Below are 71,408 nucleotides of genomic sequence, written 5' to 3'. Positions count from 1 at the left end.
CACCAGAGAGAGAGCTGGCTTTAGATCTAGGAACATCTGAGTTCAGATCCTGAATCTGCCCCATACTGGCTGTATGACCTTAGACAAGGTGGTTAACTTCTCCATACTCAATATATCTCTCTAAGTCACGCGTTGTAGAGAAGGTCCAGACTTGCAATGGTAGAGTCCCTACCCAACATAATTCCAAGGACTTGGTTCAGTGTCTGGTGCATGGTAAGTATTTAATAAACACTCATTGATTTAATCATTATCCCACTCCCTATTCCTGGGCTTGCTGTGAACTCTTTGTCCTTCCCAATCTCTCTCCAGGTTCTTTTCCATTTTCATGGCTCCGTTTCACAGAGTTTACCAATTCTCAAATGAAAATCTCTATAGAATCTTCCAATCTTTTCATTCCATCTTCATGGAGTAAGATGAAGGCCATGTTGTTAATTCATAGAATAAGATGAGTTCTTCTGACTGACGCTCTCACTGCACATCTTGGCTCTCTTACTCCTTGTTCTGTCTGTCCTTTGATTCCCATCTGATTGATATTCATATCTCTTGTGGTGGACATTATTTTCCCCAGTTACTTTGATAGGATCAGGAAAAATAGCCCAGCACCCTATTTATATACAATAATATAGATATTTAACATACTGTTATGTTTTATATACAATGATGTGTGTTAAATATATATACACACATGTATATATATAAAAAACATATCTTGTTGCTGTTTTCAGTAATTATTCAGTCATGTCTGACTCTTCGTGACCCCATTTAAGGTTTTCTTGGCAAAGATACTAGAGTGGTTGCCATTTCCTTCTCCAACTCATTTTATAGATGGGGAAAGTGAGCCAAACAGGTTACCCAGAAGAGCTAGTAAATGTCTGAGATCAGATTTGAACTCGGAAGATCAGTCTTTCTAGGTCTGGCACTCTATCCACTGTGCCATTTAGCTAATACACACACACACACACACACACACAAATATATATATATATATATATTTGTGTGTGTGTGTGTGTTTATATACATATATATGTATTATATATATAACATACATACCCATATACATATAACATATATACCAATATGGATTTTTAAATTTTTCAATAGTATTTTATTTTTCTAAATAAATGTAAAAATAGTTTTCAACATTCATTTTTGTAAGATTGTGTTACAAATTTGACAAAATTTTCTCCCTCCCCAAGACAGCAAGTAATCTAGCACAAGTTAAACATGTGCTATTCTTTCAATCATATTCCTATATTTGTCATATATACATGTTTTAAATAGATGAATAACAAAACAATGTGTTTTAGAGATATTTCTACATATACAAAATGGGGTTCTAAATGTTGGCCTTTAGAATGGGGGCTTCTGCAGGGCAGAAACCATGTTTGGCTTTCTTCAAATCCTCAGAGATTAGCCAAGGACCTCGCACATGTTAAGTATTTGGTAAATATGTTGTGACTTGAATATTGATCTAGTCTCCTACTGTTTCTCCCACCTTCAGTCCGTTAGAAAAATTCAGGGGTCTAAATTCAGGGGACATTGGAATTCCAGGGAGGGGTTTCTTTTGAGTGAAGGAAGAAAAATCTGTGGGGGCCTCTAAGCAAAGAGCACTAAGGGGGAGAGGTTTTATTTGTTTTTCCTGCTTCAGATCGCTCTAATGTCTAACTTTGTGACCCAAACTTGTGTCTCCTCAGGTTTCAAACCACCTGTAAAATGTGGATAGTATAGCATTCACTTTACAAGGTTCTTATAAGGATAAAATGAGATGACATGCAAAGTACTCTGCAAACCTTTAAGAGTTATATAAATGCTAGCTATTAGCATTATTACTGCATGATATTAAGGAGAGGTAAAATACAGTGGTGAAAGCCAGTAAAGGGTAAATTTCAGGGTTGGTGAATAGAGCCATGGAATAAATGAATGGTTTTCCCTTTCCCAAAACAAGTTTTTTTACTATTCTCAGAGCAAAAGGTGAAAAATGGGGAGAAGGGATGATCATTGAATATCATTTGTACTTGTAGCAGGATAATGGAAAACAATACTGAATGACAATTAGGGAATTCTGCAGTATTTTAATCCTGATTAATTGGAGAACCCCTGGGACCTAGACATTGATAGTCTAGCCCCTCTCATTCCTAAGAGAAGGAGCCTTCAAGAGAAATCAAGTCAGAGGAGAGCATGGCGTGAGAAGAGACTTGAGAATGTTCCGCTCTGTGCTTAGCATTCTTCGTCTCCTTCTAGACTCAGCTCAGAGATCACCTTACAAAATTAGGTGATACATTGGAAAGAGGGCTGGATCTGAAATCAGGAAGACCCAAGTTCAAATTCAGACACTCCTCAGTTATGTATCTCTGAGCAAATCATTTAACTGCTGTCTAACTCAGGTTTTTTTACTTTAAAATGGAGATAAGAAAGTTGTTGTGAAGATCAAATGAGATAGTAATTTTAAAATTCTTAACCCAGTGCCTAGCACACAGTAGGCACCCTATAATGATGATTTTTTCCCCTTTCCTCTATTTCCTATGGCCATGAGTATCTTTTCTCCCCATAATTACTTTGTGGTAATTTATAGTAATTTGATATAAATAATAGTAAATATAAATAAGCTTAATATAAATAAATAATTTATAATATAAATATGTGTAAATTATATATAATATTATACATTATATTATTATTTATTTTATTAAATTATAAATTATTACCTTGTGATTAAATTATAAAAATTTATTTAAAAATATATATAGTATAAATTAAATATAAATAAGTAATTTAATATAAATATAAATGAATTTTAATACAAATTCTATATATACCTATCTATATACATTGTCTCCCATAATAGAATGGAAAATCCTTGAAGAAAGGGATTATTTCATTTTTATTTTTATATCCCTAGTGTCTAATATGGTATCTGACACATAGTAGATATTTACTAAATGTTTGTTGATTAACTGATTCATGACAAGAGAGGCTCACTAGATGATGTCGGGTATATCTAGTACTGATTGTGATGCAAAAATCACAATAATAGGCATTAGTAACAGATTAAAATAATAATTTTTTTTAAATCCCACCAAATCTCAGCTTGGCCACTTGTTAGTTATATAAAGTGATGACCACGTATTTTCAAATCAGCCAGAGTCAGGAATCTTAAGGGAAAATCTTCAATCTTTATTCTTTTAGAGGTGAAGGGGAATTGTGATAGCAATATGGGCAGCTGCGACAGGATCCAGCCAGCAGAGATGAAGGGGGATGGCAATAGCAATGTGAGCAGCTGGGACAAGAAGCCAGCCAGCTGTCTCTTTCTGTTCCTCTCTCTGCCTTTCTGCTCCATCCACCAAAATCGTCATTTCCTATACAACACATCAGGACTTGCACAAAGAGTGGGCGGGGGCCATTCTTTCTCCAAGCATATATATTAATAGAATATGGTCCAATTACTATTTAGCCTCACGTGCTTGGCACTCAGTGCATCAACTCGAGCTTCAACCCATTACATAAAGTTACTTGCTTTAGCCCAGATTCCTCAGCAAAATGAGGACATTGGGTTAAATTAATTGTTCTCAAAGTGTGGTCTGCAGGTGAGTCCCCAGCACTTTTAAGCAAGTCCTCAAGATTGAAACCATTTCCATAATACTAGGAAGTTTATTTTCTCATGTGGTAAATCTTAGATTGGACTCACTTAAATAAACGTTCTTAGAGGGAAGGAATCTCAGGAAGTTTTAAGAGTGAAAAGGAGTCTTGAGACCAAAAAGTTTGAGAATTCCTGGACTAAATTACCTCAGAAGTCCCCAACTCTACATCCCATGATATGTTCTACAATCACAATGAGATTACTTTGGAGTTTTGACACCCAGTGTTCCCAACCATTAAATAGATTTGGGTGGCTGTCAGGTTCTCCTATCTAGAAGAAGGGATGTGACATGGAAGGAACAGCAAGAAAACCAATGTCACAGGATTGTTGGTCTGTAGAGAAGGGAAGCAGAAGACTCAAAATGAGAAAGGTTGTGGAGGTCTTTAAATGCTAAACAAAGCATTTTATATATGTTTCTGGAGGTAAGGGGGAGCCATAGTGGTTGATGCATGAAATGCCTTTATTCCTGGAGGTCTGGGTATCCAGGTCTTAGTAGCATAGATAGGAACAAACCCTGGGCTCCCAGCTTCCCTCCACCCTTTTCCCACTAGGCTTCTCTCCCAGGGTAATCCAGGTCTCTCTCCCTAGCAGAAGTCTGGATGGCTTTTCTCCCCTCCTTGCCTCTACTTAGAGCCCTGGTCCTCGAGAAGATGAGGGGATCTCTCCTGGCAGAATGAGATTGGCTTTGGAACCAAAAGTCCTGAGTTTGGTTCCCAGCTAAACTACCACATTCCTGTGTAATTTTGAGCAAGGTACATTCATTTTCTATGGCTGTTTTCTCATCTGAAAAATGGGAGAATTGGACAAGATGCTCTCAAGAGCCTCTTCTTAAAATTTAAATCATTGACCTTCCAGGAAGCTAGGGATTGGACTAAAAGTGCATTCAGCCCAGGACTGGGGTTAGAACAGGGATTAGGATGACTCCTTCCCCAGCCCCCAAACTTCAAATTTCCATAAAGGTCAATCTGAAGCATTCAGAATAGTGCCCTTGGCAGGACAACCAGTGTCTGAATGCTAAGCCATGAAGAACTGGCTCTTTATTATTGACCCATGTGTCACATCCCCTGGAGATTCTAGAGAGTTTTTTTAATGGCTCTAGATTAATATCAGCTGAGCTTTTGGGAACCCCAGCCTAGGGAATGAACCTCTAAATGTCTCCTGCCCTGCCCCCACTCAAAGGGAAAAACAAACCCTTCAAGAGGAGAACTAAAGGGAAGAGCATGGAATGGAAATGGGACGGGAGCATTGGACAGTCAGATGTCGGTTGTTAGAATGCCCCTTAGACAATCAAGGACATTACAACTGAGAAAAAAGGGACCCAAAGACAGCATGCATTTTGTCCCAAGTCACACAGCTACACAAATAACTGAGTCAAGATTTCATTCCAGGTCTTCTAATTCTAAATCCAGTGTTCCCCTTTCTCCAGAGGCTCCTAACCATTTTTGTGTTCTAAACACTTTTGGTGACCACTGTAGCCCTTATATCTTAAACAAGGTTTAGCCTCCATCACATCTCAAGATTAGCTCTTTAGTCATCCAAGATTATCCTAAAGTTCCTTACCTTTCTCCTGTTCCACTTTCTTCTTCTTCTGCTCTTGCTCCTATTCTTTTCTCTTCTTCCTTTTGCTTCTTTCCTTTCTTTCTCCTAACTTGTTTTCCCACCTTCCTATTTCCCGCCACCTGTTCTTTGCAGAATGTCCAAAGCAAGACTATGCCTTGTCCCTTGATATAGGTGCTTATCAGGACCGTGCTTTCTGAGAAGGCTTTCTCTTCTCAGTGTCAGCTTCCATTTCCTTAATAGGACTTTGCCACTAAAGAAGTCAGTCTCTTAGCAAAGCTGGCTTCCTACCTAACAATAAACTTCCATTTTGCCCCCCTAAAACTCTTGGGGTTAGTGATTCTTTCACAAAGAACCTGTGCCTCCAATCAAAAGGGGATTTCCACAACTCTCTGACTGCCACTAGAATCCCATCAATTAGAGAAGAGTAAAACAAGTATGAATACAAAATCATGTGAAATCCAAAGTATGACAAGTCGCTACTGACTGATAGGTTCCAAAGGGAGGAGTCATTGGAGCTGGACTTTGAAAACAGGCAAAAATTAGAAGGCACAAGAGAAGAAAACTAAAAGTTATAGAGGACTGGAACTCTGGAGAAGTATACTTGAAGCAAGGATACTTACAACAAGGTGCTAACTCAGTAGAATTGATGAGATGGTGGTTCTCTAGTTCACATATATACTTAGTACTTAGCATGATGATGTAATGGTTCTCTAGTTCACACATATTCAGTATGCTATAATGATGTAATTGCAAGAGGGCATTTAAGGGTTGAGAGGACTGAAAATGAGACATTCTATTTTTGACCATTTTCCTCCTGCACTAAGATCAAGGCTGGTGCTGAGGTCCTCGAGAAAGCTAGCCCGAACATTACAAAAAGTTATGGATGGAAATTTCAGAGAGGTAGGTTTCTGTTTTATGTGAGGGAAAGATTTCTAATAATTCCAACTAACTAAAAGTAGGATGGACTGCCCCTGGAAAAAACAAATTCCCCCACACTGGAAGTATTCCAGCAAACTCCAAATGACCATCTTTTCATTCAAGTTCTTATGATGAAAATGCCCATTCAAATCATTCCTCTGCTTCCCACTTGCCCTTATTATTACTATCAACTGATAGTAGCAGAAAGGTTCCAAGGTCACTGAGCCTTGTGATGCTACCCAGGGGCAAGTATTTACTATTCTCAAAATGTCTGGAGTTTTTCCTCCTAATGCTTCTATTGCCCATTTCCCCAGAAGTCAGAACCCTGTAGCTTGGTGTGCTTTGCCTTGGGCAAGGTTGGCTCCAAGTTATGCCTTCTACCAGGCCAGAAACCCCTGCAGGGACAATTGTCCCTCTGAAGTAGTTAATCTTCTAAGGTCTTTTTATCTAATTTTCTAATCTTTTAATTCTTCAAAGTTCCTCTCTGATCCCAGTCTATAACCTCAGAATTTCAGAAAAGTCATTCAAGTACGGACTTAAGGGTCATCCACTTCATCTTTTCTCCCAGACACATCTCTTGGACATAGTATGATAACAAGAGAACTAGATTGGGAAGGAGAAGCTACCTTTAGTCCTTGCTCTGCCCCTGAATAATTTTAAATAAATGACATAAGAAATGTGGGGTGCTGAGGCCATGGCTTTAGTGAAAGGACATAAAAGTGGTAGATTTAGGAGAGGAGGAATTTGAGAGAGTTAGACTAGATGGCTTTTAATATTCCTAACAGCTCTAAATTAATGATCCTATAAAACTGAATGAGCTTTAAGCCTCAGTTTCCCCACCTGCAATGAATAAGTGGAAAAGCACTAATTAAGTATATTATGTGCAAATAGCACTATGCTAAATACTTAGAAAAGTGAGATGAGAACACACAGAGGACTTCAGTTCCAAGTCAGATGGAAAATCCCATGGTCCTTAAGATACAGCAGCAAAGATGATAGTTTTTTTAAATAACATTTCCACTGGTAAAATGAGTTCAGTTTCTGATTCTGAACCACTCTTTAGTGCCCCACCACAAGAATTTTATTTTCTCATTTTCAGTGATTGTTACAGAAAGAGTTGCCAGACCCTATCTCCATGGGGTTTGCTGCCTAGAATGAAGGTGAAGATGAAAGCGGCATGTGTGGCTGGTGGGATGCTACCATTCCCCTGTTCCTGTGCTTTTCTGCTTTTTCATGGCAGCTGGTCAGCAGTTGGTATTGGTGGTGGCAAGAAGGCGAGCCCTTTCTCTTTAGCAATTGATCCTCTCACTGATGAATGTGGCGATTAAGGCAATAGTAATTTGACTAACCTGGCAATGCTATTTCCTGTTTCTCTTCCATGTAATATCTTTTTTTCATTGTCTTTTTCTAGTTCTATAATCCATGATCCTTTTTTTTTAAATCACTGCATTTATAGGGACTCTATCTATAAGGTGAGGTAATTAGGTGACCACTAAGGTTCTTTCTGACTTTCAATCCTGTGAGCTTGGAGATGGGGAAGGAGGAGAAGATTGGGAGAATAAGATGGGACCTCGGAGGTAGAGATGTGATCTGGGGACCCTACTTTTTCCCTACTGACTAGGGAGTTACGCCAATGGTGATTTCCTATAACTTTATTTGGGTACGGGAATGAAATTCGGGTCCAGAGAAGGGGACAATGTTTGTGACTTGAAGGACTGAGGAAATGGGAATGGAGATGGTAGACAGTCAAGCTGGTGAGAGCAACCGATGGCACATGCAACACCCAAGTCACAGAATCATAGAATTTGAGCACTGGAAAAGGCCATCTAGTCCAACCCATACAGGAAAGAAGTTAAAATATAGGTTTCAGACTGCTGTGGTAGTATATTTGGAGCCAGACTATGAACTTTTTAATCTTGTTTTCACACTATCCAGATCCCCCCAATCAGAAGAAAATAAAAACTCGAGTAGTCATCAGTCAGTCAATAAGCATTTATTAAGTGCCTAGATTACAAAGCTAAAGACCAGTAACTATTCTGGGCTAACAGTAGTCTCGGGGTCTGGAGACAAGAAGCAGATGTCTCCACAGTAAGAATTACAACAGTTTTTCTGATTATGGCAATCTTTGTCTTCATAACAACCCAGTTTGCAGTATGGTAGTGGGGGCATTTCGTCACAGAGTCTGAGTCTTGACACTTGAGCTAAATAAAATAAGAGCAAAAGGGATTCTAGCTCCCTAGATGTACTCCTAAAAACTACCCATGTTCCATTCCATGGTTTCCAGTCTAGGTACTGCCTCTAAGGACCCCAATCCAGCCCTCTCAAATCTATCATTCTCTCACCCTTCTTGAAACCTGAGTGCTCATCCTTTCTCCAATTTCTCTGATCAGACCTCCCATTCATGTTTTTACTTTCTTGCTCACACTCCCCAAATCTGACCTTTACCCCTTCTCTGATCCCCTAAATCAAGTTTCACTGCCCTCCCACAGAATTACATCTCCTAAATTTTTAAATCCCAAGGCATCTCTCAGTCACCTCCTCCCCTTACCCTTCAGATACAAAGTCCCCCTTTCATCTTCTCAATGTCCCAATTTTACTTACAATCTGTTCTATCATCTTCTCCTGATCTCCCAATTTTACCCAGAGCCCTCAGTCCTCAGCATCATTAGATTAAGTAAATTAAAGTAGGATGCACTCCCTTATCTCCACCAGCTGGATTTCATTTCTTCCCAGACCTTGGGCTGTTAGTCATTTTTGTACCTCAGGACTCCATATAAAAGGGCCCTCAGGGCTGTATTTGATACTGTCCATAATTTGGAATGGGGCTGAGCTTCTCCCCCCTCCCCCCCCAATCTCTGCCAATGGATTGTCTTAAGATTCCTGACATTCTCATCCAACCTCAGGGAAGAAGGAAGAAGAGGAGTCCAAGATTTGGGCCAGAAAGAGGAAAATTTAAGGGTGAGAAGAGAAAAAAGTCTGAGGACGCTGGGATTCTAAAATTATAATAATAATCAATAGCTAGCACTGCAAAGCTCTTTCCCGATGTTGTCTCAGGCTAAGCATTGTACAAGGAGGAACATCCTACCTTCTCCAGGATTCAAGCATCTGAATTGGCAACTAAGAAAACAGCATTTCATCATCCCGAAGCACTGATAATCCGTAGCACATTCTCCAGGCAGCTTCTGCCGACATTTAAAATGGTCCACAGGGCACATCCCTGGCTTCCCATCACCTGAAGGTTGTTAGAGGAAAAAAAAGAGAAAGGGAGAGGAGAATTAGAATAGAAAGAGACAACAGAGAGGAAAAAGAAAAGAAAGACATGAGGTAGTGAGAAGAAAAATAAAGAAAAGAGCCAAACAGAGAAACAGAGACAGAGACAAAGAGCAGACAAGAAAGGGAAAGCAAAGAGAAAAGAGGGTGAATAAAAAGAGAGAAGAGAAATAAAATATGGATAATGAAAGAAGAGAAAGAGAGGGAGACAGACAGACAGAGAAACAGAGACAGAGACAAAAAAAGAGACAAGAAAGGGAGAGGAAAGAGAAAAGAGGGTGAATAGAAAGAGAAGAGAAATGGAAGATGGAGAGTGAGAAGAGAAAGAGAGGAAGACAGACAGACAGACAGGCAGATCGACAGACAGAGAGAGAAATAAGAGACAGAGATAGAAAGAGAAATAGAGAGAAAGAAAGATACAGAGAGACAGAACTTTCAGCCCAGGGGTCAGAACTAGAAATTTTGGAATATATAAGGTATAAGGTATGAGGAAAAAATCATTCCCAAACTGGAATCACCCTGCTTTGGAAGAATGCTTATTCCAGATTACTAAAGTTCTTTCATTAGAGGCTGGGAGACCACAGAGAGATCTTCCAAGGGCTCATCCAACTCTGGGATTTGGTGATACTATAACATGGCCAAGAAGGGACAGTCCTGGACCTCCTCTGGGAAAACTCACCTCTGTGATGTCTTTGTCCATCCAAAGCTCTCCCCTCCTTACTCCCGCCACCCACTCCAGTCCTAGGGTTGCTAAGTACCTTGCTTTTGGCCACATGAAGATTTAGACCAGGCAAAGTAGAAGTTTTAAGGGGATCCCAGGAGAGTAGAAAGAGGAACAGGAAGCTGAAGGAATATGGTCCCTGTGTATCTGAATGCTCCTACCTTTCGGTTCATTAAATAGTTCAGAGGTTCCTTTCAGGGTGAAGTTAAGGATTAGGAGGCCAGAAAAGAGACTGCTGAGCCACATGCTGAGGCTGGAAGGCCAGAGTTGGGAGGCTGGGAGGGGCTAGCAGTTGTCACTTATTCTGTGGGCGTGGGAGTAGAGGCTGGATGTCCCCTGGTGTGCCAGCTTCCCCACCTCTGCCATATTCTCCAAAGAACCTGTCTCCAATAAATGCTGACCGTCAGGGTCATCTGAGCTTACCTGGATTGGAGGCATAATTGTCCCCTGGGGGAACGTCTTCCCTTCATTGAAGATCCTTCTACAGATTCAGATCTAGGTAGTTCAATCATTTCTACGGCATCATCATCAATTAGCAGCAGCCCTTCCCATCTACCATCTTCTCCTCTGTTTTTTCTTCCCCTTCCCTCTTGTTTCTTTTCCTTCTCATTTTTCTTCTCCTCTTTCTATGGAGACTATGCCTATTAGAGAGACTTTCTCTTTCCCTTCTTTCTCCTTTTCCTTTTGTTGCTTATTCTTTCTTCTCTTCACCAAACTTCTTATTCTCTTTCCTCTTATTCCTGTTTCCTCTATTTCTCCACTCTTCTTGTCCTTTCTCCTTTCTTCTCTTCTTTCTTTTTCCTTCCTCTCCTCTTCCCCTATCTTCTCTTTCTTTTTTCTCCTTTTTCTCATAATTCTCCTTTTCCTTCGAATCTTTTTCCTCTTTCTTTTTTCTTTTTTCTCCTCTTCCTTTCTTTTTTCTTCCTTTCTTTTCCTCTTCCTCTTCCTCCTCCCTTTTTCCTCTTTCTTTCCTCTTCTTTTTTCTTTTCCTCCTTAATCTTCCCTTTTCTTTCTCCTCTTAATGATTCTCCTCCTTTTTCTCCTTTTTCTTCCTTTCTTCTCTTCTTTTCTCTTTCTTCTCTTCTTTCTTCTTTTCATCTTCTCTAATCTCTCATTTTCCTCCCTCTTTTTCCTCTTCCCTCTCTTTCTTCTCTTTTCTCTCTTTCTCCTCCTTCTCTTTCCTTTCTTTTCCTCCTCCTTAAAGTATTCTTCCTCTTCCTCCTCTTCTCTTTCTCCTCCTCTGTCTCCTCCTCTTCCTTTATCTCCTCTTCTGCTTTACTTTTTCTTCTCCTCTTCTTTAATCTTCCTTTCTATTCCTTCTCTTACTCATTTTCCTCCTTTTCATCCTTCTCCTTAATCTCATATATTCAGTATCTGTCTGTAGAGGTTTGGGGCAGAGGCCATGGGAAAAGGAGGTCTGAATGTCAAGGGTAAGGAATCTGAGTAGACAGTGACATCTATTCCCAAGCAAACTGTCCTTTTGAATGTTCTTCACACACAATCATCTATTACCTTTGCCCTGATTAAATCTCATTTTCACATTGCTGTCCCTTCTTTCCTCATTCTTTTGATATCCATGGCTTTACTAAGAATCAGATCAAGTGCCACCCTCAGCAAAAGGCCTCTTGGAACTATTATTGCTTTCCCATTACTTTGTCTCTCTTTTGTCTAAGTTTTATGTGTAATTATAAGCGAAGATATCCTCCAAATATGGCATGGGGTATCATTATGTGGCTTAAAGCAAGGCAGAATAGTCTCTTTTTCTCCCACCCTTCTCTGGAGATTTTATGACCTGCCAAGAGGGGAAGCAGGAGAGGATTACTTTGTTTTCCTCAGAGAGAGGGATTACTAGGCTAGAATTATATCTATCTGCTCCCTTAAATGTTATTTGTCTAAGCGATATAATTGGGTACAATCTGACTTCTGATCAATGTTCATTATTGGGGAAAACAGGACCCCAAACTTTATATCTAAGACTTCCCAGCAAATACTAGTTCTACAATGAACACACATAGCACTTAGCCAAGAAAATTTATTTATCCAAATTGGTAGCAAAACAGAAATCAGAGAGGTCTATAGAAGTATACATACCACACAAAACAGAGTAAAGGAGCTCTCCCATTAGGAACAAGATAACTTAGTTCAATCAGGAGAGTACTAGATCTCATCCAAAGTAAATTCCTTGAAATCTCTTGTGTAACAAGTTAAGGATGGGGCATAATGAAGGCTTCTGGGTCCTTTTGGTTTTTTCCCAGAGTTTTTTCCTTAAATAACCTGAAGTGGAACTGACTTCTTACATCTTTTTTTTTTTTTTTGGCAACTAGAAAGACTCAACAACTCAAAGACAACTAAAAAATGACTAGAGACCTCTCCTTTCTCTGTCTCTCTGCCTTTGTCTCTGTCTATACCTCCCTTCCTATAGGTACAAGGCATTGTGATCCACCAACAAGGAGAGAATTTCATACCAATGGCTTTTGGGATTTTAGTCACATTAAGACACACACATACATAAATATATATTATAATTATATGCAATCTTTTATTTATTTAATTTTTATATATTATCTAATTTTAACATTATTAATATTAATATTATTAACAAACATATTTGTTTTATATATTTATTTTATGTATGTATGTATGTATGCATTGTCTCCCTCTTTAGAATGTAAACCTCTTAAGGACACTGTTTTGCTTTTTGGGTTGAGGTGAGGATTTGTATCTCCAGGGCTTAGCACAGTTCCTAACACATAATAAAGCTTTAATAAATGAATGTTAATTGGTCGATTGATTTCAGCCCCCAGTCAAGAGGGAGAAACTGGGTACTCTTCTCTGTCTTCTGGAGCTGTGGAAATAGCTTGTTCTTCCCTGGCCTCTTATTTCTGGTTCTAGACTGCTAGCCTCAGTATAGAACCCATCAATCTCTTCTCTGAGCTCTTCTCAACTTTCATTCCCTTCCCCAGTGTGTCTTCTCCAACAGACTGGCATTTGGAAGTAGTTGACATAAATCTGAGCAAAGCATGGACCTTAGACAACAAGAACCAGGAAGCATAGAAAACATAGATGTAAAAATACTTTTGGTCATCAAGATGGTGTAATGACCTGGAAGCAGGAAAGCTTGAGTTTAAATCTGGTCTCAGACACTAACTAGTTGTGTGATGCTGGACAAGTCACTTCATGTTGTTTGCCTCAGTTTCCCCATCTGTAAAAGGATCTGGAGAAGGAAAGGGCAAATTATTCCAATATGCTTGCCAAAAAAACCCAGATGGTGTCACAAAGAATTGGATATGACTAATATATCCCCCCCAAAAAGAATATCATAAACTACATGAAAGGAGTTGGAGAAGATGCATTTAGCTCAATATCTAGCATATATAAATATGTTTTATATAAAAGGCTTTATATAAATGCCTATTTCATCCCATTTACTTCCATGTTTACAATCTCAGTGTCATCAGCTATGTTACTTTCCCCTAGTCTCTGTAATCAATCAGTTGTCAAGTCTTATCATTTTTATCCTTATAATATCTTTTACTTTTGTTTTGCACAAACAAAACTAATACAATCTAGATTAGAAGGAAAACAGGAAACTGGGAAAAAATTAGGATCTCTGATAAAGGATACATTTTTCAAATATAGAGAGAACTGAGTCAAATATATAAAGAACTGTGCGCCTTTCCTCAACTGATAAATTATTGAAAGATATGGCTAGGCAGTTTTCTGAAGAAATCAAACCTATCTATAGTCATGTGAAAAAATGATCATTATCATTATTGATATTGATCAACATCATTATTGATTGTTGTTTAGTCATTTTTCAGTTATGTATGACTCTTCATAGCCAGTTTTCTTGACAAAGATCCTGAAGTGGTTTGCCATTTCCTTCTCTAGCTCATGTTACAGATGAGGAAACCAATTTAAACAGGGTTGAATGACACATAGGTGGTAAGTATCTGAGGTCAGATTTGAATTTATGACTTCCTGCCTCCAGGTTTGACATTATAGTCACTGTGCCACCTAGCTGCACTATAGATTAGAGAAAAACTAAATTAAAACATCTTAGGTACCTCCTCACACCTATTAGATTGGCTAATGTGACAGAAAAAGAAAATGACAAATATTGGAGGGAATGTAGAAGAACAGGAACACTTTATTGGTGCATTATTGATGGAGTAGTAAACTGATCCAACTATTCTGGAGAGCATTTTGGAACCATGAACAAAGGATAATGAAAACTGTGCATACCCTTTGACACAGCAATACCACTACTAAGGTGTGTATCCCAAAGAGATCAAAGAAAAGGGAAAATGATCTATGGTTATAAAAATATTTATAGTAGCTCTTTTTGTTGTGGAAAGAATTGGAAACTGAAGGGAAGCCCATCAGTTATGAAATGATTAGCAAATTGTGGTATATGATTGAGATGGAATATTATTATTCTATAATAAATGATGAACAGGATCTTTTCAGAAAAACCTGAAAAGATTTACTGATGCAAAGTAAAATGAGTGAAACCAGGAGAATAAAATACTCATCAACAGCAATAATCAACTATGAATCATTTAGTTATTCTCAGCAATATGATTATCCAAGACAATTCCAAGAGGACCTGTTGAAAAATGCTATTCTCTGACAGAAAAAGAATAGACTATGAATATACTGATGAATAATCTATGTGAAATTGCTTGTTTGCTCAAGAAGGGGGAAAAGAGGGAGAAAGAGAACTTGGAATCCAATTTTTTAAAAAACATAAATGTAAAAATAAATTTTGTTTACATGTGATTGAAAAAAAATTTTTAAATAGCTCCAAAAAAAAAAAAAAAGACAACCCCACAAAGAAGAAAGGTTATACACCATTAAAAAAAAAAAAAAAAAAAAACTTTTACCTTTGTCCCTTTCTATTTACATATTCACAACTTTAGAGTTCAAGCCCTCATCACTTCCTAATGGACTTCCCTGCCTCCACCCACTCCCCTTACTAAACCATCCTCCACACAGCTGCCAAATTGACATTTATTAAACACTGACCCAAGCACTTCCCTGATCAAGAAGGTCTCCATTGTCTCTGGAACAAAATACATTTTCTGGCATTTAAAACCCTTCACAGTCTGGATCCAACCCAACTTTCCATTCTAACACAGAAATTAATTGAAATAAATTGAAAATTAAATCATAGATGCTCTGCAACTTTGCTCTTAATTTCCCTTTTATTTCAGATAATTAATTTTAATAAAATATTAGAAGGTCTTAGTTCTTTTAAAAAATGATTTTCTTTAAGCATAATCTGACTACATCACTTCCCTACTCAGAAAACTTAATTGATGCCTATTACTTACAATATCAAGTATTATCTCTTGCTTGACATTAAAAGTTTCTCACACCTGGCCCCTAACTACCTTTTCAGTCTTAGTGCCAATTCCCCAGGTTCACAACCTACATGTCATCGTCAAGTCTTCACTATCTCTCATCTCTCAAATCCATGCCAATTGATTTTACTTCTGTAGCATCTCTCACATAAATCTCCTCTTCTAACATTTTCCCTACCCAGCCCTTCACCACTTCACACCTGGACTATTGCAACAGCTCTTGGGGAGTCTGGCTGCCCCTAGCCTTTCTTCCCTGTAATCCATCTTCTATTAAGCTTTCAAAGTGATCTTCTTTAATTAAACACAGATTTGACTGTCATTCCCTGCCCCCAACCACCAGGGAATAAAACCCAGTGGCTCCACATCTCCTCTAGGATCAAACATAAAATTTGTTATTTGGCATTCAAAGCCCTTCATTACCTGATAACTTCCCCCTTACCTTTCTAATCTTCTTACAGTTAATATCCACATATTTACTCTTTGATCCAATGACATTGGCCTCTTGGATATTGCAAAATAAGACTCTCCATCCATTTTCCCTGACTGCCTCTGTTCCTGGAATACTCTCCCTCCTCATCTCTGCCCACCTTCCCTGGCTTCCTTCAAGTGCCTGTTCAAATGCTAGCTTCTACAGGAAGCCTTTCCCAGTTCCCATTTATTCTAGAGCTTCCTATTGTTGACTATCTCCAGTTTATCCTGTCTATAGCTTGTTTGAACATAATTATTTGCATTTCATTACCCCATTAGATTGTAAACTCCTCAAGGACAGGGAATATCTTTTGTCTTTTTTTTTTTATGTCCAGTGTTTAGTACAGTTCCTGGTACATAGTAGGTGCCTAATAAATGTTTATTGGCTGACTCCCCTCCCTGTGCATTCTCTGATCCAGGGATGCTAGCTGTTCCTTACATATGACATCTCATCTCCAATTTCTGTGTTTTTGTACTGGTTGTCCTTTATCCCTAGATACCCTTCCATGCTTTAGTTTCCTTTTCTTCTTTTAAGATATAACTCAAATCCTATCTTCTGCAGAAGTTTTTTTCCCAGTCCTTCACCCTACCTTGCACTACTAATGCCTTCCCTATGATATCATCTTCCATCTACTCTGTATCTATCATATATATATATATATGATTATCTTCATGTTTGTCTCTCCCACTAGAATGTAAACTACCTGAGGGCAAATGAATTCTTAGACTTGCCATCCCCTTGCTAATAGTTGTATATTCATGTATAAGATTAAATCCTTGAAGTACCTCATTTATTCAAGTTGATTCAAGGAATACACACACACACACACACACACACACACACACACACGCAAGCACGCACGCACACATTTACACATACACATGAACATTCACATCCTCAAATGGTGGAGAAGATAAAGATGTAAGATTTTTTTTACTGTTGTTTATAAAAACAGGTCACTTCTCCAGCATTTTTGTGTCTTGATTTTTTTTTTGATAAATGTCTTTTTATCTTTTAAAAAAGTTCAGTGATATCAATGAGTGCCAGAAGATGAAAGGAATGAGAGCAAAGATGTGTAAAAAGAAAGGAAAATTGTTCATTATGGAGCGGGTATTTTAGAGGACACAATGGAAGGTGTAGGTAGATCTGGAACAAGAAACTAGGGAGAGTAGAGGTAAGGAGAATGAAAGTAAAGGAATAGGTATTTGATGATAGGGGAGGACTGGCGAATGTATGTTGGTAAATGGAGTTCAGAATCACTGAGACAGAATATAAAAGGCTAAGAGTGTGCTAATCAGAAACAGTATTAGTGATAACAGATCTATTAAGGGAAAGTTTTTGATTAGACTGTCCAAGGTCTTCCCTCTGAATTCAAGGCTGCTTAACTTCCTAGGGGATAGAATGAAAGCTAGGATCTGGGTGACAGGGTCTTGTCCTAAGGCAGCTGGAAAATTGTACCTGGTACCAAAACAGAAGTCAGGAGATTGGTAGTCATTTCTGACCACCAAGCGGCCACCTGGACTTGTGAGGGCCAAATCAGAAGTCAAGTGGCAAGTTCTGAGGTCTTAAAAATGAGAGCTGGAGAAAAAAAAAAAAAGAGAGCTGAAAGAGTACTTGGAGTCTTGGTCCAATTCCTTTATTTTGTAGGTAAGAAAATAGGCCCAAAATAGGAAAGGTTCTTTTTAAGAGTTTTAAGAGAAGGTATAGTCTCTCTGATGAGAGGGGGAAGAGATGCTTCATGATCTATATTCAGGAATCAAAACGTTTCATTGCTTTGATCTAAATTTCAATGTCTTCCAGTGTTGTTTTCCTTTTACAGTGTTGTGCCAGTTGTAAATTTTCTTTTATTTCTCATTTTTTTTTCATTTTCTTTGATTCAAATCAACCTTCCCAAGTTTTTTTTGATTTCCTCATATTCCTCACTTCTTATGAAACAAAAGCATCCTATTACAATCATATGCCACAGGGAGTTTAATACCTGTTTAAGACATAGATAAATGTAAAAAAAAAAAAAAAAAAAGATAAAGTAAATGTAAAAAAAAAAAGATAAACAAAAAATTTGAGGACCTAAATAAAACTTTTTGAAAATTATATATGATAGATCTTTGGAGATTACTAAATGGAAACAGAATGAAGTTTAAATATCTTTCAGTCGTGCATAGCACTTTTACAAAAATTGGCCATTTGTAGGACATTGATATATCCCAATTTGTTGAGTCATTCCTCCAGCAAACATACACTCTATTTTCAATTTTTGGCTAGCACAAAAAGTGTTACTGTGAATATTTTCGTGCATAATCCTTTGTCCTTAATCTCCTTGGTACATATAATCAGTAGTGGTATCATTTGAAAAGGAAATGAAGATGCTCAGTTATAATAGAGGAAGCTAGATTATGAAGTGGATAGAGCACTGGGTGTGGAATTAAGAAGACCTGAGTTCAAATTCAGCCTGAGACACTTAGCTGTCTGCATGAACAAGTCATTTAACTTCTGTCTCAGTTTTTTCAACTAAGTTGATTATAAATGAGGTAAAATGACGTCATGAGACATGACATCTGAGGCTTTTTCTAGTTCTGATAAACAATTTATTACTCCAATTATTATTTACCCAATTATTATGTCATCTCACTAACATAAAGGAGAATATTAAAAGTGAAAAAAGTTTTAAAGTATATTGGGATTGTAAAGGACCTTAGAACAAGAGCTGATAATATTTCATAGAGCACTTTAAGGTTTATAAAATGCTTTATAAATATTATATCATAACAAGGAAATATGTTTTACAGAATTGCACATATATAGCCTATATCAGATTATTTACAATCTTAGGGAGAGAGGAAGGAAGGAATGAAGGAAGAAATTTTGGAATTTAAATTTAAAAAAAAAATCAATGTTAGGGGCAACTAGGTGGTGCAGTGGATAGAGCACTAACCCTGAAGTCAGGAAGATGTGAGTTCAAATCTGGCCTGGACACCTAACACTTCTAGCTAAGTGACCCTGACCAAGTCACTTAAACCCAATTGCCTCAGGGGGAAAAATATTTAAAATTGTCTTACATGTAAATAGAAGAAATAAAATATTGCATTGAAATTATTTCATTTGATGCTCACAGCAACCCTTCTATTATTATCCATACTTTACCGATAAGGAAATTGAGGCAAATGAAGATTTTTGACTTGCTAGGATCAATCAGGGAAGGGAAAAAGCTAACACCTTTCCCTTCTTGCCTCCAAACAGCTCCCTAATCATCAAAGGGGAGGAGGTTGTATAAGCTTAAAGAGAACTCTAATATTATTTCAGAAATTTCTTTTCTGTTCTAAGGACCTTCCCAATTTTAATAGTCACCAGACACACTGGACTATTTCTTGACTCATTTTTAAGCCACTTTAAAAGATCTTGGTTATTGGCAAGAGAGGAAACAAGTTTCTCCACTCTCTGTAGCCCAGGTTATCTGATCTGTGCACCCACTTAGGAAATTCAGCAAATGGAGAATCAAGTGATTTATCTTCTCACCCTCACCTCAGGAGTCATGCAAAATGAGGGAATAAGGGGAGGAAATTAAATGCTGCTTTATAGATCCTATCTTCTTTCCCTTTTTTCCTGAGGTCTCATTCTCCTCTCTCCCCACCCTCACCCTCTTTCTTCCTTTGAACATTTCTCCACTCCTTTTTCTTGCTATCCTTAGGATCACTCCCTCCCTAATTCCTTGGCTTTCTTTTTCAGATCCCATCCTCAGGATATCCCATCCCTCTCCCATTCAAAATGTCTTTCCCCTCTCCTGTCCTTCCTTAACCCCAAGGTTTCCTTTCACAGTCACCAGGATAGCCCTAACCCTTTCTAATCCTGGTTCATCTCTCCTTGGTTACTTCTGAGGTCCACTCTCTCTTCAGATCCATATATTGCTACCTTTGGACCAGGAGTCCTGAATGGCCTTTACCTCTCAATAATACTTGGCAATCAGCCACACTTGCCATCACTTTTTCTAGAATGGCTGCAAAGACAACACTAATAACATTACCTCGAAGGAGGATTACAAAGAAAGTCTGTGGAAGTACAACCCTAGAGGACCCTGCTTATAAAAGTAAATGTTGAAAACTAATCAATAAAAACAAAATAAAATTAAAAAAAAACAAATAAACGAAAACCAAAAAAATTTCCCAAATGTGTGGAAAATGCCATGAACTTTTGTTATTAAAGGCAGGGCTGAATCAATGGCCCTTTCTCTACTTATTTGCTATCTTGAGGAGAGGAGAAGTAAGAGAGGGAGGGAAAAAATTGGAACCCAAAACATCACTAAATGAATGTTGAAAACTATCTTTTCACGTATTTTGAAAAATAAATTATTGAAGCTTTATAAGCTCAAAGAAGGACTTTTGCCTCATTCTCTGAATGGCCTTTACTATTGCCCTGTCCAGTGCGCAGATAGAAGGGTTGGCACAGGCTGATCAAATAGATCAGATTGAGACGTGCTTCTGGCACAGACAGTGAGTTCACTGCCATAGAAGCAAAATGTTCAGCTAGGGACATGGGGAGCTGATGAAGTCACGTGTAAGCCAGTCCCTTTTTTCTGCAGAGTCCGAGATTGATCTCTCAGAGATTAACTTGTACCTCAGTTCTCCTGATCACCTGGAGGCAGGCTGGATCCTGCTCTCTGATGTTCTTCTGGATACTTCAGACAATGACTGCTGGCACCCAGGGAAACCAAGCAAAGAGGTAGGGAATAGAACCAAGTAACCAAGCAAGAGAACCTGGGGTTTCAAATCCAACGCTGCCACTTACTAACTTTATAACTTTGAGCAAATCCCTGCTGGAGCAGAGTTGTGGTGAGACTCCAGCCAGAAATATACCTAGAGAAGAACGGTGAAAGTCCAGTCTAGCTCCATCCCCAAAATAGAAGGCTTTGCAGAAACTCCTCAATTGGGGAAGGGAGATAGTAAGTCAAGGGGATGCTTCAGAATGGCCATGATGGCGAAGACTAAAGAATTAGAAGCATAGCCAGGGGACAAATCTAAGCTTCTACTAAGGGACAGACTCTGAAGTTACTTTTCAGCTCTAATTGTCTGATTTTTTGTGATTCAGTTCTGGTTCCTCTTCTATTTAGTGTGCTCAACATAGAGGTTTGGTTGGACAAAAGGATTTTTACTAATACTTAAAGGAAAATAAGGTAAATAGAGTGCAATTTCTAGGACAAAATTTTGAGTTGTAAAATTCAGAGATTTAATATTTTACTTTTTAAATTATTTGATATTTTATTTTCCCTCAATTACATTTAATAAACAATTTTTAATCATTTTTAAAAGTTTGATTTCCAGATTCTTTGCTTTCCTCCCTTCACACTAGGAGAGTAAGATACACACTATGTTCATCCCCCTTAGTTCCTTTAATGTGGACACTGGATCGAAGGGCCTGGAATCTGATATCCCAAAAGGCTAAGGAACTTGGTATGCAGCCAAGAATAACTTAGCCAGCCAAAATGAGCATTTTTTCCAGGGAAGAAGATGGACATTCAACGAAATAAGTGAATTTCATCTATTTCTGATGAAAAAACCGGAACTAAAAAAAAAGTTTGATCTCCAAATATAGGACTCAAGAGAAACCTAACAAAATAAAGAGAACTCTTGGGAACTATACTTCTGTTATAAATATACATAAAGAACACATGTATAATTTGTTCTAGAAACTAGAGATGAAAAGGAAATTGTACCAGAAAAAGGGTAAAGTGTCAGTACTACATCTTAGAAGAGGCAAAGAAAACCTATTATATCTGAGAGAAAGAAGGGAAATGAACATAGTGTGTATCTTACGCTCATCAGAATTGGCTTAAAGAGAAAAATTTTAGACATATTCCATATACAGTGAAACTTCTCCCACCTCACTGAAAAGTGGGAAGGGAAAAGTGAAAGGGGAAGGAGTAAGCTAAGGAGTAAGGGAATACAGAAATTGTGAGGAAAAGGGGTAAGAAAGGGAGATGAATTTTAAGATGGGATTCTAAAAAGGGAGGGCTGTGAGAAGCAAGTGGTGCTCACAAGTTTAATACTGGGGAGAGAGGGAAAGGGGAAGGAAAGGAGAAAAGCATAAGAGAGGTTAACAAAATGGCAAGTAATACAGAATTAGTAATTTTAACCATAAATGTGAATGGGGTAAACTCCCCCACAAAGAGGAAGCAGTTAGCAGAATGAATTAAAAGCCAGAATCTTACAATATGTTGTTTACAGAAAACACACTTGAAGCAGGGTGATACATAGAGAATAAAGGTAAAAGTTTGGAGCAGAATCTACTATGCTTCAGGTGAAGTAAAAAAAGCAGGGGTAGCCATCCTGATCTCAGATCAAGCAAAAGCAAAAAATGGTCTAATTAAAAGAGATAAGGAAGGGCACTATATCTTGTTAAAGGGTAGCATAGATAATGAAGCAATATCAATATTAAACATATATGCACCAACGGGTGTAGCATCTAAGTTTTTAAAAAAGAAATTAAGAGAACTGCAAGAAGAAATAGACAATAAAACTATAATGGTGGGAGATCTCAACCTTGCACTCTCAGAATTAGGTAAATCAAACCACAAAATAAGTAAGAAGTCAAAGAAGTAAATAGAATACTAGAAATGTTAGGTATGATAGATATTTGGAGAAAACTGAATGGAGACAGAAAGGAGCACACTTTCTTCTCAGCAGTTCATGGAACTTATACAAAAACTGACCATATATTAGGACATAAAAACCTCAAATTCAAATGCAGAAAAGCAGAAATAGTAAATGCATCCTTTTCAGATCACGATGCAATGAAAATTATATTCAATAAAAAGCCAGGGGAAAATAGACTAAAAAAAATTGGAAACTAAATAATTTCATACTAAAGAATGATTGGGTGAAACAGCAAATCATAGACATAATTAATAACTTCACCCAAGAAAATGACAATAATGAAATGTCATAACAAAATGTGTGGGATGCAGCCAAAGTGATAATAAGGGGAAATGTTATATCTTTAGAGGCCTACTTGCATAAAATAGAGAAAGAGAAGGTCAATGAATTTGGCTTGCAACTAAAAATGCTAGAAAAGGAACAAATCAAAACCCCCAGTCAAAGACTAAACTTGAAATTCTAAAAATAAAAGGAGAGATTAATAAAATTTAAAGTAAAAAAAAAACTATTGAATTAATTAATAAAACTAAGAGTTGGTTCTATGAAAAAAAAATAGATAAACCCTTAGTAAATCTGATTTTAAAAAGGAAAGAGAAAAATCAAATTGTTCGTCTTAAAAATGAAAAGGGAGAACTTTTCACTTATGAAGAGGAAATTTGAACAATAATTAGGAGTTACTTTGCCCAACTTTATGCCAATAAATTCAATAACTTAAATGAAACGGAAGAGTATCTTCAAAAAATATAGCTTGCCCAGATTAACAGAGGAAGAAGTAAATTGGTTAAACAGAAAAAGAAATAGAACAAGCTATTAATCAACAACCTAAGAAAAACTCCCCAGGACTAGATGGATTTACATGTGAATTCTACCAAACATTTAAAGAACAATTAACTCCAGTGCTATATAAACTATTTGAAAAAATAGGGATTGAAGGAGTCCTACCAAATTCCTTATATGACACAGACATGGTACTGATATCTAAATCAGGTAGGTTGAAAACAGAGAAAGAAAATTATATACCAATCTCCCTAATGAATTATTGATGCTAAAATCTTAAATAAAATATTAGCAAAAAGATTATAGAAAATCATTCCCAGGATAATATACTATGACTAAATAGGATTTATACTAGAAATGCAGGGCTGCTTCAATATTAGGAAAATTATTAGCATAATTGACTATATCAGTAACCAAATTAACAAAAACCATATGATCATCTCAATAGATGCAGAAAAAGCATTTGATAAAACCCAATATCCATTCCTGATAAAAAAAAAAAACACTTGAAAGTATAGGAATAAATGGACTTTTCCTTAAAATAGTCAGGAGCATATATTTAAAACTGTCAGTAAGCATCATATGTAATGGGGGGAAACTGGAACCATTCCCAGGAAGATCAGGAGTGAAACACGATTGCCCACTATCACCATTATTATTCAATATTGTATTAGAAACACTAGCCTCGGCAATAAGAGTCGAGAAAGAGATTAAAGGAATTAGAGTAGATAATGAGAAAACCAAACTATCACTCTTTGCAGATGATAGGATGGTATACTTAGAGAACCCCAGAGATTCTACTAAAAAGCTATTAGAAACAATTCACAACTTTAGTAAAGTTGCAGTATACAAAATAAATCCACATAAATCCTCAGCATTTTTATACATCACCAACAAAATCCAACAACAAGAAATACAAAGAGAAATTCCATTCAAAATAACTGTTGATAGCATAAAATATTTGGGAATTTATCTGCCAAGGGAAAGTCAGGAACTATAGGAACAAAATTACAAAACATTTTCCACACAAATAAAGTCAGATTTAAATAACTGGAAAAATAGTAAGTGCTCTTGGATAGGCTGAGCGAATATAATAAAGATGACAATATTCCCTAAATTAATCTATTTATTTAGTGCTATACCAATCAAACTCTCAAGAAACTATTTTAATGACCTAGAAAAAATAACAACAAAATTCATATGGAAGAACAAAGGGTCAGGAATTTCAAGGGAATTAATGAAAAAAAAAATCAAATGAAGGTAGCCTAGCAGTACTTGATCTAAAACAATATTATAAAGCAGTGGTTACCAAAACCATTTGGTATTGGCTAAGAAATAGATTAGTTGATAAGTGGAATAGGTTAGGTTCACAGGACAAAATAGTCAATAACTATAGCAATCTAGTGTTTGACAACCCCAAAGATCCCAATTTTGGGATAATAATTCACTATTTGACAAAATCTGTTGGGAAAACTAGAAATTAGTATGATAGAAACTAGGCATGGACCACACTTAACACTGTACACTAAGATAAGATCAAAATGGGTCCATGATTTAGACATAAAGAATGTGATTATAAATAAATTAGAGGAATATAGGATAGTTACCTCTCAGACTTGTGGAGGAGGAATGAATTTGTGACCAAAGAACAATTAGAGATCATTATTGATCACAAAATAGAAAATTTTGATTATATCAAATTAAAAAGCCTTTGTATAAACAAAACTAATGCAAACAAGATTAGAAGGGAAGTAATAAACTGGGAAAACATTTTTACAGTTAAAGGTTCTGATAAAGGCCTCATTTCCAAAATATATAGAAAATTGACTCTATAAGAAATTGAGCTATTTTCCAATTGACAAATGGTCAAAGGATATGAACAGACAATTCTCAGATGATGAAATTGAAACTATTTCTACTTATATGAAAGGGTGTTTCAAATCACTATTGATCAAAGAAATGCAAATTAAGACAACTTTGAGATACCATTACACACCTATCAGATTGGCTAAGATGACAGGAAAAAATAATGACGAATGTTGGAGGGGATGCGGGAAAACTGGGACACTGATACTTTGTTGGTGAAGTTGTGAACAAATCCAACCATTCTGGAGAGCAATCTGGAATTATACCCAAAAAGTTATCAAACTGTGCATATCCTTTGATCCAATAGTGTTACTACTGGGCTTATACCCCAAAGAGATACTAAAGAAGGGAAAGGGACCTGTGTGTGCCAAAATGTTTGTGGCAGCCCTCTCTGTAGTGGCTAAAAACTGGAAAATGAATGGATGCCCATCAATTGGAGAATGGTTGAGTAAATTGTGGTATATGAATGTTATGTAATATTATAGTTCTGTAAGAAATGACCAGCAGGATGAATACAGAGAGGCTTGGAAAGACTTACATGAACTGATATTAAGTGAAATGGGCCGAACCAGATCATTATACACTGCAACAACAAAACTGTATGAGGATGTATTCTGATGGAAGTGGATTTCTTCGACAAAGAGATCTAACTCAGTTTCAATTGATCAATGATGGACAGAATCAGCTACTCCCAGGGAAAGAACACTGGGAAATGAATGTGGACTACTTGCATTTTTGTTTTTCTTCCCGGATTATTTTTACCTTCTGAATCCAACTCTTTCTGTACAATAAGAGAACTGTATGGTTCTGCACACATATATTGTATCTAGGATTTGCTATAACATATTTAATATGTATAAGACTGCCTGCCATCTAAGGGAAGGGGTGGAGGGAGGGAAGGGAAAAATTGGAACAGAAGTGAGTGCAAGGGATAATATTTTTTTAAAAAATTACCCATACATATGTTCTTTTAATAAAAAGTTATTTAAAAAAATCAATGATCCTTTGAATGTAACCTTTCAATGTTCCAAATAAGTATAATCACAAAACAATTGATGGTTTACATTGATTGCTATCAATAAACAAAAGTATAACAAAAAACAAAAACAATAAAAGTAGATAGCCAGTTCTACCCCACCTTCATGAATATAGAATATTGTCAAATAAAGTGGGATGAGAAACTGGTGGAAATATCAGATAAGTGGCATGAATTTGAGTCTGGAAGGAAGAGAATGGTCTCATCTAGAAAATATGAGGAGAGAGTGCATTTCAAAAAGAAAGTTTGCACCAATTCCTAGGAGTCAGAAACAAAAAGATAATGACAGCAGCATGGTCGGTATATTGGATTTTTGAGGAAGACTAATAGGGAATAAGGTTAGAAAGGCAGGTGAAGGCCACATGATTGAGGGCTTTGAATGCCAGACTGAATCACTACTAGTTTAATCTCAAGATAATGGGAGAGATCAACACATCTTCCAAGTCTTCTTATCCTTAAAGACACATTCAGAACCTCCCATCTTGGTTTGCCTCAGACTTTGTACTTCTCCTCCTTAGTCCCACCTAGATCTCATTCCTCTACCTGGTGCCTCTCTCAGCAAACACCCAGAATCGCTGCTCCCCAATACTATTAGTCTTATTTTTTATAGAAACAGAAAATATCAGAGCTGGAAGGACCACTGAGATCAGCTCATTAAGAAGCAGAGGCCTAAGGGTTAAGTGACTTTTCCAATGCCATAAAAGTGATAAGCAGCCATCAGATTTTGAAAACAAGACTCGACTTTAAATTAAATTAATTAATAAAAATATTAAATTATCAGGGTCATACAACTAGTAATTTAAATTTTTACTGTTGCAGTTTGCCTCTTTACCACATATGGTAATAGATGGTCATCATCTGTTCACAATAAATCATATTCACATATGATTCTCTCCACTGGGACATTTTCAAAGATTTAGACATGTTTAAGCTTCTTCCTAACTCTATTCTCTCTGCTTTATCCTCAGCCCCCATCATACATGGTTTTGGAAGCATGTGATCAACATCTTCCTGATCCTCATTCTTTCCTTGAAATGGACACATGGTTTTATGCATAAGAAATTGGCAGGTAGGTGTAGAGATGACCCTGCTCACCTGCAACTGCCCTGATATCATTTCCCCAGTGACAGGCCACATTGAGTGTGGGTTGAAGACTGGATTGTGGTTGAGGATTATGGGTAGATGGGTTGCTCATGGACAGGATAGATGTCCACAAGGACCCACAGCCTGTGAAGGGACTCCAACAGAGAGAAATGTAATAATACACCATACACATCAAGTGATAATGGACTAAATAATATTGGAGAAGAAATGTTGTTACAGCCCAAGCTAAAAATCAGAACTCTTGAGTTTGATTCCGGGAATAAGAATCACAATTAGATAGAAGTTCGTCCAGTGAAAATTAGGGAAGAGCAGTATAGTAAAACACATTTGGGACTGGCCAAATGACAGAGAGCTAGAGTGACATAGGACCTCCCCAGTACTGAGAGGGTAATCTCCCATCTAACTGGACACTTGAATGGCAAGGGAAGGGACTATGCATTTGCAGAGCAGCTATGGATCTGGCAAATGTGGTAAGTACTTTATAAACATTTTATATGATCCTCATGGGACTGTCTTCTTTTTACAAATGAGAAAATAAGGAAACAGAAGTTATGGGTCACAGAGTTCATAGAACTCGGGTTTTCCTAACGCAAGACCCCACTTGGCCACTTGCCTGCCCTTAAGTGCCTAAAAGGCTCTCATTGGTGGTTAAACCAATGGATAAACCTTGGAAATAGACTCTTCCATCATGTCAATACCTGATCTATCACCTTCTTTCATTTACACTGGTTTTCCCCTAGGCACAGAATACTCTCCCTCCTCAGCCTTTCTTTTCTCTGATTTACTTCAAGACTCAGGCCAAATTCCCATCCCTTGTCAATGAAGGCTTTTTCTGCATCCACTAGCCCTAAACTCACCCCACCCCCTTTCAGATTATCTTCCTCTACACTGTTTATATCTCATTTGTGTGCAGTTGTTTGCATGTCGTCTCCCCGTTAGACTGAGAGCTTTTTGAGGGCAAGTCCTTTGCCTTTCTTTCTATTTCCAGCACTTAGCTTAATGTCTGGCAGAGAGTTGTTCTTCAATCATTTTGGTGATGTCCAACTCTTCGTGACTCCATTTGGGTTTTTTTTGGCAAAGACATTGAAATGGTTTGCCATTTCCTTCTCTAACTCATTTTACATGTGAGGAAATCGAGGTAAGCTCGTTAAGTGCCTTTCTCAAGGTCACATAGCTAGTAAGTGTCTTGAAAATAACTTGAACTCTTGAAAATAAATATTCCTGACTTTAGAACTCACACTCTACCCACTACACCACCTGGATGCCATCTGACAGAGAGGTAGCACTTAATAAATGCTTCTCAATTGATAGACTGGGCTTGGAGCAGTGAATAGAGTGTCAGAGAGGGTTAGGGTTGGGACACCTGAGTTCAAATCCTCCTCCAGATACTTACTACCTATGAGAGTTGTCTTGGACAACTCATTTAATCTTTCCGTGCCTCACTTTCCTCATCCTCATGGGCTTAATCTTCTCTTAAGTTGTTTCCAACTTTAACCCTGTGAGCCTCAAGGACTCTCTAAGCTAATGATGAGATGTAGCTCCTTGGGAGCATGTTACAATTTCTGAGAAACCCTAAGGTTACCCTGTCTTGGGAATGCCACAAACAATGCTGGCCATCAGAGAAGAATCTGTTGGTCAGTAAACCATAGAATTCAATGATGGGAACTGCTCCACCTCTATTCTATACTTTTCAAAAAGCCAAACAATTCAATAATGGGGGCAACCCCACCCCTGTCACTCCTCAATTATATCTCTAAGCCATAAAATGAACATATCAGTGACCTGAACCTAATCTTCCTTTCTCTTTCCTATAAAATTATCTTCTTGCTTCTGGCTCTTTGGTAAATTCCATTTTTACTTAGTCTGCCATCAAGCAGCCTAATAAATCTTTGTCCCTTAAGGTGGAGACAAACTGAGTTTGTGAATTCTTTTGCCATACTCACAACACCAACCTGGGGATGCTAACATTGTTGGGGTGTCTTCCACCTCAACACTAGTTCTAATTCTACTAAGAATCACCTCTCATCAATAAATAATTTTTTTCCTTTCAATTTTCTCCTCTATAAAATAGCAATAATAATGTTGATCAGTTAGTTGGGTTGATAAGATTTTCTGAGACCACAGGTTTTTGGTTTTTTAGTGAGAATAATACTTTGGCTCTTAAAAATATATATTTTGTTTTTAGCTTCAAATTCTTCCCTTCCCTGTTCTCTCCCCTACCCATTGAGATAGGCAAAAATATAATACCTTGATATGTATAAAGTCACTTAAGGAGGCAGAGCCAAGATGGCAGAGTAAAGGCAGTAAACGCTCAACCTCTCCCGCAAATCACTCCAAATTCCTTTAAAGAGTGACTCTAAATAAATTTTAGAATGTCAGAACACTCCAAAAGATGGAGTAGAACTTTTCCAGCTGAAGGCAACCTAGGTCAGCAAAAAAAAAAATCTGTGTCACCAGGGTGAGAGACCAAAGCATAGTTCTGATGCAAACTGCACCAGTGCAGCCCCAGCCCCATGCCAATAAAGCAGGAACAGGTCTAGAGACCGCTAAATCAGCACCAGTACTAATGGTTTCTAGACCTCTCAGCCTAGGGACACCAAGGAGGACTTGGAAGGTCAACAGAAAAGGTTTGTGAGAAAAGAAAAGGGTGAGAATCCAGGGTATAATCCCAGCACAGACCACACCAGTAGAGCCTCAGCCCCAGCATCAGCAAAGCTGGACTCTGTTGCTTTCACACACTATATCTTACAGCTATATTGGGACAGGGATATTCCTAACATTTCAGGATTTCAGGTCAGCCAGTTAATTATTGTTATTGTTATCCACATAAGGGACCTTTACTCCTATTCTTCTCAGCCCAGACCAAAGATATCACATAGCTTAAGTCTGCCTTTAGAGGCATTGTTGCTCTTGTAAGTTCTTGGACCGCTGGGTGATCCAAGACTCAATATAAGAGCAAGAATTCTGCCTTGGGCCAGAGCACATCAATCAATCGACATTTGCTAAGTACTGAGCATGTTTGAGGCATTGTATTAAATGATGGTGATAAAAAAAGAAGCAAAAATCAGTCTCTGATCTCAAGGAGCTTCCAATATAATGTTCCTTTCCCTTCTTTTCTCTACTCTTCCCTATTCCCAGGAGCACTCTCCTAAACCATACATGATGGGCTGACATCTCTAAAAAAAACAAAGTTCATCCAAACTCCCCATGATCCAACTAAGATAATTGTGGAGGGAGATTGTCTTTTCCCACTTCCATTTCCAGTATTCATTCTCTTTGTCTCCTATTCTAAAGCTCCTGAGAATCCCATTTCCTAAGAGTCTTCCAGCTCTGACATTCTGTGTCTGTAAGATCATGGATTTCGGGTTTGAAGGAACCTTATGGGTTATGCCATCCAAGTTTTTCACTTTGTAAGTGAGAGAGGTGACACTCAGAAAAGTCGAGTGATTTTCCCAGCATCATACAGTTCAACAAATGTCAAAAATCAGAATTTGAATTCAGATCTTCTGAGCCTAATTTTAGTGCTTGTTCCACTATATCATACTACCCCCTCAAATGGGGATATCTCATCCATCTAATGTTTTTCATTATCTAACATTTCTCCTTCATCTCATTAAGTACCTGGGAGACCAGGAATATGTCCAACACAAAATGTAACATGTGACTTTGTCGAAAAGGATCAGTGTGTCACGGATTTCAACTGCAAGTCTCCAATGAAGTGCTGCAATTACAGCTGTGGGAAGAAATGCTTGTATCCATTCACAGGTAAAGAAAGATCCTGAACAGGAATTGTTCTAGGTTCCCTCCAACAGATTGTTGTTGTTGTTCACTCTTCCTTCTAGAAGAAGATCAATGACATCACGAGGGTTGTGTTGACTTGCAAGGGAATTGGATTTGAGTGAGGCAAAGCTGGGCAGTTATCAGCCTCTCAGGGCAAGACTCAAATGCAAAAAGAATTCTGAGTTAGTGAGTATCAGGGCAAGTCAACTGTTATGTTCAGATTCCTTCTCCTGAACAGTCAACAAACCTTCCAGGTAAATGGCTCAACAGAGCATCTGCAATGTCAATGGATATGTTATCATGGGAGTAAAAAAGTAAAAAAAGAAGTTTAAAAAAAGTAAAAAAAAAAAAAATCCAGTTAGTCTTTTGTTATACATCCTGTAAATCCAAGTCTACTTCTCCCTGCACTCTCTACTTGCGACAGAGTATACCCCAGGTTTTGGGAATGTTTTATTACAATTTCTTAGTCAATACCTTGTTGTATATCTGCTCCTAAAAGGTAAAAGAAAAAATCTGTATTCAAATGATGACTCTGCATTAAGCAACTATGTTATCTTGGGCTCTAGGACTCAGTTCCCTTAACCAAAAAATGAAGGGTTGTTACATAGTAAGCATTTATTAAAATGCACAGAAAATTACATACAGCATAAATATAGAGATAACAAGTATATATGTGTTATATATGTATATACATATGTATATATGAACATAAAGTAGATATTTATATTCTGCAACGAATAATGGACATTAATTAGCTAATAGATTGGTTTTTTAAAACCTAAATATGGGTACCTATAAGTTAGTAGTATTTCAACATGGTATGATCCAGGAAGAGGTCTGTTTTTTACCCTTTTGGTCTGCTACTTACATAGGTAGTATCTCTGCTCCTTTTGTGACTAGGAGCACTCCTCTTCACCTTAAAACTGTATCCCAGAACTGAATGAAATGAAATATTTGGGACCAAAACACAAAGATAACGATAAAGAGTAAATAAAACAAAAAGATAATAAAACATAAAGAAAATGATAAAGATGAAAAGAATCTTTGAAACTTCTCTACACTCTGATCCTTCCAATATAAAAATTAAAATTCAGAAAGTCGTTGCCAAAGTTGTCTCATTGGTATCTTTGCTAACTGATTTTGTGGACAGAGAGAGATACTTACTTCCTTTAAAAGGAAGCAAATAAGTATTTATTAGGCACCAACTGTGTGCTTGATCATCATAACTCCAGGAAATAGATGCTATTATTATCATCATTTTATCATTAAGAAAACTGAGGTAGCCAGAAATTAAGGGACTTGCCTGGTCACATTGTTAGTAAGTATGTGAGATTGAATTTGAACTCGGGTCTCTCTGACTATAAGACTGACATTTTATCTACTTTAGTATCTATATATGAGACCCCAACAAAGCTAGAAATCAAAAGATATGACTCAAGTCATCTCCCCACCTCTTATTTTATGAATCAGATGAAATACTTAATCTTCCCAAAGCTGTTTATTCTTTCATCAAATGAAAATGATATCTGTTTCACTAGTCTTATAGTATTTTGTGCCTTAAATGAGATAATGGATATGGAAATATTTTCTTGATAATATAAGCAGTTATAATTTTATTGTTATTATGATTATCATTCTTCTATTCATCCTTGAAAACTGGACAGATTTTCTTAAGTCACATTAGCTACTAACGATCACCTTTATCTACAAAATGAGGATCTTTAACAAGATGACCCCCAAAGTCCCTTCCAACTCTAAGTGAATGGTCCAAATTAGCAACCCTCTTGTTTTCTGGGTACTTTCAGTTTTGTTTCAAAGGTACTCAACTATTCCATCCAATCTCCATGAGACATCTGCAAGAGAGGGGAAAAAAACAAGTATAAATCTATAGTTTTATACAATCTTCATTTTGTATAGAGGACTGGAGAGGGAACGGGACTTGCTTAAGACCACAGGAGTAAGGAATGGCAGAGCTCAGGCCAAGTCCCATAGTCCTGACTGGGACTGGGAAAAAACTGCTTCGTGCCCTGTGATAAAGACCAGCACTGTCAAAGCTACAGCAAGCACATAGAGGAAAGAAATCTGTTCCCATTCTTTGTCCCTCATTTTTCATCCTTCACCCAGATGCATGCCATCTAATGCCAGAAGTGGGTGACTGTGAAGATTTTTCCTTACGATGGTTTTATAATACTGAGGCACGGGCCTGCCAACATTTCTTCTACAGTGGCTGTGATGGGAATGTCAATAATTTTCCCACCAAGAAAACCTGTGAGCAGACTTGTGCAGGAACTGGTGAGTTGCTAAGTATGGAAGATCTGGGGCTGAAGGGTTGGGCTTGGGAATAAAGGGAAGAGCCTACCTGATCTTTCAAGACACCATAGAAATTACCTTGTTCAGAGGTTTTTAGCCCTTTTTGTATGGAGAGCTACCTTGGCAGTCTGGAGAATATGAACTCCTCTGAATAATGATATTTTCATTTTAATTAATTATTTAAGGAAATGTTCAATTTCAGCTAGAAGTTACTAAAATAAAGATGTATTTTTCTTTCTACTGTTCGAGTTAACAGTCTAACTGAAAATTATTTGACACCTAGTTATGTCTAATCTGATTCTTCTATAGAAGAGAAAAACTGAGGCTCAGAGAGAGGAAAATTATTTGACTGAGGTCATAGTTTGTAAATGGCAGAGTTTAGTTTAGAACCTGGAACCCTATGCTATTTTGACTTCTGGCAGGGCATTCTGAAGGGCATTTCTTAAAGGTCTTCTCCCTCAGACACAGGATCTCCTTGGACCTTCCTCCCTGAGAAGACTTGCTACAGTTCCATCTTTGTCCTTTCTCTCCCTCCAGTGAAAGATGCAGGACCAAGAAAGAGGATTTAACCAACATTACAGGAATAAGGGATATTAGAAACCCAGACCAGGGCAGCATATGGGAGGGGGAAGGAAAGATTGGTTACTGCCTAAGGTTAGTTAGCTGACTATATTCAGAGCCTCATCTTGATCATGATGGGGAGCAGAGTATCAAGGATGTGGAAGATACAGTTTTCAGTAATCCTATATAACAATGCCTTTGGACTTAGAAAAAGGAGAGGAGTGAGGAGTGGATTAGAGGGAAGATGTCCTGGAGAAGGGTTTAGATCATGCTTTGAAGGATGAGAGGGATATTATTTTGGTGAAATATATTTTGATGGGAAGCAAGGGTGGCTGCAAATAATGGGAGTACCTGTGTCTTTTCTTTCAGTCAGGCCAGGAAAGTGTCCACCATTTCCCTTCAAAGGTTTTAAAAACTGCTTCGTGCCCTGTAATAAAGACAAGCACTGTCAAAAACCATATAAATGCTGTATTTCTCATTGTGGCTTCGTGTGTACCCCACCCTGGAAAGGTGAGATCTGGAGATAGGATTTTTTGCTCAAAGCTGGCCAGCAGTTCCTGTGGTCTTGTGATGGAGAAAGCCACCTGCACTCAGAAAAAGGGACTGAGTGTGGATCACAACATAGTCTTTTCACTTTTTTGTTTTGTTTGTTTGAATTTTGTTTTCTTCCTGATTTTTCCCCTTTTGATCTGATTTTTCTTGTGCAGCACGATAATTGTAGAAATGTATATAGAAGAAATGCATGTGTTTAACGTATACTGGATTATTTTCCATCTAAGGGTGGGGATGAGGGAAGGGAGGGAGAAAAAAATTTGGAACACAAGGTTTTGCAAAAGTGAATGTTGAAAACTATGCATAAGTTTTTTTTTCTTTTTTCTTTTTATTTAATTTTAAGCATATTTAAGGAATATGCATATGTTTTGAAAATAAAAAAACTTTAAAATAAAAAAAATTTAAACATTGGCCAGACACAAGACCAGAATTAGTGATCTGGGACATCTAGGCTGGCCATGAGCAGAGATTCCCAGCATCCAAGTTGGTCATAAACAATATTTAATCTTAGAACTGAAGGAGAAGAATTCATTTCATTTTGCTGAGAAGGACACTGGGATTCAGGGGGAATCCTCTCCTGGAAGCAGAGAAGAGAGCCAATCATGGATTCTAGAAAGAATTAGTCTTGGCAATGAGAAAGTGAGTTACATAGAGAAGCGGGACCGTAGAGACCAAAAGAGAAACATTCTTAAGAGAGACACCACATCCAGGGAGGACATAGGACGAAGCAGGATATCAAGATCCTGCACCATCTGAGATCTGTGTCTCCTTGACACATATATTCCCTAAGTATGTACTTCTTACTAGCCCATATATCCTCACTCTTCTTACTGATGCCATACATGTCTGTGGGAGAGTATGCCCCAACTTTCAAGGGGAGTGTTGCATAGTTATTATTCCTATGATGCCATTACAATAAATACCTCTTTGGGGGGGTGAAAATTATGTCAATTGGGTGACTATTAAAAATAAATGCATCAACATGAGTTCATAAGCTGTAACCTTAGGAATAAGTGTCCATAAAGCAACTTCAACTCCAGGTATCAGATTTTTGCCATTCTGAACATTTGGACCTTTCATGGTCCTTTCCAGCTCTAACATTCTGTGTTCTAGCATGTAGGTTCCCTTCCAAGTCTAACATTCTATGTTCTGCGCTTTAAAGTTTTTTCTAGATGCAACATTCTAGGAATCTATTATCTAAAAGGACTAATAATGTAAGGAAATCAGCTTCCTGTGACAGATTTATCAGAGGACATTTTAGGAGTGCATAGACATTTTAGCTCACTAAAGGACCTAGGGCTATTGTCCCTGATGATTCCTTAAGAGAACAAAGGAAAGGGCACAGCCAAAAGAAAAACTTGGCAGTCTGGCTTTGTAGTAGCCCATCAGATATTTATCCAAAGGTAAAATCCTAAGCATTGATTAAGATCACTTAGGGGGCTGGATTCTTTGAGACAATCTGGGATCAAACATGGATCCATTTGGTCCCAGTAAATCTCTCCATTAGATAAATTATTAAATTGTTCTCTAATCTCTATCTTGCTCAGTTTCTCCGGCATTACACTAAGAGCTTTATGATTATTATGATTATGATTATTGACCATCATAGCAAGTCTGGGAGGTAAGTGTTATTATGGACCCCATTTTAAAGATCAGTTATCTGAGGCAAACATAGGTTAAATGATTTGCCCAGGTTACATAGCTAGTAATTGTCTGAGACCGAATTTGAACTCGGGTCTTCTTGACTCTGGATTATGTATTCTATTCATTGAACTACCTAGCTACCCATTTGTGAAATTATTTTCTTAAATGCCTTTTTCTTGCTAGCTGGTTGTTCTCCATGTCTAGAATGTATTCCTTTCTTTTCTTGGCTTCTACTTATTTTTAGTTTTTTTTTCCCAAGACTCAACTCAAGTATCATTTTCTATACTGAAGCCTTGCCCGATTTTCCCCAATTGTTAGTGTCCTCCTCTACAAAATGCCCTTGTTTAATTTTGTAAATATTCTGAAATCTACTAATATATGTACAGTCATCTCTATTAGAATGTTAAGGTCCTTAAGGGCAGGAACTTTCACTTTTATTTTTGTATCTCCTCAGAACTTAGTGCTTAGCTCACAGTAGACATATTCAATAAATGTTTGTTGATTAACTCAACAGTTGATTAAGGGGCAGTTTGGGTATATGATTTCTATTTCATCATAAACATGTCTTTCAGTGTATTTAAGCATACTTAATTGAGAGTTGAAATGAAACCAAACTGGGCATGGGAAAAAAGAAATTAAGTTTTGACCTAACAATAACGAACATTCTAAATCACCTTTATTACAAAGGATTTTTATAATTAAAATACTGCTTGATATTTTGCAATTTAAAAAATGATCCTTTGATGCTCAAGGGTATACATGGCAAAGAGAAAGTATCACTTGGAATCCAGTGAAGCTGCCAATGTTTTGATGTGTTCTGCAAGGGTAAATGACAGTACAGTTTTTATAAGCACATAGCAAGGCAGTTATTATTTGGAAAATGAAGTTCTTTTCTTTGGCAATAGTTTAATTCAAGTCAACAAGCATTTATTAGGTAGCCACTGTTTGCGCAATATTGTAGTGAAGTGCAAAAAAAAGACTACTAAGGGCTGAGTTCTAGACCTGGGTCATGGACTTGTCTGCTTTCTTGTATTTTAACAGTTAAGCCCTGGGACTGTCCACCTCAACCAACCACCTGCATGATTATTAAGAAACCCTTGTGTCAGAAGGATGACGAATGTGAAACTGATGAAAAGTGCTGTTCTAATTGTGGCTTCACATGCATTAAAAGTTAGTAATGGGTAAGATTAGGGGAAGATGGGATGGAAGGGAAGTAAGAGCCCTTGGAAATAATGTCAAGTCCCCCTCCTTACCGGATATTTGATTGTGGGCTCTTGGGTTTGGAAAGGAAAGACTTGATGATGGCAAATGGAGCCCAGCTCAAAGGGGAAAAAAAAGATGGAGCAAATTCTCTCCTAGTTAGAAAGTCCAGAGTACATTGCCACCAAGATCTGTAACAAAAGCTAGGCTGGGTTAGGAGAAGTTCCCCTTCATCCACCACATCCAATTTCAAGGCCTTAGCAGAAGTCCCTGAATCTTAGGATATTGCTGAAAGCTACCTTGCTATGTAGCTCCTGGGATCCACATTCTAAGATAAGGGTGAGGGGGTCCTTCATCTATTTTGTATTATAGATCCTTCGATCATTTTGTCCATTTCTACTAAAATCAATGGACCCCATCATTGAATGTTTTCTTAACTGCATGAAATAGAATACATAAGATTACGAAGGAATTCAATCTTTTTGAAACAAAGGTGTCAATTTTTTAAATTCATGGATTCCAGGTTAAGAATCCTTCAGATAGAGATTAATCAGACCTTGAGGATCATTACCACATTTTACACATTAAGGAAACTGAGGCCCAGAGAGTTTAAATAACTTCCCTGAGATCATAAGGGAAGTAGATAGTAATAATAATATTGATAACATTATTTAATACTTCTATAATGCTTTCAGATTTGCAAAGGTTTTACATATGTCATCTCGTTTGATTTAGGAAATTAACCGGTCCTTATAATCTAGCTGTCATGATGGCTCGCAACTGTATTGGCTGAACTTTTGATTGAAAAAGCTCCAAATGAGGAAAAAACTTGAATCATGAAAAAGAAGGAATTCTTCCCAAGTTTTGGGAAAGGTCTAATTTGTGGAACACTACCATCATTTTTCATGCCAACGAATTCTTTTTCCACGTATTATGGAATAGTCTTTATCCTCTAGAACTTCCTGCCCACATCCTTCAGTGTCTTTTTTCATTTACCCTTTAAAAGAAATGTTTTCCCCCTTCATCTCTGTCTGTTAAAATGCTATTTGTTCTTCAGCTTCCAAGTTAGATGCTCGCTCCTTCATGAAGCCTTCCCTATTCCCCTCAGTAAGTAATGGCTCTTCCTGGAACCTCACTTTGTTTGCATCATGTAATGTAAGGTGACGTAGCATTATTAACAAAAACCTGACCTTGGGTTGGAGTCTCTCTTTTGCACATACTGGCTCTGTAAACCTGGGCAGGTCAGTGATCTAGGCCAGTAGTACTAAGATCAAGTGGCAATGGGGGCCATTAAGCCATAGCTAAGAATCCCTGCGGGTCACATGATGACTTAGAAAATCATCAGTAAACATTATCTATGTTTTATTGTATTTACATTTATTTTGTGAAATATTTTTCAATCCATCAATCAATTTGAGGGGATATCCTTTAAATTATGAAACAGCGGAACAAGTTGTGGTATATACTAAAATGAAATATTATTGTGCTATAAGAAATGGTGAACAAGATGGTTTCAGAGACACGTGGGAAGACTTACATGAGCTGATGCAAAATAAAGTGAGCAGACTCAGAATAACATTATACATAGGAACAGAAATATTGTAAGGATAATCAAATGTGAAAACTTAGCTTCTCTGACCAAGACAATGATCCAAGACGATTTCAAAGATCCCATGACCAAAAAAAATGGGGATGTGATTCTTTCCAACAATGAGATGACTGAGACCAGTTCCAATGATCTTGTGGTAAAGAGAGCCATCTACACCCAGAGAAAGGACTGTGGGAACTGTGAGTATGGATCACAAGACAGTATTTTCACTCCTTTTGTTGTTTGCTTGCATTTTGTTTTCTTTCTCATCTTTGATCAAATTTTTCTTGTGCAGCAAGATTATTGTATAAATATATTGGATTTAACATATATTTTAACATGTTTAACATATATTGGATTACTTGCCATCTAAGGGAAGGGATGGGGAGAAAGAGAAGAAAATTTGAAACACAAGGTTTTGTAAGGGTCAATGTTGAAAAATTATCTGTGCATATGTTTTGAAAATAAAAAAGCTTTAATTTAAAAAAAACCAAGTAATATCTGTTTTATTAAAGCATGAGGCTATTACAAAGCCTTTCTATCCAAATATATATTTCTATGTAATTTATACAAAATATATATTACTTATTCTTCTACTTTCTGTTAAATAATTGGCTAGATACATATTACTAGGTGAATAATTACTAACAATCAGTGCCCATTATAAAGCCCTAATGAACTAATATTATTTAGAGTTATAGTAGGGGTCCTTACAGAATCAACTTTCTCACTATCTTTTCCCCTGATATTATATATCACAGATTTCTGGGTTACTTTCTCATCCCTTTGGAGATAAGAATTGTGTAACACCTAAGAAATGATTGAGAGAGATGAGAGAAAAGAGAGAAATGAGCATTAGTCTTGAAGTGGACAGAGAAGAAGATAATATTAACTTATTTTTATTTAGTCCTTTGAGTTTTTATGAAGTTTTGCCCATGCAAGAGCGCTCCAGTAAGGTAGTATGAGAATCATTCTCTATATTTTATCAGTCATAAACTTTAGAGTTAGAAAGAATCTTGAAGATCATCTCCAATGAGCCAATGGTCCTCTGCTCCTGGAATGTAAACCACCTCAGAATGGGGCCACACAGTGAATCACAGTGATTTGGGAACATAAGATCAGATGGGACCTGAGAGGTTAACTAATCTAATGCTTTCATTTTTCCAGAATTGTAAGTGTTTCAGAAATAAGTATCAGAAATGGGAGGATTCCAAAGCAGGCCTCTAAGATTCTCTGAGATATGGAAAACCCTCTCATCAAATGATTCCAGATAATGTGTAAACTAACAAGGATCAGACTTAAAGAAAGAAACAAAATCTTTAAAATTTGGGGGAAATGGCATGTTTCAGTGTTTTTCCATTGAAAACAATGGCTACAGTGTTTCTACTAGTTATCTACTAAAGAGATACTAAAGAAAGGAAAGGGACCTGTATGTGCCAAAATGTTTGTGGCAGCCCTGTTTGTAGTGGCTAGAAGCTGGAAAATGAAAGGATGTCCATCAATTGGAGAATAGTTGAGTAAATTGGGGTATATGAATGTTATGGAATATTATTGTTCTGTAAGGAATGACCAGCAGGATGAATACAGAGAGGACTGGCGAGACTTACATGAACTGATGCTAAGTGAAATGAGCAGAACCAGGAGATCATTATATAGCTCAACAACGATACTGTTTGAGGATGTATTCTGATGGAAGTAGATCTCTTCGATAAAGAGAGCTTCAAAGATGGACAGAAGCAGCTACACCCAGAGAAAGAACACTGGGAAATGAATATAAACTGCTTGCATTTTTGTTTTTCTTCCCTGGTTATTTATACCTTCTGAATTCAATTCTCCCTGTGCAACAAGAAAACTATTCGGTTCTGCACACATATATTGTATCTAGGATATCCTGTAACCCATTCAACATGTAAAGGACTGCTTGCCATCTGGGGGAAGGGGTGGAGGGAGGGAGGGGAAAAATCGGAACAGAAGTGAATGCAAGGGATAATGCTGTAAAAAATTACCCTGGCATGCATTCTATCAATAAAAAGTTATTAAAAAAAAAAAAAGAAAACAATGGCTACATTCATAATAACCTTTTGTTCTTAAGAGCTTTTAATCAATAGATACTGAGGGAAAAAACCCAGGGGTATCTAGGTGGCAAAATAGATAGAGCGCTGGTCTTAGAATCAAGATTTATTCTCATGAGTTCTAGCCTCAGACCCTTATTAGTTGCGTGACTCTGAGCAAGTCACTTAACCCTGTTTGTTTCAATTTTCTCATCTATAAAATGAGCAAGCGAGGAAAAAGGAAAACAGTTCCAGCATCTTTGCTAAGAAGATCCCAAATGAAGTCAAGGAGTCAGGATGACAGAACAGCTAATTCCCACCTTAGGATAACTCTAATTTAAGTCCTCCTTCTATTGAGAGGAAATTACTTCTCTGCATCTTCCTCTCATTTCCCCTAGTTCTGACTTCTGATAGATAGATCAAACCTAATTGCTCTTCCACGGGACTCTTAAATACTTGAGGACAGCGATCACATTCCCCATCTTGTCTTCTTCAGGCTAGATGTCCCCACTTCCTTCAATGGATACTTTTATGGTAGCCTCTAATCCCCTCGTCATCCCGATATATCATTCAGAACCCACTCTAATACGCCAATATCATTTAATACTTTTTTTGTGTGTTGTTAGTCACGTCCAACTCTTTGGAACCCTATTCAATATTTTCTGGGCAAAGATACTGGAATAGTTTGAATTTTCTTCTCCAGCTTATTTTACAGATGAGGAAATCGAGGCAAATAGGTTCACATAACTTACCCAGGATCATATAGCTATTAAGCGTCCAAAGCCAGGCTTTTTGACTCCAGGCTGGCATCTGTACATCCTAGCCCCTAACACAGTAGGTGATTAATAATGTTTGCTAATAAGGAATTGATTGATTCCCTTAGTCAATCAGTATCAATTACCCTGAAAGATTTTGGAAATAAACTTAGTTTATTATTAGTTGGTGAGTTTAGCCTCTTTCTGGGGAGTAATAACCTATAGTCTGGGGAGTAATAGCCTATGGTCTGTGATCTGGTTTAAAAATTTTGATAATTGTATTTCACTATGATTTCTGTACTTATTAATCCTATGTGTTTTATTTATGCATTAAAAAGAAAATGGGGGCAGATGTATGGCACAGTAGATAGAGCATCAGTCCTGAAGACAGGAGGATCTGAATTCAAATCCTGGCTCAGATACTTGACACTAACTAGCTGTGTCACCCTTGTTTGCCTCCACAACAACAAAAACCACCACAAAAGTCAAGCTACATACATTATTCTGAAGTCTCACCACACTTCCAAAGAGGATGACCATAGACAAGTTCAAGAATGCTCGTTCTAGATGTCTTTGAAACCTGGGGGACAGTTGAAATTCAGGGTAGTTGATGGAATCTCCCTGTCCCTTCAGCTTGCCCTATCTGCCTATGAGGAGGCGTGGGTGTATTTGGCATCAAGCTTCAGATCCACATGTGGGTGGGAGGACTTGGTGTCCTAAGGATGGGAAACTAGAAAGAACCGAACACAATCAGTTCCCATAATCCCAGAGCCTGACTGGATGAAGAAAGATTCAAGGACAAGACCAAGAAGGGGAGGCAATCAGACTGGAGGGACCAGCCCTGAGGAGGGACCCAACTCCTAGGCATCATGGGGACTCTGAGCTTCCTTCTTTTCCCATTTCTGTTTTTAATGTGTCTGAAGATCCAGGGGACTCAGATCACTCGGGCTGATGTGAATAACAGTAGGTACCCCAATGGGAGTCCCTCCCCTTATCCTTGGGCAGAGAGGTGGAGGAGGGGGAATGTGGGTTGGGGGAGAATACAAGAGGAGCTTCTGGGGAAAGAAGTTTTGGATAGGGTCATCTTGTCTCTATTCCCAAAGACAGATCCATGAGAGGTCAACAAGGCTGCTTTAAGGACTATTTCGAGGATCCTAGGATTTGGAGCAAGAAGGGGTTTAGAAATGATCTAATCCAGTTCCCCTTGATCTTTTGTGTTTTCCCAAGGACAGACCCATGAGAGGTCAACAAGGCTGCCTTAAGGACTATTTCAAAGATTCTAGGATTTGGAGCAAAAAGGTGTTTTAAAATGTTCTAATCCAGTTCCCCTTGACTTTTTGTGTGTTATGGAACTATGAGTAGCCTAGTAAAACCTATAGATTCCTTGGCAAATGAGGTTTTTTAAAGCATAAAAATAAATCATGTGCCAATTGTATTGAAATAGTTATCAAAATATTAAACAAAAAGGGGCAGCTAGGTGGCATTTCCCATTGCCCACCAGCCCTGAAACACACACACACACACACACACACACACACACACACAAAATAAGTTTAGGGACCCTCAATTTAAGAAGTTCAAATTCTAGTACAACTCCAAAAGACAATGCCCAAAGTTCCCAGCTACCTTACGAGGGCTGAATTCTCCCTCCCATCCCAGGGCCCTCCTGATGATTCCTATTTCCACTTCCCCTTTCACCTCTGCCCCATTTGCATCAGTTCTTCTTCCTTCCTCTTCCCACTAACTTTATGAGTCCTATGTTTTGATATGAATCTGCTCCTTTCTAGAATCTTTTTCTTTCCAAACCTTTCCCTTTAATAATTGAAAACACACAGTGCTGTCTGAGCAGGAGTCTCACTAATCATTCTGGATGGGGGAGCATTTAGGGGTGTGTTATTTATAGAACAAGGTGGAGGGGGGTAGAGGTCCCTAGGAAGAGGACAATCTTCAGGTGTGATTTCTGAAATTGAATGGGGAATAAAAAGACTTGGTTTCAAAATCTACCTCTGACCCTTCCGTGTTGCCTTAAGTAAAACCCTTCACCTCTGGGTCCAGTTATTCTGCTAAATGAGGTCCTTGGACCAAATCTGATTCAATTTGACAACTCAACAGACATTTATTAAGCACTTACTCTGTTTAAGGTGAGGAAATGCATTGAGGGGAAAGATTGGCAGAAAACAAAAGGGGAAGTGGTCTTTGCTTTTCAAGGTGAAAACTAAATTGTCCTCTAGGGAGCTGCCCCAAGGTCAAGGTTCATTGTATCTACAAGGAGACGGATGTTTGTGACTTTGACAGCAACTGCCCAGGCTCCCAGAAGTGCTGCTTGTTTAGCTGTGGAAGGAAATGCATGAACTTCACCGAAGGTGTGGACCAGGCCTTTAGGATCCCATGACAAAATCCTTCCCTGCTCCTCTCTCATCTTCCCTCCACCAAAGGGTCAGATGTTGACCATCTTTTGGTCTAAGGACCTGACATAACAATTTCAGTTGACACAATTCAAGGCATTGGGTGTCATATAGATATGTCATTAGATATTAGGTATCCACTCCCAGATCTTTCCACAATTTACTGTGGGATTATAAAAGGCATTTCCCCTCTCTGGGCCTTAGCCTGACAATGAGATCCTGTGACTCTGAATGTGACCTTCTCTTTAACCACCTAGTCTGAAATTTCTTTCATTTATTCATATTTGCCTTGAGATCTTAAGGAATAGATTGTCAAGGATACTTAGCAAGATGGCGGAAGGGTAAGGCCATAAATCCAGATCCCAGGAGGCCTATTTACTAATTGCTGGGATTTTCCCCCAAGTAATAAAAACAAGAACCATGTATGATGGGGAAAACGTGAAAGGGGGGAGGGGCTGTGTTATTTTGGCTTCTTTAGCTGACTCTCCTGATCAGGTTATTCTTTCCTCAGTCACATGCAAGCTGCCTGCAGACCCTGGGCCTTGCCTGGCTTCTATAATGCGCTGGGCATATGACGATGAAATCAAAGACTGTGTTAAATTCATCTATGGGGGCTGTGAGGGAAACAACAACAACTTTCAGACCCAGAAGATCTGTAGGAAGACGTGTAAGGCATTGGGCAAACACAGGAAACCCTATAGTAATTAACCATCCCCTCCAGAATTTGGAAGCTGTTGGTGGATATCTCTGGGGGAAAGATCCCCCAGACAGCTATCTGAATGAGTGAATAAAGCATTAATTAACCACTCACTATGTGCAGAGTACTGTGTTAATTACTTGGGATACAAATTAAAAAGATGGTCCCTATTCTTAAGAAAATTACATTTCAGTGCAGAACATAGGGAAGATTTCAGCTACAAGTCAGTTGGAAAGGTTCCTTCATCTTTAGAGTACAGCAGCAAAATAAATGGTCATTGCTCTTAAATGTCATTCCTGATAAAAATGAGGTCAGATTCTGAACCATTTTACAAAGTTAAGGACTTTGGTAACAAGGATGTTCTTTTCTAGATTTTTTTTTCCTGAGGCAGTTGGGGTTGCGTGACTTATTCAGGGTCACACAGCCAGGAAGTGTTAAGTGTCTGAGGCAGGATTTGAACTTAGGTCCTCCTGACTTCAGGATGGTGGTCTAGCCACTGCACCACATAGCTGCCCCTCTTTTCTAGAGCTTAAGGTGAGGTGGCTACAGTGTCTGCAGCTCCATCTCCACAACAGAATCAGTGAAGGATGCATGTAACAGGAACAAGCTGTAAAAGGAGCAAGTGATGACTGTTACAGCAAATAGATTGTTAATGCTAGTTACTGTTTCAAGTTAATGTCAAACATAGTATATACATTAAGGCTGGAATGAACACAACGCCACCTGGAGACATCTGATATTATTGCAACACTAGCTTAAAGAGTATATAAACTCTGGCTCTGTACTGATGGTGTCTTCCTGGCTCGTGTACTTTCATTTCCACACTCATCCTATTTGGTAGAGCCGGCATCCACACTAGATCCCAAATACTATGGTAACAGGAGAGGAGAATTAGTACTGTTTAAGTCCTTCCCACTCCCATGGAATCAATAAAATCTTTACCTACTCAATCACTGGGTAGTTTAGAGTCCATTTGCCCATCAGTTTCAGTTGCCCCAAACCAAGTCTTTTGGGGTATGGAGTGATGTCATATCCTCTGAAACTACTTCCAGCTGGGAATGGGCGTAGAGGTTCCCAATTTGGAGAGGTCCTGAGCTTGAGGAGCTGAGTGAAGCAGCATCCAATGGGTTTTGAGACAGATCCATGAAGTTGGTTAATAGAACTGTTCAAGTGCTGATCATTTGAAGGGGGGTTGACCAAAGCTTAAAAGAAAACAAACTTAGCAAGCAGGGGTTAGGATAGTTGACCAAAGAGTTATTCCATCCTATGAGGTTGGGCAGAGAGAGAGAGGCAGGGGAAGAGAAGAAGAGACAGAGGGGAGGAGAGAAAGAGAGAGAGAGACAGAAACAGAAAGACAGAAAGAGACAGAAACAGAGAGAGAAACACATACAGAGAAACAGAGACAGAAACAGACAGACAGAGACAGAGAGAGGGCAAAGGAGACAGACACAGGGGAGGGAGACATGGATAAGAAAAAGAGACAGAGACAGAGAGACAGAGAAAGATGGAGAGACAGAAAGGCAGAGAGACATAGACAAAGAAAGAGAGACAGAAACAGAGAAAGAGAGAGAGAGAAAAAGAGAGAGAGAGAGAGAGAGAGAGAGAGAGAGAGAGAGAGAACATTTAGAGGCAGAGCCTTTTAACAATTATTCGTTAAAAAGCAGGTATTTGAGATAGATCTTTTTTAAATTTTATTTTATTTAATAATAACTTTATATTGACAGAATACATGCCAGGGTAATTTTTTTACAACATTATCCCTTGCACTCACTTCTGTTCCGATTTTTCCCTTCCCTCCCTCCACCCCCTCCTCTAGATGGCAAACAGTCCTATATATGTTAGATATGTTGCAGTATATCCTAGATACAATATATGTTTGCAGAACTGAACAGTTTTCTTGTTGCACAGGGAGAATTGAATTCAGAAGGTAAAAATAACTCGGGAAGAAAATCAAAAATGTAAATAGTTCATATTCGTTTCCCAGTGTTCTTTGTTTGGGTGTAGCTGCTTCTGTCCATCATTTATCCATTGAAACTCAGTTAGTCTCTTTGTCAAAGAACTCCACTTCCATCAGAATACATCCTCATACAATATCGTGGTCGAAGTGTATAATGATCTCCTGGTTCTGCTCATTTCACTTAGCATCAGTTCATGTAAATCTCTCCAAGCCTCTCTGTATTCATCCTGCTGATCATTCCTTACAGAACAATAATATTCCATAACATTCATATACCACAATTTACCCAGCCATTCTCCAATTGATGGGCATCCATTCATTTTCCAGTTTCTAGCCACTACAAACAGGGCTGCCGCTAACATTTTGGCACACACAGGTCCCTTTCCCTTCTTTAGTATCTCTTTGGGTTGTATAAGCCCAGTAGAAACACTGCTGGATCAAAGGGTATGCACATTTTGATAACTTTTTGGGCATAATTCCAGATTACTCTCCAGAATGATTGGATTCGTTCACAACTCCACCAACAATGCATCAGTGTCCCAGTTTTCCCGCATCCCCTCCAACATTCATCATTATTTTTTCCTGTCATCTTAGCCAATCTGACAGGTGTGTAGTGGTATGAGATAGATCTTTGAACTAAAATTCTCTTCTTCAAATTATACTGAAGATATTTCATTAATTAATAAAATAATAGTAGAATCTCACAATCAATTCTATCACTTGTTCTTACATCATTTTGAAACCTTTAGTGACCTTATTCAACATTATATATAATTATATGCTTTATATATATATATACATATATATGTATATATCTTTCTAGTAAGATGTATATGTTTGTGTATCTATCTCTATCTCTCTGTCTATATAGATATTATAGCATGCTGAATATTCATTTACCAAATGATTACATGTTTTTAGAAGACAAGCAACAAAATCTTATACTTGTCTTCTGAATATAGAAATTTTTTATAAGAGTGAAAAAGCAGGAACATGATTATGATAACAGGATTATGATTAATCCCAAGAGATTTTATCTCAAATAACAACTCTTACCAAGTACAAGTTTCACCAACAGCAAATAATCATAGTTTTAGGTAGGTTCAGCTTTCAAGGATCATATTTAATAATAAGAGATTCATCGGTGAAAATTCACGATTCCCACATTGGGAGCACCAGCAGGGGGAAGAAGAGGCAAGCAACATTTGACTTTGGTCTTATCTCTATGGCCCCTCATTCTTCCTTTCACTTCCACACACTTAAACCTCTTGTGTTCCCCTCCACATTCCCTTAGTGGATCTTGACCAAAGATTCTTGTTACATTTTTTGGAGAAAACTCCTCTTCCCCATGAAACTCCACTCTCTTAGACTCCCAAAATCTTTGAAATGGCAGTAAACTAAGCTAATGGCCTGAGAGCTGAGAGAAACACATCTTTCCAAGTGGTTCTTCAGGGCAAAGCAATAATTCTTTCCAAGGCTCCATTTAAAAATTATTAAGGTTCTCCTTTCTCTATTCCACCCTTCTATTCACCCCACCTACAATTAGGAGGAGAGAAATGCAAGGGAGACTGCTCCGACCTCCCATAGAAACCAACATATCCAGGTATTCTTTTAGTTATGCTAATGGACCTACTCAAACACTGGGCCAGATTTTTCCATTTGTAATTCAGAAGACAGAGAGAAATTTAGAACAAACCAAAGACAAGACACACACACAATGGCCCATATTTAGTTTCCTTTTATTTCTGTCTAATACAGATTTGTTCCTTCCCAGTATTTCAACACATCCATTTTCACCACAGATCTGCTTTTAATTTTATTAAATGAAACAGGTATTTCTGTCCCATAATGACCAGTAATATTTGTATCACATCATTATAATAATCAAAAAGATAGCAAATTCTTTTCTATTAACAATGTATCTGATATACTAAAAATTAATTGTATGAGGAAATAGTACAAGATCAAGTTCTCTCAATAGAATGTTGAGAGAACATTGAATATTCTCTCAATAGAAACTCAATATTCAGCCATGATTCCATTATGTCCATGGCAACTATTGCCTTTACATGTTTGTGTGTAAAAAACTGTATTCATTATATACAGAAAAGATTATCAAGTACTGGTCATTAAAATGTGTGGCTGACCCTGAGAAATTTTGCTTGCTCAAACTTTCCATTAATACAAAAAAAAAAAAAAAAAAAAAAAAGGAAAAGGAAAGAAATTCAGCTGTCATCTAGTTACAATCTATCTTGAGGAAAACAATCAATGTATTCACAAAATTTCTAAAGCAAAACCAAATCTACTTCTTATAGTTCAAATGTAACACATAAAGATAAAAATTAAAGTCTAGAACCTCTGGGAAAAACAAACCAAAGATGTCAGCAGAATCCCTTTATCTACTCCAGCTTCCCCACTCATGGATTGGTTTGTAAATAACCATCCAAGTTAGAAAATAAAAATCCCAGACAAAGTATAAAGCCATATTATATGGAGCATAACATTTAAATTTAAATCCAAAACAAAGAAACAAAAAACCTCAAATATATATTTTAAAAGAATCTTCCATAATATGCAACTGTATAATCATTTTGTACTGAAGCTGTCTTTTTTGAAAGTAACTTTTCCTCCCAAAATAAAGACATTAAAATAGATGTCCTCCTAATTACATAACTTTTCTAGCTTTTAAACTGCTTAAACTTGGATGGTTTTAAGAAAACTGTGGTATACAATGAGATTCACCATGGTAGTCATGGCTAGTAAGAGAAAGCAGCTTCCTTGGCCATTTAATAATAAACTTGCAGACATCTTCCTGACAAATGGACCTTCTTCATGAACAAATCTTTTTCTTTGACTATTTCTCTCCCCTTTTAATGTTAACCTCAAATGGGGTATCCTTAATCCACTTCTATCACCACCTTTCACCCAAAGTGTTGGACTGACTTATTTCTACTCTTCTTCAGTGAAGACAGCCATAATAACCATAACTTATTTGTCCTGCACAACTTATTTTCAGATAGAACTGTACTATTCAATCCCTTCCTAGCAAATTGCTTCCAGCTTCAGGGATATAAAGTTCCTAATTTGAGGATAAGAGGGGACTCTTTCCCCTTTAACCCTTATCAGAAAATTTTATCCCCTTATGTTTCCAATCTCTGTTGGGCTTAATCTCATTTTGAAGTAAAAGTTTGGAGGCTATGAGATGAAATTTTGGAAGATGAAACTTTTTGAAGTCAAATCCTCTTCCCAACCAAGCATCCCTCCAGGCTTACTATTTGTTGATTCAGTAGTGCTAGTCTAGAGATGTCTACACTTCACTCATGGCAAACCTCAACCTCGAGAAGCCCTATTATCTCTGGGGTCCTCTTAAGTTATCTCAGGAGACTATTGCTTCACACTTTTATTTTTTATTTTAGATTGTTATTTTATTTCTGTCTATGGAAAAAATCTGGAAAGCCTGCACATTTCTGATCCACTCTGCCATCTTCCCAAAATCCTTCTTGCTTTCTCCATAATGAGTGAATGTTGGCAATTTGGTCTCCAGTTCATCTTCCTCTTTAAAAACCAGCCAGCTCTTCTGGTATTTCTCATTCACATATTGCTGAAGCTTTGCTTGCAAAATCTTAAGCATAACATTGCTAGCAAGGGAAATGACTGAAATTATTTGATAATTGGAACATTCATTGGAGTTCTTTAGGATTAGGGGGTAAACAGATCTTTTTCAATCAGGTGGCCACTGTTGGGTTTTCCAAATTTGATTAATATTGAGTGCAGCCCTTTTACAGCACCATTTTTAGGATTTTCAAAAGCTCAGCTGAGATTCCATCATTTCCACTAACTAATTGTTAGCAATGTTCCCTAAAGACCATTAGACTTCATTCTCCAAGATGAGTGACTCTTGCACAGTAACTACACCACTGTGATTATCAGTGATTCGAAGATCTTCTTTTGTATATTATTGCCACCTCTTTTTAACCTCTTTTGCTTCAGTTAAATCCCTATGTCTCTGAAAGTTCTTAATTCTATCAGTTCCTAACTATTCTTTTATATAATATTTAATATCCTTTAATCCCTTATCCAAAAATTACCACTGGCTCCTCCATAGCCATAATTCTTTTTAGTCAAAATCAACCTTTCACTACAAAGTGAACAAGTCATTGTTGAAAATCATAGATCCTTGGAATCTCAGGATTATGATGCCCTTCAGAGAGCATATAAGCCAGTCCTGACCTGGACAAGAGTCTACTATACTCTTAAATCGAGCAATGTTATTCGAATAATCCAAATTGTACCACCTTCATCATTTCTGTATTTTTTTAAGTTATCTCATTATAAATGACAAACTTCAGCATTTTGAATGGGTGCTTTTAAAATTATATGATTTTAGTGTAATTATCTGAGATCATTATGTTGTGATTTCATCTATGGCATGATAAAATTATTTATGTCTCATTCTTTTTGCTGCCTTATTTATTATGAGCCACTTAAGACTGCAAACCAAACAAGAGAGTCTGATACCAAGAAATTCACATATTACAAATTAGATAACTTCTCTTTGTGGAACATTAGCTTAAAATAAATATTTAAGGAGAGCTAATTATTTTTGAGAATGGACAGACTTAATTCTTTTTCAGATGGGAAACCGTCCTAATTGTCAAATGATCATATATAAAATGGCATTTAGAAAATAGGCATAGTAAGTGCTGGTTATATAAAAGTACCAGATACAAAGAATATGCAGATATATGACTTCATACACTTCACATGAATGTAAATGAATAATGGAAGCATTTGAATCTACTTGTTATATTTCCTGTATTTAAAATATGTTTATCATCAATTAAAATCTTCATTTTAAAATAGTTGCTGAGCTTAATAAAAATGGCAGTTTTAGTGGCCAACAAAATAAGCCTGACAACTAGTGACTCTTATATTTCTTATACATTTGTAACAAATTTCCAGTATTGGGAAGCTCACTACCTCCTTGGATGGTTTTACTTTGAGATAGTTTCAATTATTAGGGAGTTTTTCTTTAAATGGAACTGAAATTTCCTTCTTAACAACCCACTGCCAGTTCTGCCCTCTAGGGTCAAGTTAAACATGTTAAAATCTATCAAAAAATGAACACAATTATCATATTGTTGCAACCTACTTCCTCCATTCCCAGGTTCAACATCTTCCACTTTTAAAAAATTTCCATTCCCTCTATTGCAATATATAGGAAATATACAAGAGATTTAAGATTAATGGGGGATTGAAGAAGAAAGGATTCCATCTGGGAATCACACATACCCAATATACACACATATACCCAGAAGCACACATATATAACATATAACATATTTCTGATTAATATGAAAGATAATTACTTCTTTCTTTGAGCACACTCTCTCCTGTAAATCAACTTGGGACCAACTTATCATCTCATTCCCAGACTCTTCATTACTCCCAATAGTTGTAAATACAGGCAACGTGGACCAATGACTAGACTGGTTTCCATTATTTTCTTGAAAGAACAGTGGGAGTAAGAAAATAGTATCAAGGGAAAGAACAGAGAGCACAGTGGAAGGAGGGATTATTTGTCACTGTAGACTGAACAGATTAGACTAGATTATATCTTGGATCCCCTCCAGATTCAAAGCCTGTCATCCCATTATCACAAGGTGGGAGGGAGAATTGGGAGGGGTGTCCTGTACCATATTTGAGAAATAAAACAAAAAAATGGAACCATGGAAAGGGGACACTGTGCCTCACCAGAAGAATAGCAAAATTTATATCTAGTCCTAATGAACAAACCACTTTTAAGTGTTGGTTACTTTCCCTGGCTATATTTTGCACTGTTTGATTTTTATTATTTCTCTACTTCATGACCAAGTAAAGTTCTATTTTCTGCTCTGATCAGACTCTGTCTTAAGTATTGGGTTAAATTCAGAGGTCATATTTTAAGAAGGACAAATAAAGCATATGAATAGAATGGCAAAGTAAGGAAGAGACTGGAGAGACTAGACCAAATGATAGTTGATTCAATAAGTTAAGTGCCTACTATGTGCCAAGCACTATACTTTAGGAATTCAAAGGGGGAAAAAATCACAAAAACCTTCCTAACCTTCAAGTTACATCCTTATACCAGAATCCACCAACCATTGATATTTTGGAACTGGTACTTCTAAAACTTCTGCTAAGAATTCTGGTTCAAAATTCCATAAGAAAAAAAAATCTGGGTGTACAGTTGAAATTGAAGCCATCTATCTTGAAAAGGATTTCCAAAGTGAAGCATTTAGTTAAAGTGAAGCATTTAGACAGGTCTATGGAGTCCCTTCTTCCACAAAGACCCTAAAAAGCAATGCTTTTACTGCTCTTTCTGGAAGTATAGGGGTGATTGGTGATGGTAGTGTGCTTGTTCTCTGACAGAAACAGAAATGGGGAAATGATCTAACTGCCCTCAGAAAATCTCTTCCTGTTGCAGTAAATCAATTCAAGTTTGTAAATATTTCCTAAATTCCTACTTTGTGCTAAGAGCTGTGTTAATTGTTAGGGACAAAAAAAAAGGTGAAAGGGGTGAGTCAAGAAAAAAAGCCCTTGTTCTCATGAACTCACAGTCTTATGAGGAAACACCATGCAACCAACTGTGTACAAACCATATAGATAGAGGATACTTTAGAGATAATAATGAGAAAGTACTAATATGAATTGATTGAAGGCAAAAGAAAAGGAAAAGTAGAAGATGAGATGGATAGATAGTATCATGGAAGAAATGAACATAAACTTGGACTATCCTGAGATAGTGGAGGACAGAAGGACCTGAAGTATTATGGTCTATGAAGTCCTAAGAGTCAGACATGAATGGACAAATAAAATGCTTCCAAATAATGAGGGCAGAGCCATTCAACTTCACTGTCAGCTAAGTTAGGAAGCAGAGAGCTTCCTGTCACTATGAGCAGTAATACAGAGGAAATTTGTTCTTGGGCTTAGAGACTGAGATGGATAGAGTGGAAGGCTCTTTTCAGGTGTGAAATTTTAGAATTCCGTGAAACACTTGTGGCTGAAAACTTAATATCTATTACTCAATATACATTTTTGAAAACCCAGCAGGGTCCTCAAACTACGGCCCACGGGCCAGATGCAGCAGCTGAAGACGATTATCCCCCTCACCGAGGGCTATGAAGTTTCTTTATTTAAAGGCCCACAAAACAAGGTTTTCGTTTTTACTATAGTCCGGCCCTCCAACAGTCTGAGGGACAGTGAACTGGCCCCCTATTTTAAAAGTTTGAGGACCCCTGCAACCTATTCCTGAAAACCAGGAACTATGCTAAGCTCTGGGGTTACAAAAAAAGAGGTAAAAGATAATCCTTGCCTTCAAAGAAACTCACAGTCTAATGAGAAAGACAACAAACATATTCACAAATAAACTATCTGTAGAATGAATAGGAAATAATAAAAAGAGAGGAAATACATGGAAGACGTTTAACAAATGTTTGTTAAATTCAATAGGAAATTGGTATGACACACATGATTTCATTGGTATAAAGACCTCCCTCCACCAGGACAAGTGAGCACTTTCTCTGAACTTAGAGATTCAGTCAGTGACTTGCCCAGAATCACACATTCAATGTGTGTCAAGACACCAGTCTTGAACTCAGAATTTCATGGTTCTGAGACCAATTCATTATCTCCTTCGCCAATCAATCACTCACTCATTCATCCAATAAACAGTTTCTACCTTGTTCATAACATGATGCAAGGTTGTAAGGGAGGCTTAAAATTGGCTTAAGACCTAGCCCCTGTCTTCATGGAGTTTCCAGTTTAAGAGTCGGTCAATAAGCATCTAATAAGCACTTACTATGTGCAGAGTAGGAAGGAGAAAGAAACCCAGGTAATTAATAGAGAGTATAATAAAAGTACACCAGAGAGAGATGATGAATAGAGCTCTAAATGAAGCTTGAGGGGATGAGTTTGTTGAGGTCTAAGATATCTCAACAAAGTTAGGTTCCTAGGTTACTGTCGCAGATATGGCGAAAGAATTCACGAGTTCAGTTTGTCTCCAAGTTAAGGGGCAAAGATTTATTTTTGCTACCAGCAGCAAGCTAAGTTCCACAAGAAATTAGCAAAGCATCAGGAGCATGACAGCAAATTTATAGGAAAAGGTGAGGACCAGGTGCTTCATGTCACTGACATGCTAATTTTACGGCTAACAGGTAGAATTCAGAAGTGGTCTACTTCTGACTCTGTGCACAGGGGCAGGACCCCTAGTTCTCTGGGCAGAACTAGAGGACGAGGGGGAATCTTCTGGAGGTATGTTTTTAGACCTAAAACCGCACTAGGTCAAGTGGCAAACACCCGATTTTGTCTGCCCCTGTGTGAACTTTAAGCAACTCATTGTTGCGGCTTATTAGTTACAAAAACCCTGTTGTCTCTGACCAACAGGCTGTTATCTGCTGTCTTGCAATATTTGTAGCCTTAGCATCCTGCTCAGATAGAAATATATCATTTTTAACTGGGATATTCCCAAATATCATTTGTAACTAGGACACTTAGGGATAGTTGTTACATTCTGTTGGGGTCTCGGCCCCAACTCCCGAGTGGAACAGGCCCTATGTGACCAGCACTGCCTGTCCACTTGAATGGTGGAGACTGTGAGTAATGCAGGGCGAGAGCCAGGGTAGTGTGAGACTCTGCTTTATGACAAAGACTGCAAGTCCTTTTATCTCCTCGGTGCCTGCTTCTAGTTTCTATATCATACGTAATCACATCCTATTCTATAGTAAATACATGATTCTCTACAGGAAGCTACACGTAGCTATAATGTGAGCATTCCTTTCCTGATAGGGATATGGTCATTGTTCTCCCCTCCAAGGTCCAGCACGCCTCTCCTGGGAGCTGTGACGTTGCTTCTTCCGGTGGGACCCCTTCCTCCCAGCGCCGTCTTGTTCACCCTTACGAGACTACCCTCAGAGCCGTGCCCTGTGCGATGTCCAAGGCTGGCGGGGGGTTGGCAAGTCCTCTTACAACATTTCCCCGAGAAGCTGCACCGTATAAGTCCATATTAGAGGACAAGCAGGGAATACTTACTGGAAGAGGTGATATTGGTGATAAGTTCTAAAGGAGAAGTAGTGAGAAAAAATGATTATTTCTCTTGTCTTTAATAGTTAATCATTGAATTAGGGCCAAGGGCTTCCCCTCTTTTCTACTGCCTTCTTCAGAAATCAAAAAGTGTGGGAAATCTTCCTCCCAGACTTACCCAGGGAGGTAAAGATCTAGTCAAAGACAGCAAAGAAATTCTAAGTTTAGGTCAAAGGCTGGATTCCTGATCATTGTGTTTACAGGGGTCTGGGAAAATGTGGATTCCCCTTTTGTCAGATGGGTGACATGGAAATGGAAAAGTCTTTATAACCCAGATTTGGGTGCTCAGTGTCCCATACCTCAAGACCCTCATTGTAAAATAACCCACCTCTCTTTGTAATATTCGTTCTCTTTAATTGTTCACTAATCAGAATTGATTGCCACCCTCAGGCAATACCCACTCTTCAAAGGGCATATAACCAGTGAGCCCCCCACCTTCGTGAAGGGGCTCGCCCTTCACCTCAGTGCCAGTGTTTTATTAATAACATGCTGACATTATTAATAAAATGATTAAATCACCCAGAAACTATGCTACTCGGATTTTTAACACATCACAGTAGGAATTATCAGGAAAAGGAGAATGGGGAACTATTTCAAGCAAAGAGAAAAGAATATGTTAAAAATATGTGTGTGTGTGTGTTGCTGCCCCATGAGGCTGGGGAGGAAAGAGTCCAAGGAGGTCCCTGGTCTCCTACTGCTGGTCTGACACGGATTGGGGCTATCCCTTGGAGGCCTAGCCAGAGTCTGATGGAGCATTGAGGATTGCCAAATCAGACTCTTCAGGGAGATCGGTGTAGGAGGGGCTCTGATAGCCAGCCCACAGATGCTTAGACCTGCCCAGAAACTAGCAGGGGAGTCAGGTCCCAGGACAGTCCAGATTAGAAGACTCCAAGAAGGCAGGAGACTGTGGGAGAGAAGAGCCCTGACTTCTGCCAACCTCCAGCATCATGGGCCCTCGAGGCTGCTTCCTGATGTTGTTGCTGCTGCTAATGATACTGAGTCACGACCACAATAAGCTGTTGGCTCTCTTCAAGCTGAAACCTTTTTGTAAGTGATGGGGGGAAATGATGGAGGGAAATGATGAGGGGAAGTATGGGGGAGGAATCTATGTCCATCCCTGGTATGGGGAGGGGGTGAGGGGAAGACAGCGGGAAGGAATAAATCCAAATGGGAAAGAAGAATCCATTGAAGCTCAGAAAATTTCCCCAAAGAGTTTCCTTGAGAAGCAAGCATAGAATGGGAGAGGGAATGGTGGTGTTGGCGAGGGAAAGAGAGGGCGATAACAGAATCAATCACACCATGTTCTACCTTAGGGTCATGCCCCAAAGTCAGGATGAAGTGCCTTTACAGAGAGATCCCTCATTGCTACAGTGACAAAGACTGCAAAATCCATGAGAAATGTTGTCTATTAAGCTGTGGGACGAAATGCTTGGGCATTGATAACGGTAAGCAACATCCTTTCCTTCCTTCATTCCTTCAGCCAGTCAGCTAGCAGGCATTTATTAAGCCCCTACTAGACTCAGATAGCAGGGCTGAGCACTAAGAATGATAGAAAGTTTTGAGAAGTGTCCGTCCTTATGGAGCTTTCTCCAGTCTAATGAGTAAAATGCAAGTACAGATCCAGAATAAATATTACTGGGAATTCAGAAGATGGTTTCTGAACCAGAGAAGACTTGGTAGAAGAGATGGGTTTGCAAAGACAGGTAGGAATTTCGGAGATTTGAGTTGGGCTTGCAAAACTAGTTAGGAATTTCAAAGCAGGAGAGACAGAAAGTCTGTTTTAGGCAGACTTACAGCAGGATGCCTACTTCTGCTTATGGCCCCAGCTGACAGCCCCAAATCTCACTTCCCCTTCTCCGGCATTCAGGACCACCAAGGTCATGATTTGCTTTAGGAACTCTGGGACCCTATGTTCTAAACTGAGGAAGCAGATATAGTGGGAAAGGGCTTGGATAAGAAGGAGGACATTTGCATCCTGGCTCCAGCCCTTTGATTGTGTGATCCGGGGCCACAGCTTAACCACGGGACCTTGGGATCACAGACATTGACCCTAAGGGTACACAGCTGGACCTGGAACCCACATCTCTGTATTCCCGGGGAAAGACTTCCAGATAATAGTCAGTTGTGGTGTGGGGGTGGGAAAAGAGAGGCCCTCAAAGACTTTCCTTGATCCCCTAATGCTGTAATCTCTTTTCAGACCCATGTGAGAAGATTCCCACTGTTAAACCTTGTAAACGATCTCTAATTCGCTGGTACTTCAATATTACACAAAATCGTTGTTTACCCCTTGGGTTCAACAAATGCAGTAAAAGCGAAAACAGCTTTCAGACTCGTGAAATTTGCAGGAGGACCTGTTTAGAATTTGGTGAGAAATTTAGGAGGCTTTTGGGTTGATGGAAAGAGCCCCAGACTCTGAGCCAGACTCCAGGGCTCCAATTAGGCTCTGATTCCGATTAACTCCTGGCCACTGTATGGACAATTGGCAGCCTGTCCTTTGGGACAAGGCGCCCCCAGTCTTTACTCCTGACAGAAGCCATGCATGACTTTTCTACCGGTACCCTTTCCCTGAAGGTGCTCATTGCTACACAGCCAGAGGAACACAGTTTTTCCCTTTGACCAGTTGTTTCTGTCTCAAGGCCGGTGCTGGCTTCCAGCTTGCACTAGCTGCCAGACTTAATTTTGCAAAAGCTTCCAGAGATGAGCCTAATTATCAGACAAATCCAATGGTGTTCTTTCTGAGCACACCTGTGTACTTCTTAAAGGACACACTGAGTGCAAATATATTTTAACACAATATTTCAGTATCTGGGATACTATCCACTGTAGGAACCCTAATGGTTCCCAGTAAACAATGTCTTCCTTTGCAACAACAACAACAACAACAAAAAATACCTAATGCTATTAGAATGAGCTGGAGCATGTAGGTGCAAACAAAGAAACAAAGAAAGAGTGGTGAGTTGTCTCCCAGGAGGGGGAACTCATCCCCTTCTGTGGGTATATATATATATGGACCTGGAGTAGTGAGTATTGGGTCAAGGAGTCCATGGGGAAGTGTTGTGTGGAGAAAACTGGGAAGGAGATGGTAGGGGGTAGGTTATGAGGGGACTTTGAATGCCAAAACAGAGGAGTTAATATTGGATTCTAGAGATGAGAGGGAGCCACGGGGGTGAAGGTATGGGGGATGCTATGATCTGCAAAGTATGAGCAAAAGCAAAAAATGAGGAAGTCAGAATGAATGTGGGTATGCGGAAATGTCCGTGTTGTCTGAGACATTCAGTCCATGATCCAGGGGAGGTTGAGATAAGGCTGGACATCTTGCCTGTGGAGGGATGGGAGGAGGAGGAGGAAGAGGTCTGGGGCCAAGGGGAGGGAGGTTTGGAGATGAGGAATCTGTACTTTCTTCTTTCTTCTAGGACATGGAACACCAATAAAACTCTTTGAGCTGGAAGGAGAGCCATTTACTGTGCTAATTTAGGCAAATGTAGCTCTCTGATGTGCTTCCGGAATCTCTCTGTTTCACAGAGCAGCAGCATCTCAGAACTGCAGAGCATCTCAGAGGTCATCTTGTCTTCGGTCTACTCCAGGATCTCCTCCCCAACATCCCATTGCAAGGCATCTTCCAGCATCTCCTTAAAAGCCTTCAGGGACGGGGAGCTCACTCCCTTCTGAAGCTATCCATTCCATTTTTGCATATTAGAAAGTTTGATCATATGCACAAGGTCCCCCAGGAAGTCACTACAAAACTTGGGATCAGACTCCCTCACATCCTGACACTTCTAAGATGTGAGACCCTGTGTAAGGCATTTCCCCTTTACTAGCCTTGTTTTTCTCCTCTGTCCCATGACGGGGTGGGATTTGAGGGCCTCCCAGGTCCCTTCCAGCTCTAATTTATGAGCCCTCTCTCTCCAGGATGATGGAAAATCTGCCTGGATTGTGGGAGAAATGCTGAGCACAGCAGATCTCTCATTGTCAGCTGATTGTAGGAAGAAAAAGGGCTCCTCTGTGGGGCCACAATGAATAGACATGTAAACATGGCTCCCCAAGGCCAAGAGGATCATGATGGTCCCCAAACACCCAGACCCAAGACTTTTTTTTTTTTTTTTGTAGTCGAGTCATTTCAGTAGTATCCAACTCTTCATGATCCCATTAGGGCTTTTTTTCTTTGGCAAAGATCAGTTTGTCATTTCCTTTTCCAGTTCATTTTACAGATGAGAAAAGTGAGTCAGTCAGGACTAAGTGACTTTCCTCTGGATCCAGATTTGAACTCCAGGATCAGATCTCTATCCCTGCTTTTTTCTTCTCAAGCTACAGGGAAGAAAACGAGCCTGAGGGAGTGGGGCCCAAGAGATGGAAAGGGAGCAGTAAGACCCTGCATTTAGAGATTTTAAAGCTGAAAGAGAATAATAGCCCCCAGCCACCCACACTTTTTTTTTTTCCAGTGACAAAGTATGGTCTAAAAGTGATTGTGTGATTTGACTCAAATCACATAGTAAGTGACAGAGGAAGAGATGAATCTTCTCATTACCCAATGTTCTTTTCTCTATACCATATTACCTTTCTTGAATCCTTTAACAATTATCTTTTTCTTAGACTGATGTACTTTTTTTCTTCTGAATAAATCATATTTAAAAGCAACACTATTTTTCCCCTGAGGCGGTTGAGGTTAAGTAACTTGCCTAGGGTCACACCTAGGAAGTGTTAAGTGTCTTGCACAGATTTGAACTCAGGTCCTCATGACATCAGGGCTGGTGCTCTATCCACTGCACCACCTAGCTGCCCCAGAAACACTAAATTTTAACTCATGTTGAAAGAGAAAGAGAAAAAAGAAAAAGAATGGGAACTGCTGTAAGAATTCCCCAAGATGGCTGAACAAGATGGAGTGGAGGCAGAACATTTCTCTCCTATTGGTACAAAAAATGACCTGATGTCCTAAAGGCTGAAGTCCTTTGTTTATACTAGGCTAGAATTATTCCCTATGTAATCCTGCCCTAAGGTTCTCTGCCAGAGTATGCTTGGAAAACCTGACAAGGTCTCAGACAGCCACGGTATGACTTTAGTCCTTCAGCTACAGGATTCTCCTGCTAGTTCTCTTCCAAAACAGCACACTGGGAACTTCTCCCTCCAGTAAGCCAGTCCTGAACCAGAAAGCTCTTGACCCAAGAGATAACCATCAAGTTCGGAGACTTCCATTTCTCAGTCTTGCCTGTGATTGACCGTGCATAGAAAATTCCCATTACTAAGGAAGGGTGGTAATTCCCCCAGAGCTTCCCTAGAAGTATAAGGAAGAGAAAGCTATGATAAGAGAGTCATCTCCATAGCTCCTTTAATGATGGTAACTTTACCAGATTTGGGTTCAACCTGATAATCACTGATAGCCTACTCCTTTGTGTTTATTGTTGTTTAATTCTAAGCTTTTTTGTTTTCAAAATATATGTATAGAAAGTTTTCAACATTCACCCTTCCAAAGGGCAGCTAGGTGGTGCAATGTTAGAGCACCAGCCCTATGAAGTCAGGAGGACCTCAGTTCAAATGTGACCTCAGACTCTTAACAACTTAACACTTCCTAGCTGTATGACCCTGGGCAAGTCACTTAACCCCAATTGCCTCAGGAAAAAAAAAAGAATATATAGGATCAATATTGGGGAAATTATCCATGCATATGCTTCATAAATAAAAAGCTTTAACTTAAAAAAAAAATTTACCCTTGCAAAACCTTGTGTTTCAAATTTTTCTCCCTCCCTTCCTCCCATCCCCTCTCCTAGACAGCCTCCCATTACATATAGATTTCTTTTTTTTTAATTAAAGCTTTTTATTTTCAAAATATATATGTAGATAATTTTCATTATTCATCCTTACAAATCTTGTGTTCTAAATTGTTTCTCTCCCTTCTTCTACCCTCTCCCCTAGATGCCAAATAATGTAATATAGGTTAAACATGTGCAATTCTTCTATATATATCCCCACAATTATCATGGATAGCCTACTCCTTCTGATAGCTGCAGTTATATCTGTTCCTCTCTGGGGCATGAGGGTAGAGGGTCTTCTGGGTGGAGGAGAGAGGTCTATTTAGCTCTCTGTGTGAAAAGGAAATGTCAAGTAGCAAACTTCATCTCCTTCAAGGTCTTTCTAGAACAAGTCACAGCTCTCTCCCAAGGGGCTGACTGGAATAGCTGAGAAGGCCAGCATTTTCTGCGGTTTGGGGGCCTCTCACCATATACCTTTGATTTAAATAAAATCAGTTCAGCTGCCTTATCTGTCACTGGTTTATTGGAATTCAGAAACCACCATGTCATATGTTCTGCCCTCTGGGAGTAGGAACTGGACTCTATGGACTTTGCAACACAAGGATGAGTGCCCCATGACTGAGCCATTTAGCAGGGCTGATTCAGGGAAAAGTCAAGGAGCTGGAGAAAATCCAAATCCAAGGCACTCAGCACCATGGGATCACCCAGTTCCACCCTCTTCCTGCTTAATCTGAATTTAGACCCTATGGGCTGCTGCTCATCCAAACGGTTTATGGTTTGGATGCCGTAATAGAAAGAGGGGGTGATGTCCCAGCTCCAAGTAGGAGGAATGGAGAGGTGGTAACCAACAAGGGAATAAGAAACAGTGGTACAGGAAGGGGAAACAGCCAGGACACTAGAGAGCTGGATCCTGTCTTAGGTTCCTGTCATTTTCTATCATGGAATCTGGAACTGGGTTCTTTTCTTCCCCAAACCACAAGGGTTATAAGCCCTAGACCTCCAAGGGACCTTAATACAAATTTAATTCATTCTCCTTATTTTAAAGAGAAGGAAACTGAGAAAATGTAAGGGGCTTCACATAATGAGTCAGGAGCTAAACCTGAATTCCTCCCCCAGTCCTCTGATTCCTAGTTCAGGGTCTTTCCCATTCCTCCTGATGCAGTTAGTGGCAATGCAGAGAGTTGTGCGAACCCCTTCTGGTAGGCGCAAGTCCAACATGAAAGAATCCACAAACCTGAATAGTTAGACTGGCAAAAAGAAGTTTATTGGCACTGAGAAGTCAGCTTTTCCTAGGAGGCCTATCTTCTTCAGACAGGCAAGGCCTATCTGTCTTCCTGACAGAAAAGTAAAGGTCTAGTGGAGAAATACTGGCAGAGAGATAAAGAGGGGTTAGCGATGAGAAGAGAATGTCTTCATAGCTGGCAGGGTCTTCGCAGGCAGCTATGCCATGGTCCTGCTTTTAGGCCTCTGCAAAGAAATGAGCCCAAAATTTTGTGTTTTTTCAATGGAATGAAATTCCTTCAATGTTGTCACTCCTCCCAGACCTAGATTTCCAGTTGAATGGGACAACTTACTGAGAGTGGTCCTGAGCCAATGTTCAGCTCAACAGAGATCCATAGAAATATCAGGTCCACATCTCCAGCTAAATGAGACCAGTTAAATTCGAGCTAAGTAAGGAGTGGTCCTGAGCCAATCTTAATGAAACCATTTAACTGCCCTGAAGGGTGGATCCCTGTCAGGAAAGTTTCAGGGTTCATCCAAAAGTCAAGAAGGACAGTTTCAAGGAGGACAGTTTCAGGGTTCCCCCATCACTCCCATCTCCCTCCTTCCTGTTGGTCAAATATTAGTCAAGACCCTTGTCCTTTCTGAATCTTAGCCCTTTATCAGTGCCCAGTGACACACAAAAATGATCAAACTCTGGAGACAGTTCAGGTTTCTAGACTACTCCAAATGCCTTGGAGGAAGGTCAGAGAAAGGAAAGCTAGATGTCTAAAAAATATTCTGGTCTCTCCAGCGAGATCTTACAGAAAGTGAAGATGCAAGAAAGAAATAAAAAGAAGGAAGGAAGGAAGGAAGGAAGGAAGGAAGGAAGGAAGGAAGGAAGGAAGGAAGGAAGGAAGGAAGGAAGGAAGGAAGGAAGGAAGGAAGGAAGGAAGGAAGAAGGAAGGAAGGAAGGAAGGAAGGAAGGAAGGAAGGAAGGAAGGAAGGAAGGAGGAAGGAAGGAAGGAAGGAGGAAGGAAGGAAGGAAGGAAGGAAGGAAGGAGGAAGGAAGAAGAAGGAAGGAAGGAAGGAAGGAAGGAAGGAAGGAAGGAAGAGAGGAAGGAAGGAGGAAGAGAGGAAGGAAGGAAGAAGGAAGGAAGGGAGGGAAGGAGGAAGAGAGGGAGGGAGGGAGGGAGTGGGAGGAAGAGAGGGATGGAAGAAGGGAGAAAGGAATGGAGAGAGCAGGGAGGAGAGGAAGAGAGGAAGGAAGGGAGAGAGGAGGGAGAGAAATAAGCATTTAAGTACTTAAGTCAAGGGCTGAATATACAAATACAAGTAAAAAGACAGCTCCTGCCCTTAAGAAGCTCATATCCTTTTTTTTTATTTTTTTTTATTATAGCTTTTTATTTACAAAGGAAGCTCATATTCTTATGGGAGGAAGACAATATACCAAAGGAATTTTAAAAAGGTGATGGTTAATGAAGGTACCTGGCTCAGAGTTCTCAGAATCCAGGAATAGGACTGGGAGGGAAATGAAAGCCATGTTGGATTCCTCCATAAAATTGAAGCACAAAAAGAAATGCACCAAAATGAGAAGGTGACATGCTTTATAGAAGAGATTCTAGGGGATGAAGTGGGAATGGAACAGTGACAGCGGCATGTTTTTGAAGTTTCAAAGCCAGGAACATGGTGGAGAGAGTAAAGGAGGGTGTGCATTTTAACTGAATTTGTAAATCTAAAGCATAAGGTAGCAAGAGAAATTCAGCGCTGCTAAGTTTTTGTTTGGTTTGTGTTTTTTATATCTGCATTTACATGTGAATCTATGTCTTGCTAAGTAATTTAGGTCTTTAGAAAGGTTCTGTCCTCTCCTTTCACATTTCTGAGCCGTGGTCTAGTTCTTTCTTATTACCACCACCACCACCCTTGGAATGACTGGGTTTATTGTTTTACATCTAGAAAAGAAGGTCATTTCACTGATTATAGAGAAACAGGTTTAGGGGGTAATTTCAAAGTTTGTACTTAAGAATAGGACTGGCACTTAATCCTTTCCTGGCTCATGAAAAAGAGAAAAACATTTTGTACATCACACAAAAGTAAGTAATTGAATTTGATTGAAATATCTAATTTGGTTTTTACAGGATCATACAAGCTAAAAGTAAGTACTGATCAATGTAAATGTCATTTTTGAATTGGCAGCTGTATCTTGAGATTGGAAATCTTGCTTTAAATCATATTAATTAATAATTAATCATATGATTTAATTAATTTTTATCACAGATTTATGTATTTGAATCTCAAGAAATGTCTTCCTCCTTACCCATTCAAGAGAACTTATTTATGAAAGTAACCCGAAAATGCCTTGTTGTTTATACTTTTGTGAATAAAATACCAAAACTCAATTATTATTTGAATAGAACAGATTTTATAAACTGTTAAAGATTTTTGTAAGTGCTAAAGATATCTCAATGATTTTTGGTAATTCTTTGTGAATGACAGAAATGTTATTAATTCAACAGTTTAATTGTTATAGGGATATTAAAAGCCAACATTTGCACCATAAGAATCAAATTCTTTAAGAGGCCATTAATTTTAACACCACTGTATACAAAAATTTTAAGGACAATTTAAGGAATGAATAAAATAAAGAATGGCTTAAGGGAAGAATCTCAAGGAAATAAAAATGATGTGGTTCTTTTAGTGAAAAACAGTATGTTGAGAGGTGAGAAAGTTTTGGCTTTGTTTCAGAAGGAAGACTGTGAAACATCATGTGTTTATTTTATTGGGTGCTATAGAGAGCTAGGAGTAAATTGATAAGCTATGGGTTCCTTGTGAGATTGTGGAACTGAGATTTAAACTAAATTAAAATGTATATTTAATATGATAGTTGGGATAGATTAAAACCTAATACGTCTGCCACTTTTACAATGTTTGTCAGGGAGTTATCTGGAAATAGTGGACCTCATAATATGAAGCATTTTAAATTAATAGCCCTTGTGTAAAATATACTACATAATTTAAGTTATAGCTTAAGATTCTGTGTAATACCATTTGGAATATAGATTTAGGTGTAATTGAATTCATTCTGATCACATTTTAAGTGAAATGTGTCTCTCCTAATATGATGTTTATGATACATCAAAATTTATTCCACTATTTGGCATCAAGACAAATTAAGAAAATGAACAAATCTGAAATATTTTAATGGAGTGTACTTAAGCAAGTTACACCACATCTGTTAACCTCAGTTTATTTCACACGATTGTAAAATACACAATGTCTGGCAGAGTTGAAACTTTGTATAAATGTTTGCTGTTATTAATATTTCTTTAATTAAATGTACTTGCTTCATACTTGATAATTTTAAGGGATTTTAGATGTGGTGAGTAAACAGTGCCAGTGGTGAGGAGATGAATGATTTTCTGTATAAAGTAATTTGGAAATACATTTTTTGGAATTAAAGTCACCTTATCAGTAATGGTTTGTTCTAAGTTTCAAACATATAATATTGTTTTTAGCTTCTTATATTTTTAATTTTTTATATTGTAAAAATTGGCAAACTTTTGTATCAGTTATACTGAGTAACTTTTTTTTTTTACCATTTAGATCTTGTGAATAACTAGGAGAAGATGGGAAAAAACCTCATTATTTATGTTGTTTATAATGTTGTTTTGTAACATTCTGTAACTGCAATTTGGTAAACTGGATATTTCCACCATTGCTTGTAGTTAAGAAGAAAACACATCTTAAACTATTTGGCTATCACTTTATGAAAGTGTAATATTGTTAACAAAGTTATTTGGGGTTATTATTTTAATATTAAATCCAAAAATTGTTCCTGGATTATTATGTGTGAAAAAGAGGAACTATGATGAAAGTTCTATCTAGATTCAAAGCATTTCATCTTGAGTGGAAAAGGACACCAAGCTCAACTCCTTCCCTTCCGTCCCTGTTGATTACCCTTCTTTTGTAGATATGCTGGATTGCTGTAAACAATTTGCGTAAGCAAGGTCATCAATTCTAGGAAAGGATGCATTATAAGTTATGGAGTTCCAAAACAATGACTTTGACTTACCGAGATTGTGCAATTTTATATATAATACATAATTATATATAATATATAATAATAATTATATATATAATATATATAATATAATAATAATTTTATATATAATTCTAGTGATTGATCTTTATACCAGAATGAGTTTAAACTTAAGAAAAGAAAGACAAATAAAGAATGTTAAGTGAAATCTTTTATTATATTTGAGTCCTGCTAAACTTTTGTTGCTCATTGCAACTCCATGAGAGGCAAAGTAACTTTACCTAACCCATCCATAATTATCCATAAAAACTTACCCAGGAAATGTAAGTGATGTTTTGAGTTTTGACTTATGGTATAGTTGTCTGATAGATCATTAAATCAGTAATTCATCATTTGAGAGAGATGCCACAAGCTACTACTCAAGGGGAATATGTTCCTGAAATGTTACAAGTGAAAATATGTATCTGGAAAAAAACCAAGAGGATGACCTTGGCATAACTTAAGATAAAATATTTCTGGCTCAGGCTCCCTATTTTATTACTTCCTTTGTGTAGGAATATTTCCCACTTGGCAGTGCCTGAATTTGGCTGTGATTATTGCATAATTGGTTGTCGACTGTGATTCTTACCTAAAGTCAAACAGAACTAAGGATGCATTATCATGCCATATGTGGGTTGGATCATTAAGGACCAATTTGAGGATGTGATAATCGTATTCCTGTTTTTTTTTTCTTTTATAGAAAATTTCTGTAATTAGATCAAGTGTTCAGTAGAAGACATGAGCACAATACAAGTATGTAAGATCTTACTGTTTCAATCTGGATTTGTCATCATTCCTTATCCCAAACAACTAAGTAAATAAGTCTTCAAGTTTATCATCTGGCTGATAATATTTACATAATCATGTACAACATTAAACCTCTAATATAGCTCATCCTTTATGAATGATATGGGAGTAATTAGATAAAGGTAAAAGAACAAACAGTAGAACAAAAATATAAACATAATGTTGTACCATTATTCCATGGATCAAGGCTGGGATACATCTGAGCTATTATAATAAAATGCATGTGTGTGAAATTTGAGCTATTTTGTCTAGAATTATAGTCCTTTCTCTATCCTAACTAACTTAGTCCTAAAGAGATCTTAAAGGAGGGAAAGGGACCCACATGTGCAAAAATGTTTGTGGAAGCCCTTTTTGTAATGGCAAGAAACTGGAAACTGAGTGAATACCCATCAATTGGAGATTAGCTGGGTAAATTGGGGTATGTGAATGTTATGGGATATTATTGTTCTATAAGAAACAATCAGCAGGATGATTTCAGAGAGAGAGTTTGCATGGAGAGACTTGCATGAACTGATGTAAGTGAAGTGAGCAGAACCAGGAGATCATTATACACGACAACAACAAGATTATATGATGATCAATTCTGATGCATGTGGCTCTTCTCAACAGTGAAGTGATTCAGGCCAATTCCAATGATTTTGTGATGATAAGAGCCCTCAACATCCAGAGAAAGGACTGTAGGAACTGAGAGTGGATCACAACATAGCATTTTCACTTCTTTTGTTATTCTTTGCTTGAATTTCATTTTCTTTCTCATTTTTCTCCCTTTTTGATCAATTTTTCTTGTGCAGCAAGATAATGATATAAATATAAATATATTTATTTGTAAATATATTATTGTATAAATATAATAAATATGTAAATAATAAATAAATATTCAATTTACATACATTTTTATCATGTTTAACATATATTGGATTACTTGCCATCTAGGGAAGGGAATGAGGGGAAGGAAGGGGAAATTGGAACACAAGGTTTTGCAAGGGTTAAAATTGAAAATTTATCCTTGCATATGTTTTGAAAATAAAAAGTTTCAATTAAAAAATAACAGTGAATAAGGATTTGGTCTCATCTGCCTGTTCTGAAACATATGTTTCTTTATAAAATAAAGTCCTTATTGTTTCAAAATGATGTAAGAATCACTGAATATCCATGCAATCATTTATGGGAACAAGTTGTTATTCTATTAACTATTAAACCAAATCAGAAACATTTTCAGTTTTATTTCAAGAAAAGGATTTTAGTGTAATCAGTTTTGTTACTTATGAAATAATTTGAGTTACATCAATGGAAAAGTCAACTTTATTCAAGTTTATTACTAATGTAGAAATAACAGTTGTAAAGCATGTCCTGTGGTACAGACATGTTTTGTTATAAATAAATCATTGATATGCAGTGTTTTTAAATTGATTGTTTAAGTATTATCTGGAATCTATTGCTACAATTGAAATTAACTTAGTAATTTCTTTATAAATTCATTTGTGTATTATGATACATAAGCCATCTTTTTTTTTTTTTTGCTGAGACAATTAGGGTTAAGTGATTTGCCCAAGTCACACAACTAGGAAGCATTAAGTGTCTAAGATCAGATTTGAACTCAGGTCCTCCTGATGTCAGGGCTAGTGCTCTACCATAGGCCATCTTTTTTATAAAAAGTGTTCTATAACCTATATTTTTAGGCCAAGATTAAAATCCTCATCTATCTCTGCTCTTTCTAAGAATGGGAAAGTAAATAATTGAATTGAATGAGAATTTATTTAAATTTAGAGGTATTTAAATTTGGCATTCTAGGATAATTAACAATTACTGGGTAAAAATGATGGGTTAAACAAAAGAATTGAGTAAAATTTTGGGGGAAATAACAAGATCAAATGCATTTATGCATAATTTGGAATGTTTTGAGAGTTCTGACCTCTAAAGATATTTAAAATGTTTAGTTTGCATTTAAATATCTTACATATATCAATGGGACAGTAACCTGTTAGCTTGTTGTGAATAGTGTTTGTCAGGTACAGAGTTTATTTTAAGATAGAAATGGAATGGGATATTTGCAACCTAAATCCTCTGAAGGGGAACTTTGGGTTCCTACTCTGGTGTTTGTCATTTTAGCTCTGTTATTGATTAGATTAGAACTGCAAGTTTTGAGCTGATTTTTACAACATGACTAGGTACTGAAAAAGTTACTTTTGAAACTCTGTACAAACTTGTAATGAGACCTGTTTCATAAGAGACTCTAGCAGAATATCCAAGGAACCTCTACAATTAACTTGGAATCAGAATGGGAAATCCCATGGAGAAGTACCCTAAAGGACATGATATTTTCCAGACTCTTCTAAAGAAAGATGTACCAAGGACCAGATGGCTACATGGAACATCTGAGATCCAGGATAAAATTTGTTGTTTGAATGGAAACAGGAAAGAAGTACAAAGTTGCTCAAAAAAAAAAAAAAAAAAAAAGAAAGAAAGAAAAAAAAAAAAAGAAGATTGTATTGATATCCATTATTGTACACCCTTGGCTTTTATTTTATGTATCTATAAGTTCTATTGATTATCTTCACATTATTTGATTTTCCTTTTTTAATTAGTCCCTAATTTTGTACATTTACTATGTGCTTGATTAATGACTCTGATTGTAATTCTGGCTGCTGCAAGTAGTATCCACGGTACTGTCTTACCCAGGGTGTTCTATGTGGTCATGAATGTTCCTAGGGGTCACTTTTGACCAACAGAGGAGAATGTAGAGGAAAGTTAAAGAGTCTCCTAAATATCATTTTTGAGTTGCTATTGCACCACCTAGGTGCCTAGGATTTAATTTCAATTAAAAAAGAAAAGAAAAAGAAACAGATCTGAGAACTTTAAATAGCCATAACCTTAATAGTAGGGAAAATTGTAACATAGGAGCCCCCCAAAGTCAATTAATAAACTATCGAGCAGCTACTATGTGCTATTGTTCTAAGTACTGAAGATACCAAAAAATCAAAGATAATCTCTGTTCTCAAGGAGCTCATAGTTTAAAGGGAGAAGGGGCTGGAGAAGCCAGATGCAAACATTTCAGAGATGGGAGAAAGCCAGAAAAATTTTCCAGAGCAAAGACATGGAGTAGTTTGTTTTAGGAACAATATAGAGATTAAGTCACTGGTTCTCAGAGTCTTCTTGCTCTTAATTATTTCTTATTTATCTCATATAGCTTATTTGTACATATTTGTCTATTGTTTCCTCAACTAGATTGCAAGTTCCTTAAAGGCAGAAACTATCTCTTCCCGCTTCCCCTTTTTATGCCCAACACTCAGCATAGTGTCTGGCATATAGAAGGCACTTTTTTTTGCTGATTGACTATAAGAAGGGTCACCTCATTATGTGAGATAGGAATAAAGGGAGAGGTAGTATCAGAAGCCATATGAGAGATGTAAATTGAAGAAAGGAGAAGAGGAAGCTGTAGGAGAAAGTTTCCATTTTTTTTCAATGAAATATTAGACAATATTCTCAACTGAGACAATGATGATGGGGGAAGCCAAGGGGAGTTTGAAGAGGAATAGAAAGGTTTGTGAAGGTGGTCAGTGGGATAATGTGTTGATTGGGAAAGTATAAAAG

General features: G+C 37.9%; 4 protein-coding genes across 4 annotated transcripts; 3 read left to right on the top strand and 1 right to left on the bottom strand.

The window, feature by feature from the left end:
* Positions 1–8,093: 8,093 nt before the first annotated feature.
* LOC127552355 (WAP four-disulfide core domain protein 5-like) lies at positions 8,094–10,382 on the bottom strand. Its single transcript, XM_051982913.1, has 3 exons — positions 10,268–10,382; positions 9,201–9,347; positions 8,094–8,316 (listed from the first exon to the last, which is right to left on the bottom strand). Exons 1-3 carry the CDS (start codon positions 10,350–10,352, stop codon positions 8,147–8,149), a joined length of 402 nt encoding a protein of 133 aa, XP_051838873.1. The 5' UTR covers positions 10,353–10,382; the 3' UTR covers positions 8,094–8,146.
* Positions 10,383–20,526: 10,144 nt separating this feature from the next.
* Positions 20,527–39,487, top strand: LOC127547620 (WAP four-disulfide core domain protein 8-like). Its single transcript, XM_051974539.1, has 7 exons — positions 20,527–20,654; positions 27,233–27,333; positions 30,987–31,133; positions 33,273–33,440; positions 34,389–34,529; positions 37,257–37,385; positions 38,151–39,487. The coding sequence occupies exons 1-7, from the start codon at positions 20,596–20,598 to the stop codon at positions 38,156–38,158; spliced, it is 753 nt and encodes a 250-aa protein (XP_051830499.1). The 5' UTR covers positions 20,527–20,595; the 3' UTR covers positions 38,159–39,487.
* Positions 39,488–42,635: 3,148 nt separating this feature from the next.
* LOC127552354 (eppin-like) lies at positions 42,636–45,014 on the top strand. Its single transcript, XM_051982912.1, has 3 exons — positions 42,636–42,772; positions 44,041–44,172; positions 44,726–45,014. Exons 1-3 carry the CDS (start codon positions 42,679–42,681, stop codon positions 44,920–44,922), a joined length of 423 nt encoding a protein of 140 aa, XP_051838872.1. The 5' UTR covers positions 42,636–42,678; the 3' UTR covers positions 44,923–45,014.
* An 11,766-nt stretch (positions 45,015–56,780) lies between these two features.
* On the top strand, positions 56,781–62,240 carry LOC127547619 (eppin-like). The gene is made up of 4 exons (XM_051974538.1): positions 56,781–57,035; positions 57,302–57,433; positions 58,186–58,353; positions 59,402–62,240. The coding sequence occupies exons 1-4, from the start codon at positions 56,936–56,938 to the stop codon at positions 59,461–59,463; spliced, it is 462 nt and encodes a 153-aa protein (XP_051830498.1). The 5' UTR covers positions 56,781–56,935; the 3' UTR covers positions 59,464–62,240.
* Positions 62,241–71,408: the final 9,168 nt, after the last annotated feature.

This window comes from Antechinus flavipes, chromosome 2 (assembly GCF_016432865.1).
Source record: "Antechinus flavipes isolate AdamAnt ecotype Samford, QLD, Australia chromosome 2, AdamAnt_v2, whole genome shotgun sequence".
Taxonomy (NCBI): domain Eukaryota; kingdom Metazoa; phylum Chordata; class Mammalia; order Dasyuromorphia; family Dasyuridae; genus Antechinus; species Antechinus flavipes.
The sequence above is the reverse complement of the archived record's forward strand: the minus strand, read 5'-3'. Positions and strand labels throughout refer to the sequence as shown.

What these genes read in the sequence shown, in the direction of transcription:
- LOC127547619 (XM_051974538.1), top strand. Translation starts at nt 56,936, where the DNA reads ATGGGCCCTCGAGGCTGCTTCCTGATGTTGTTGCTGCTGCTAATGATA. An exon ending in ATGCTTGGGCATTGATAACG is followed by an intron (nt 57,434 to 58,185) that starts GTAAGCAACATC and finishes ATCTCTTTTCAG; the next exon opens with ACCCATGTGAGAAGATTCCC. An exon ending in GAGGACCTGTTTAGAATTTG is followed by an intron (nt 58,354 to 59,401) that starts GTGAGAAATTTA and finishes TCTTTCTTCTAG; the next exon opens with GACATGGAACACCAATAAAA.
- LOC127552354 (XM_051982912.1), top strand. Translation starts at nt 42,679, where the DNA reads ATGGGGACTCTGAGCTTCCTTCTTTTCCCATTTCTGTTTTTAATGTGT. An exon ending in TCGGGCTGATGTGAATAACA is followed by an intron (nt 42,773 to 44,040) that starts GTAGGTACCCCA and finishes ATTGTCCTCTAG; the next exon opens with GGAGCTGCCCCAAGGTCAAG. An exon ending in ATGCATGAACTTCACCGAAG is followed by an intron (nt 44,173 to 44,725) that starts GTGTGGACCAGG and finishes TTCTTTCCTCAG; the next exon opens with TCACATGCAAGCTGCCTGCA.
- LOC127552355 (XM_051982913.1), bottom strand. Translation starts at nt 10,352, where the DNA reads ATGTGGCTCAGCAGTCTCTTTTCTGGCCTCCTAATCCTTAACTTCACC. An exon ending in ACTATTTAATGAACCGAAAG is followed by an intron (nt 9,348 to 10,267) that starts GTAGGAGCATTC and finishes AACAACCTTCAG; the next exon opens with GTGATGGGAAGCCAGGGATG. An exon ending in ATGCTTGAATCCTGGAGAAG is followed by an intron (nt 8,317 to 9,200) that starts GTAGGATGTTCC and finishes TATTTTATTTAG; the next exon opens with CTCAAGTGTCAAGACTCAGA.
- LOC127547620 (XM_051974539.1), top strand. Translation starts at nt 20,596, where the DNA reads ATGTTCTTCTGGATACTTCAGACAATGACTGCTGGCACCCAGGGAAAC. An exon ending in TATGCATAAGAAATTGGCAG is followed by an intron (nt 27,334 to 30,986) that starts GTAGGTGTAGAG and finishes CATCTCATTAAG; the next exon opens with TACCTGGGAGACCAGGAATA. An exon ending in GTGTACCCCACCCTGGAAAG is followed by an intron (nt 34,530 to 37,256) that starts GTGAGATCTGGA and finishes GTATTTTAACAG; the next exon opens with TTAAGCCCTGGGACTGTCCA.